The 69,786-nt window shown below is 33.0% G+C and overlaps 11 protein-coding genes and 2 pseudogenes across 18 annotated transcripts in view; 6 read left to right on the top strand and 7 right to left on the bottom strand.

Annotated features, from left to right (window-relative positions):
- Positions 1 to 8,967, bottom strand: part of LOC114390977 (histone-lysine N-methyltransferase ASHH3-like) — an 11,137-nt gene extending 2,170 nt beyond the window's left edge. For 2 of the 3 annotated variants that reach the window (XM_028351945.1, XM_028351946.1), the window contains exons 1-9: positions 8,803 to 8,967; positions 6,876 to 7,042; positions 6,135 to 6,264; positions 5,864 to 5,978; positions 5,049 to 5,148; positions 4,398 to 4,476; positions 4,136 to 4,307; positions 3,937 to 4,017; positions 3,653 to 3,779 (exon numbers count right to left, since the gene is read on the bottom strand). In XM_028351945.1, coding sequence (XP_028207746.1) covers positions 3,653 to 3,779; positions 3,937 to 4,017; positions 4,136 to 4,307; positions 4,398 to 4,476; positions 5,049 to 5,148; positions 5,864 to 5,978; positions 6,135 to 6,264; positions 6,876 to 6,893 — 822 coding nt within the window. In that variant the 5' untranslated portion in view covers positions 6,894 to 7,042; positions 8,803 to 8,967. The remainder of the gene's footprint in view (positions 1 to 3,652; positions 3,780 to 3,936; positions 4,018 to 4,135; positions 4,308 to 4,397; positions 4,477 to 5,048; positions 5,149 to 5,863; positions 5,979 to 6,134; positions 6,265 to 6,875; positions 7,043 to 8,802) is intronic. The other variant, XM_028351947.1, reaches the window with a different exon arrangement.
- A 1,191-nt stretch (positions 8,968 to 10,158) lies between these two features.
- On the bottom strand, positions 10,159 to 13,387 carry LOC114389631 (alpha-ketoglutarate-dependent dioxygenase alkB homolog 6-like). Its single transcript, XM_028350342.1, has 8 exons — positions 13,272 to 13,387; positions 13,012 to 13,123; positions 12,853 to 12,913; positions 11,884 to 11,922; positions 11,160 to 11,272; positions 10,773 to 11,013; positions 10,612 to 10,658; positions 10,159 to 10,524 (listed from the first exon to the last, which is right to left on the bottom strand). The coding sequence occupies exons 2-8, from the start codon at positions 13,117 to 13,119 to the stop codon at positions 10,342 to 10,344; spliced, it is 792 nt and encodes a 263-aa protein (XP_028206143.1). The 5' UTR covers positions 13,120 to 13,123; positions 13,272 to 13,387; the 3' UTR covers positions 10,159 to 10,341.
- Positions 13,388 to 16,466: 3,079 nt separating this feature from the next.
- LOC114388940 lies at positions 16,467 to 22,069 on the top strand. Of its 3 annotated transcripts, none has more exons than XR_003661654.1 (7): positions 16,467 to 16,997; positions 17,192 to 17,267; positions 18,246 to 18,372; positions 18,511 to 18,601; positions 18,991 to 19,072; positions 20,925 to 20,974; positions 21,657 to 22,069. XR_003661654.1 is itself a non-coding variant. In XM_028349489.1 (7 exons), the coding sequence occupies exons 1-6, from the start codon at positions 16,626 to 16,628 to the stop codon at positions 20,943 to 20,945; spliced, it is 753 nt and encodes a 250-aa protein (XP_028205290.1). In that variant the 5' UTR covers positions 16,470 to 16,625; the 3' UTR covers positions 20,946 to 20,974; positions 21,657 to 22,053. The 3 variants fall into 3 exon arrangements, 1 of the variants encoding a protein (XP_028205290.1); XM_028349489.1 differs by having other exon boundaries at positions 16,470 to 16,997; positions 18,242 to 18,372; positions 18,511 to 18,581; positions 21,657 to 22,053; XR_003661653.1 differs by lacking the exon at positions 21,657 to 22,069 and having other exon boundaries at positions 16,469 to 16,997; positions 18,242 to 18,372.
- A 3,738-nt stretch (positions 22,070 to 25,807) lies between these two features.
- On the top strand, positions 25,808 to 27,862 carry LOC114390097 (putative clathrin assembly protein At1g33340). The gene has a single exon (XM_028350781.1). The coding sequence runs from the start codon at positions 26,153 to 26,155 to the stop codon at positions 27,443 to 27,445; it is 1,293 nt and encodes a 430-aa protein (XP_028206582.1). The 5' UTR covers positions 25,808 to 26,152; the 3' UTR covers positions 27,446 to 27,862.
- Positions 27,863 to 30,618: 2,756 nt separating this feature from the next.
- LOC114389212 (putative zinc finger A20 and AN1 domain-containing stress-associated protein 8) lies at positions 30,619 to 31,286 on the top strand. Its single transcript, XM_028349842.1, has one exon. The coding sequence runs from the start codon at positions 30,683 to 30,685 to the stop codon at positions 31,112 to 31,114; it is 432 nt and encodes a 143-aa protein (XP_028205643.1). The 5' UTR covers positions 30,619 to 30,682; the 3' UTR covers positions 31,115 to 31,286.
- Positions 31,287 to 32,143: 857 nt separating this feature from the next.
- LOC114390731 lies at positions 32,144 to 35,379 on the bottom strand (annotated as a pseudogene).
- Positions 35,380 to 36,278: 899 nt separating this feature from the next.
- Positions 36,279 to 39,463, bottom strand: LOC114390730 (60S ribosomal protein L2, mitochondrial-like). Of its 2 annotated transcripts, none has more exons than XM_028351597.1 (4): positions 39,290 to 39,463; positions 38,239 to 38,299; positions 37,560 to 37,657; positions 36,279 to 36,984 (listed from the first exon to the last, which is right to left on the bottom strand). In XM_028351597.1, the coding sequence occupies exons 3-4, from the start codon at positions 37,639 to 37,641 to the stop codon at positions 36,479 to 36,481; spliced, it is 588 nt and encodes a 195-aa protein (XP_028207398.1). In that variant the 5' UTR covers positions 37,642 to 37,657; positions 38,239 to 38,299; positions 39,290 to 39,463; the 3' UTR covers positions 36,279 to 36,478. The 2 variants fall into 2 exon arrangements, with proteins under 2 accessions (XP_028207398.1, XP_028207397.1); XM_028351596.1 differs by having other exon boundaries at positions 37,560 to 37,648; positions 39,290 to 39,462.
- Positions 39,464 to 40,982: 1,519 nt separating this feature from the next.
- Positions 40,983 to 44,105, bottom strand: LOC114389172 (protein PLASTID MOVEMENT IMPAIRED 1-like). Its single transcript, XM_028349789.1, has one exon. The coding sequence runs from the start codon at positions 43,794 to 43,796 to the stop codon at positions 41,211 to 41,213; it is 2,586 nt and encodes an 861-aa protein (XP_028205590.1). The 5' UTR covers positions 43,797 to 44,105; the 3' UTR covers positions 40,983 to 41,210.
- Positions 44,106 to 47,883: 3,778 nt separating this feature from the next.
- On the top strand, positions 47,884 to 49,191 carry LOC114389564 (subtilisin inhibitor CLSI-II-like). Its single transcript, XM_028350264.1, has 2 exons — positions 47,884 to 48,211; positions 48,601 to 49,191. Exons 1-2 carry the CDS (start codon positions 47,908 to 47,910, stop codon positions 49,026 to 49,028), a joined length of 732 nt encoding a protein of 243 aa, XP_028206065.1. The 5' UTR covers positions 47,884 to 47,907; the 3' UTR covers positions 49,029 to 49,191.
- Positions 49,192 to 50,376: 1,185 nt separating this feature from the next.
- On the top strand, positions 50,377 to 51,397 carry LOC114389566 (22.0 kDa class IV heat shock protein-like). Its single transcript, XM_028350265.1, has one exon. It carries the CDS (start codon positions 50,673 to 50,675, stop codon positions 51,264 to 51,266), a length of 594 nt encoding a protein of 197 aa, XP_028206066.1. The 5' UTR covers positions 50,377 to 50,672; the 3' UTR covers positions 51,267 to 51,397.
- A 4,088-nt stretch (positions 51,398 to 55,485) lies between these two features.
- LOC114389565 lies at positions 55,486 to 56,500 on the top strand (annotated as a pseudogene). Its single transcript, XR_003661790.1, has 2 exons — positions 55,486 to 55,820; positions 55,926 to 56,500. The product of XR_003661790.1 is annotated as a subtilisin inhibitor CLSI-II-like (transcript).
- Positions 56,501 to 56,680: 180 nt separating this feature from the next.
- Positions 56,681 to 59,069, bottom strand: LOC114389599 (pentatricopeptide repeat-containing protein At1g33350). The gene has a single exon (XM_028350301.1). The coding sequence runs from the start codon at positions 58,941 to 58,943 to the stop codon at positions 57,375 to 57,377; it is 1,569 nt and encodes a 522-aa protein (XP_028206102.1). The 5' UTR covers positions 58,944 to 59,069; the 3' UTR covers positions 56,681 to 57,374.
- A 1,536-nt stretch (positions 59,070 to 60,605) lies between these two features.
- Positions 60,606 to 66,172, bottom strand: LOC114390567. Of its 2 annotated transcripts, none has more exons than XM_028351339.1 (3): positions 65,961 to 66,172; positions 65,640 to 65,751; positions 60,606 to 63,857 (listed from the first exon to the last, which is right to left on the bottom strand). In XM_028351339.1, the coding sequence occupies exon 3, from the start codon at positions 63,688 to 63,690 to the stop codon at positions 61,351 to 61,353; it is 2,340 nt and encodes a 779-aa protein (XP_028207140.1). In that variant the 5' UTR covers positions 63,691 to 63,857; positions 65,640 to 65,751; positions 65,961 to 66,172; the 3' UTR covers positions 60,606 to 61,350. The 2 variants fall into 2 exon arrangements, with proteins under 2 accessions (XP_028207140.1, XP_028207139.1); XM_028351338.1 differs by having other exon boundaries at positions 65,640 to 65,730.
- Positions 66,173 to 69,786: the final 3,614 nt, after the last annotated feature.

Raw genomic sequence — 69,786 nt, 5'->3', positions numbered from 1 at the left:
ACATTAGGTGCTAGACACGTATACTGAGTCAGCACAGCTGTTGTAACTGAATTCAACTGTCACTGATCTGTACCCTCCTATGAATGGAGACCTCTCCGGTATGATTCTGTTTTGGTGAATGAATTCAGTTTCTCCCCTCTGATTCTCTATTCAATGCTAATTTTTCTCTATTTGTTTGTTTGTTAGAGATATAAAATCATTCATGGTCCTTCATCCAGTAACTTGACCATTTATATAGGCTTGGACATTTGGAAAGATCATCTCCCTAAAAGCTTAAGTTCGATCATTGGTGCTCCAATTCTTCATAATTTTGAATTTTAGCCCAAGGTAAAGAAGCAAGTGCATTATTCATATTACAAGTCCAATAGGATCATGCAAGAAGGGATGTGTTTCTTGACACTTATTAAAACATCCATCAACCTTTAACAGCATAAGCTTTTAGGGTTGTATTTGTTTCAAGGTATCAAGAAGGATTCCAAGGAAAGTAAACTTGGGAATATCTCATTTGTATGTTTAGTACAAGTTTTGAAAAAGCATTCCAAAGAATTGTCGATTCCCAGAATATCATAATGTTCATAATTGTCTTACTTTCCCATGGTGAAAGGTGGGCAATGGAAGTTACTTTCTACAACAACTACCTATCCCCAATCTATTTTGCCACATTTCTTTTTCCACTTTTATTTTTTCAATTTTTAATAAAATATTTTTTATAAAATTACTAAATGCCAACCAAACAGAGAAATGATCTCCAACATTTCAAATAGTGCACAATCGCAGAGCACGCCAAAGAGGTCGCTGTAGCGAAGCAATTTAGTGGAGCAGTCGTAACCAATCAAATAGAGGGCTGAAAACAGGCCAGATAGCAGCACTACGTGTTGATTACCAAAAAAGCCCTCTTCTTTATGAGGCTGTTTTTGGGATTTTGATAGGATCTGGCAATCAACAATAGGGAGGCCATTCCAGGTCTACACCTGGAGGCCCAAAACTCTTAAGCCCAACATGCCTAAGGGCAGAAATTAGAAGTTAAGGGGAAGGTGGTTATAGAGAGAGAAAGTAGTTGTGAAAATGACAAAGACTTGGATTTAGAAGATGGTGATTGATGATTCCTATCTAGGATAGTTGCATCATATTTATTTTTTTGTTTAAGACGTGTGGCTTTTTAATTTTTTGACATCAAACGACATTTTATTGTAAATTATGAACATTGTGAATTTTGAGTAACTTTTATCATTTTTGAGAATTTATAAATGGTTGTCAAACTCGAGTTAACTCTTAAATTTTTACGATTTTATGAGTCAACATAGACAAACCGAGTGTTAAACTCTATTTTGGGTAAACTCTAGTAAAAACTCGGATAACCTAGAGTCAAGTAGCGAGTCAATGAGTTTGAAATCAACTATAGTTCTTGCTCCCTAGACCCCACAATGACAGTGTTTTACAATGACTCAAATGCTTTGAAGAAATTAATTTCATTAATATTATTTAAACTCAAATGATTTACAAGTCAACTCTACGAGTTGAGTTTAGGGAAGCTCTACGAGTTTACATAAACTCTCATCAAGTGTGGCAACCTTGAATTTATATGTATATACATCTTAGAATGTGAGTTTGAGCCTAACTCAACCACAAAAGCTAGCTCAAAGGGTGAGGGTTGCCCCCCACTTATATATTCTATATTAGCCTTATCTCTAGCCGATGTGGGACTTGGGTTTTCCCAATACACCCCCTTATGTCCAACACTTTTGGACTCGGTGCGTGAATAATATGACGGATGACCCTTTTAACACAAATCCCGTTGTCCACTATTCGCTATAGCACTTTTGAAGTAGGTGCCACTATCTAGGATATAAAACACAAGAATTTAACTCAAGTATATTAGATTACCATAAAATAAAAATAAAAAAGGAATCTTAGTAAAATAAAAATTTCCAATTTAGGAATAACTCGTGTGGCTAATAAATAGAAGACCAGTATAGGAAGAGGCCAACTGTTCAAGAAATAGGGGCATGGAGGTATGCACAAATGCAAATTATACAGAACCACTTATTGAGAGGAGATTCACCTCAGGATACTGTATGCTTTTAGGCAGTAAAAAACCAAAATGTTGTGAGGTCAAGAGTGGTACAGAATTTCAGGCTTTGGTACAAGGGATTTGTGAGCTATTGATGAAGATCATACTTGATGACCTCAATAAAATATGAAGCCGTTACGTGACAAGTCAGTCATGGGTATTTCACACAACCCGGTTCAACGTTATACAAATAGAACATGGAGATAAACTGGCACTTTATCAAGGAGGAGCTGGATAATGGTCTTGGGGATTTCCTACACAGTGGTTTTGGCAAACTAGGAATGAATGATAGATATTCATTCCCCAACTTGAGAGAGGATATTATAATTAGCATGATTAACTCAAAATTTTCCCTATTGTTCCTTTTATTCTGTACAGATTTATTTCCCTTGTAATTAGGACATATTTGTTTCCCTGTAAAATCCTAGGTTAGCTCTAGAATCAGCCTATGTATATGTTTAGCTGTTCTATTAATCAATTCAGAAATAATTTTCAAAACTCCACCTTGCTCTTTCTCTAGTCAATAAGAGGTTACCCATTAAATGAGATGTGAGCATGTCAACCCATTTGGATTTTAGTTGTTCCTAAATTAGGTCTGCTTTTATCGAGATTTTCATATTTTTTGTGCATCCAACTCACTGTCAACTACATTTAATGTTTATGGCGTCATCTTATTCACTGTAATTCAATTAAAATATATGGAGTTTAACGATTTTTTAACGTGTTTTTTGAAAAAGAATTAACTTTATTTTTTTCCTGTTCCATTAGTCTTTCACTCTGGCATACCAAACATAGGAATATAATCAAATTATCAATCATTTATTAACCATACAAAAATATGACAAGCAGATGATCATTCCATTGCTTTCCCATTCTCATTCTCAATGGGAAATTGGGAATCATTCTAGCAATCAAGCAGGCAGAATTTATAAAGAGAAACTGAATGCAAATTGATAACAAAATATTTAAGTTGGATACTGGTTACATCAAAGTCTACATGCCAATATTAAAGGAATCGATAGAGAAGCAATAAGGTAAGTAGTTACTAAACATAATGGCTAAATACATTCAGAATTTGTACGTGAAAAACATTCCATTGAAAATTTAGAGTAAAAAGATGGGAAAAAATGAAACAGGCTGAGGCTGGTGTAAGAACAATCTATTTATCCTACCAAAGCATATAAAACCATGTCCTAACAATTGTGTAGTGGTCAAAACTCAGCATTATTTCCACTCCCATTTTTTTTACAAAAATACTGGAGTTTTTTTCTTTTAAGATTTTTTTAATGTAATGAAATGGAATATAGCGCCTACTAATAAATTTCCAATATAATAAACAGAGAGAATTGATAGATGTGCGTAACACAAATTAATACCCAAAAATAAACAATAGGTACAACATAAAAATAAACAAATGGAATATATTTCTTTATAACCAACCAATAATAGAAAGATGCTGAAAATTCAATTTATTTAGTACTTTTGTTATTATTCAAGAGTCATGGGGATTAGAGAGAGTATATCTACTCAGATAGAATATGGCTATTTTTTACGAGAATTTTTACGAGAAGATGAAGCCACCTGATATGCAACTAATTTTAATGCAGCATCTGAAGAAAGTTTAGACTTGGTAGGTCGGACACCCAACTTACGCCTACACTCAGCAGCACCACAGTGGCAATCTTGATCTGCACCAAATTGAACAAACCTGCTACGTAGTTAGAAACATAAAATAACCAGGCCAGTCATGCTAGCATAATTCCAGAGACCAACAACACCAAAACTTTCCAGAGGCATAAATATCTATATAGAAAATATGGTTAAACTAAAAGGGTGCAAGCAAAGAAACAGGAAAGTGCTCATACTGGTAATCATAAGTAAGATGCTCGCCCTTTTGTATGTCACGAGTTGCAAATATGCCAATTCTTGTTTCACCATCAATTATCCTTAAAATGGAAAAAAAATGCACTTGTTAGAAGAAGTTCCTAACTCTATTAAAGGATGTTGGATAAAATACCAAATATTGCTACAATCATCATACAAATAAAACAATTAGTAGTCAACCATTTCTGCATCTCAGTATTGGGGCAGCAACTATGATTGATGTATCTTGATTTGTTTCCCTTGTATGTTGCATCTATCACCATATCTCGATTGATTTCACATAAGTAGAAGTTTGTTTCCCCACTATGTTTCATGTTCCAAAGCCTTTCCTCGCATGTTTTGTCATCAATGACTGTAGAGAAAGGCAACACTCTTAAGTCATAAGCAGCATTTAAAATAATAATAAATAAATAAAAACCCTCAGGAAACAATTCACTATAACCTTCTCCAACATATTCAATGACAAACTCCCCAAGCTTGATATCTTCATCCGCCACAATTCCAGAACCACATTTCTCGGTCTACAGAAATATATTAAAGCTCTCGACATTTTAAGCAAAGAATATCAGAAGAGAAATGCAAATGATTACAAATTCAAATAAAGCTAGAATATAACATGAGACACGTGTATCTATGTGCACAAAAATAAGGTATTGGGATGATAGAAAAGCGGTGGAGATAATGGGGAAAAAATGAGGACATTCAATTAAGAAAGGGATATAATTATTAGTTTCCAAAATCTCAAATTTACTTTTATGACTGTAAAGATTTTATTAGTTTGCTTAGCAAAAATGAATAGAATAAAGACTAAAGAAAGAACTTTCAAGACAAAAAAAAACAAAAAAATACCACCTGTAAGTAAGGATACACACTGCAATATGAACACAAATTAAAATGAAAAACAAAAAGAGTAGCTAAACTAGATAACCATATGCCCAATACATGCACATGCAAACATTACCTTGACAAGGTTCAAAGACCTCTAAACAGAATCATGATTTTGCAATGAAAAGACAACACAGGAATAACTTAACGAGTTAAGAGAACTATATTGAAACAAACTTGGAAAAAATCCTAAGCCAGAAATTTATACCTTGACCAATTTCATTTTTTTCACAGGACGGTTCTGAAATGGTTTGTTGAGACAGGAGCTCCCACATTTACAGCCTGATGAACAGCTAGACAGAAGCATTCTACAGGAACACGGTCAACATGATAAATGAATAATATATATGACTCAAAATTATGTTGACTTTGCATCTGTAATATTATATTTACATAACAAACAAGCAGAGACTTTGTGTGTTAAATAATAAAACAGTCTATTCTAGGTGCACCAGCAAAATCTAGAAACAATAACAATTCATTTTAAACATCACACCACTTCACAGGGCTAGCCACTGGCATGATTAGTCCAAGGTAGTAACCCTTTCAGCCATGGAACAAGTCTGCATGTTAAACTTATGTAACCAAACCAATCAAAGCTACACCAATCCCATTCTTTGATGGTTTTGTGGGGTTTGAGGGATTTTAACATGCTTTCTTATGTCATGCTCAGCTTGGGAAACAATCACTATCAGGGCTCAGGTCAGGCAACAATGAGAATAAACAGAAATACCAATAGTTACTATATGATAAATTTAATATGCTTAAGCAGAACTTAATTAACCACACACTATATAACTCATTGAAACATAAGTACTCAGACAGACACCAAAAATAACATTCTGAAGAAAGAAATGATGATTTTGGATGGTTGTCTGGCTGCTGACAATAAACTTAATAAATTTTATAAATAATCAATTAAGGTAGATTCAGGAACATTACTTAAGATGGAGTCAACACGTCCTAGAAATGAGAATAAAAACATGAAAATTGCCAGAAAGCACATACAAATGGATTACTTACCCACAGTGGCAATCTCTACCACATACACTAGTAGATCCAGGGGAAGGAGTACAGGAACAGAATATGCCATCATCATCAAACCGGGATCTCTTGACCTTCTTAGTGAGATATATATCTAAAATTTATAAGAACAAACAAAAATAGAAGATTATCTAAAACTATGCACCATCTAAACAGACAAACTAAGTATAACAGGATTAAATACTTCGGAAGCAATGAGAGATACACAGTTATTGTTTGTGAACATTTTAGAACATGTATGAAGGATTACTGCGTTTTATATAGGTGTACTGCATTGGCTTGGATTTATTAAATGAATCTGGAAGTTCAAAGTCTACAGGTTCTCCAAGCTCCTTCCCCAACATGTTGAATACAGAACCAATACAAGTTAGCTCAGGATTCTGTTAAAGCGAAAAAGAAAGGAACTCAATCAACAGACGAAATGCAATTCAAAAGGCAAAGCAAGAGACAACACAACAACATATATTCTATAAAAATTAAATTTGATAAGGAAACCCGTCAAAACCAAAATAAATTGTTTGATTAAAAAAGCCGTCTTAACTTAAAAAGACCAAATTAAGAGATATATACAGCAAGAATAAAGCAAACGAAGTAGGAGATGTTTTATATAACTTCAGTTATAATTTATAAATAGTTTCCACAAGAGAACAATGCTGGCAATTCTCAAAAGAAAAAAGAAGTGTAACACAGAATAAAGAATCCACACACACACCCCCTCCCCCAACCCAAGTTCTTAAAGAGACAGAATAAAGCAAAGCAGCAACTTCAACAGCGGATACTAATTTAAATTCAAAACAAAAAGTTATTCTCTTTTACCAATAGTTGACTCAAGAGAGAGAGAGACGTGTATGGCACAATTAATAGTAAATTCTTGTTGACAAATTTCTATGCACTTGGCCAATCCCTGGCCAATCCCAACATTATCGCATTGCAATATTTTAAAGAACTGAAGAGAAGACTAGTCAAAGGTTACTCTACAACACCAAACAACCTTTTTCATGGCAGGCATGAAATCTGAGAGAGTACTGGATACTCCTATGTGATCAGCTCGTATCTCAGTTTCTTAATAGAAGCTCAAACCATAAAGCGGATATTGAAAATCAATACCACAAAATCCACATACAAGACTTACTTGATTCCTTCAAAGGCAAACTTTGCCTACAACATGAAGAAAAATTTATCAGCTTTAAGCAAAAAGGCGCCAAAAATTAATATCCTTATGTTGAAGTTCCAAAATCAATAAATCAAAATTAGCATTCTCAATCAGATATATACATAGATTTTTCACACATATATTAGTGCAATGGCAAACAGAAATTAGACAGCAGTCAACAGAAAGATGGTTCAATACTTGTTCCCTTTTAGACTGTTGAGCAAAGTCAGGAATTGAAGAACAATTAATACAAAATGGATGGTTCAATAAAAAAACTGCAAAAATGAAATTTTAGAAACATATAAAATCAATTTATCTGCAAACACAAACATTAAAGCAGATTCCTAACAATCCTACACTATCCTGGTGCCAACTTTATTTTTTTTATATCCATACTGAGTTACTACTTCTATGACTTCTAAATCTGCAATGGGAACTCGTGGTGTTATAATAAATAATTTAAAATGAACAGTAAAACATCACTTCTTTTTTAAGTTTTTATAACCACTGATAACTGCACTTTATCTGTTAATCAATTTTACAATTTTGAAATTTGAATGCAAAAATAAGTGCCAGTATAGGAGGACAACTCTAAAGAAATTTAAATTAATATATATTGAAAAACTAAAAAAGAACCCTGGCAGCATGCATAGGGTTTGGTTTATACACACAAGCAAGGATCAATTTAATTTCCTAAAATCACATTCAGAAGAAAACCCCCTTTTATGAATTCCATTAAACCCATGACCCATATTTGGAGGACTATATCTCATCACCACACCCCCCCCCCCCTCTACCTCATCCCCCCCCCCCCCCCTCTTCTCCCCAACTTATGCTGACATTTGAGACTTTTTTCCTTTCAAAATCTTCCTCAATACCTAATCCTTTAACTATTTCATTATAAATCATTAGATTGCATTTGACAAGTCCCTACTCTTATAAAGCCAATTGCTCCAAAAACCACCGTTTTTCCCACAAAAATAAAACCGAGTATCAGTCTCCCTTTATAGCCCCCTAGTCACTCGCTGTCCATTTGAATGGAAGGCAAAGAGAATATAAGAGGGGGGAAAAGTTCTGAATTTTTAAATTAAAATGAAAGAAACTAAAATGAAATCCTACATTCATAAATCACAATTCTCCCCTCCCCCTTCGCTATTCTACTTTTCTCTTCATCCAAACACGAGAAAAATTCTCAGAGAAAAAAATAAATCACATAATTGAAAAATTCAAACTTTTCCCCCCTAGTTTTCACAAATGACAATTGAAATCCTAAATTCAACAAATCAAAATCCCCCCCCCCCCCCCCTTCCCTCTCCTACTTCTCCCTTCACACAAACAAGAGAAAAATTCCTCAAAGAAAAATTTTATTAATTACATAACTGAAAAATTCAAAATAAAAAAAAATCGTCTACCCGTTTTCTCTCCCAGTACTTAAACACGACGCGGAGTGAGAAAACCAGTGAAGGGGCCAGAATTATAAATCAAACACAGAAGAACAGAAGAAGAATACGCAACAACACACACAGCGTCAGTAAAAAAAAAAAAAAATTGGCGAAAACCCATGAAAGATTGTAACAAATGCTAGTGGGAACAGTGAAGAAACTTGAGAATCACAAAAGGGTTGGAATGGAATCAGCAAGAATCCAAGAGAGAATTGTAGAAGCAGAGCAAGTACACTGAGAAAGGGGCAAAATGGGAATATGAATATCCAAGAAGAGTGAGAGAGAGAGAGAGAGACAGAGAGACAGAGAGAGAGAGAGAGAACCTGAAATGGGATTGGAGAAGAGAGTGAGAGATTGGAAAACGAAATGGACGCGACGGTGTGAACGTATTTATATAACCAACTCGAAAAAACCGTCGAGTGCCGTTCGTTGGTGGAATCTCAGTTGATGCTTTCAGACTTCAAACGTCATCTGATTCAGAAATCATAACTTCTCCACAGTAGGGTTCTTTCTTATTTTTTTTTATATATATTCAATTTAATTTAATTATTTTATATATCTAATCAAAACAAATGTGTCCAAAGGACATTAGTTATGAGTAAAGATATTTTTATTGGTTGGTGAAAAATTGATGAATTACACTATGTTGCTATCCATTATTTTTTTATACTCTGATAAATTTATGTAATAAATATTTTGTCTAGTTTCTTAATCCAATGTATCAAGACACTAATTAGTATGATTCTTTAATTAATACTCAATATTAATTATAATATAATTAAATTAAATTATTTAATAATTATAGAGTAATTATATATTGAATATACTACATGAAAATGAATGGTAGGAAATTTAAGTTTAAACAAAAAAACATTTTATTTTATTTGAGGAAAAGAATATAAAAGGAATTTCGTTTAGAGGTAGGAGGTAATATTCACTGAAAAAAAACAGTGGCTTGGTTAGACACTCAAAATCAAAATTATCGATGCCAGGAGAGAAGTCACCACCATATCAGAAATGGGACTAAGACCAACTTGCAAGGAGGGCGTGTGTATAGATCCATCATAGAAAAATATATTTTTATCCATACAAAACAAAGTTTAACATCATTCGTGTTACAGATAAATCATCATATTGGTCTTGTTAGATAGTACTAGTACTTCCTAAAATTAATTTTAAAGTTATAATTAGATTATTGAATTCTAAGTTTTATGTTTAATATTTTTTTATTCATTGGAAAAGATACAAAGTTTTTTTATATGGAGTTAATCCAATTCCACGTTACTCTCTGAGTACATGCACTATACATAAAATTATATCCTCACAGATCTCTTACGCTGACTTGCTGAGTGAAGTCTAATGTTTGGTCTAACTTAATTATGGATAAATAATAGCTTAATTATCAAAAGCTCTTTTAGAAAGTTAGATGAAACAAGTAATTGTTTCTCCATAATAAATTTAACCAAACTTACTAGTAAGACTGTTTTTGGATTGATGAAAAGGAAAGGAGTTGAGTAAAATGGAATGTAATGATGTTAGTTTCAATTGTTTGGATTTGAAATAAGATATAATAGAATGGAATCTAATCATTCCATCCAATGCTCCCTCCCTTTTCTTTCCCTCTCTGGGATATGAGGTGGAACTAGTTCTTTTTTTTTTAATTACATCAAACAAAAATCTACAAACAATAAAATAATAACTTTATTCCATTCCATCTCAATTCATTTCATTCCACTCAGCATTAGATATCTAAACATAGCCTAAAGATGATAATGTAAGAAAGCCCCCAAGGAGAGAAAAAAACACAGAAGAGGTTACAGTTGAACTTTAGATGGGATGGGGATGGAACAAAATATATAATTTCAAAACCTAAACAAATTTTTGTGAACTTTCGGTACCAATCGACAAGTCAATGAAATTCTAGTGGATTTTCTTGATATATTCTTATATTCCCCCTTTCCTATTGTTTCCAATTCATCATCCTCTGAGCTAAACAAGTTTCCATCTGATTCCTTGTGTTTCAAAGCTTCAGCTTCATTTACAGCCTAAAAAGGACAGATTTTGAAGCATGAGAACACAGACATGAAATGAATGATTTTGGGCAGAACAATTTTAGCAATCTGTAGCCTTACCCCATCATAGCAATGTACTGCACAATCTTTTATACCATGCAAGTAATCTGTAATCACATGCAGAATGTGACAAAAATTTTAGTTAAGAACAGAAGAGATTAAGGTTCATAAATTTCTTCTATAGCTTTATGCAAGGGTTTAGTATAGAAGTTGAGAATAACCTGAGTATGCCTTGTCCTTGAATATCAGTAAGCTGCGAGGCATCAATAAAATGGAGAATGGATGGTTATCATCAAGCCACTTATCTTTCCCAATCTCAAAAGTTCCTCCATCTGAATCTTTGCAAACATCATCTTGGGAATCCTGTTTGAATCTTGCATGGGGAGTGAAGTCCATGACAACAGGAGATCCAAGTGATAGAATAGCTACCACTGGAAAATAGGCAGGTCCATCCTGGTGTGGCTGTAGAATAAAAAACTTCATTGAAAAATAGCAACATATACAAAAATGCATTGTAGAGCTCACTTGTGATCAACTGAAATATTACACAATCTACAAAAGGAAGTGCAAATAAATGACCAGAAGCAGGGTAGCGGTTTTGGACATACCATTATGCCTTGGTTAGGTAGGTATTCATTGATAAGAACATGATTGAGTGCTGATGGGAATAGCCCAGATTCTTCATATATTTTTTGCGTGAGATTTGTTAACCATGGAGGCACTGCGAGAGAGAGAGTGAGAATTGATATGTTAGCAGAGCATATGAAAAACAATACAAAACAACAAAAACAAAAATTAATAGCAGGAGACCAACCTTATTAACACATTAATATTATATACTCCCCTCTTTCGCGGTTGGGTCAATTTAAAAAATAATCAAGTGCAGAACAAAGATAACAACGTTTTAATCATCTAACAACAGAACTGAAGGAGAAAAATTACAGAAACAGACTCAAACATATACAAAGACAACAACAAAATAATTCAATCCACATACTGAACTAAGATGATGACAGAAGTATCTAACAACAGAGACTACGAGAGTCTGAAACAACAGGAAGTGAATTGACAAAATCTACTGGAATTACCCTACTATTTCCAGTGTGCAAATTCTTATCATCTTGCAGCAGGTACATAAAACAGGCAAAGAAAAGTAACTAAAAGACTGGCATAACATTACAGCTCAGTGGTCACTTTTTGAAACTATCAAAATGCAGGGGGACAAGGATAATTCCTAGAGCAAAGAGGTTTCTCACATCCAATAAAAAATCATGCGTATTCGTGCAGATAGCATATTTAGATTGTAAAAGAAGTGCAGATTTCCTCACTTACAAATTTGAGGTAGAAGGCCCTTCTCATGGACAACACCACCTGCAGTCAACAAGGACCAAAAAAACAAATTGACATCAATAAGAAGGAAATTTTCACTTCAAATTTGCTAAATCTCAATAATTTGATTCGCTGTACGAGAGGAAACATGTAAATATTCTTGACATGTGCATGTTCAAATTATTTAGAATCTGGTATGTGGTTTCCTCTTTCCGAGGCACGTTGAACGCCAACCTTACTCTCACTAGTCATTGGCATTCAACGTGTCTTAACATGTATTCAAACACAGCCTTATGAATTGTGTTGAATGGATACAGGCACTAGTTCTGGTATAGTTACAAATATGAGTACCGAGGTACAAAATTTCTAAGACCAAAGTACGGAGGATATATCATATAGAAATATAAAAACATAAACAACAAAGTATTAAAATCAAAATATAAATACCATTTTCATAATATTCTATCTCAAGTAAGCAAAAATAATTAAAAAAGGCACAAGTTTTGAATGAAGGAAAGTAGCAATTTGTTTTATTCAGTAACAAACCAAACAACTTAGCAATAAAACATGGTTATGCATGGACTGATTTGTACTTAGGAGATAGGTGAGTATTGGATACATAACCATGTATACCCAATAAATGTACCAAGTACATACCTGGTACAAGGGCCACAACATGATTTAGGAGTATCCATTCTTAATACATGAAAATAACTACATAGATCAAACAATGCCATAATATTCTATCATAAATCATGTCAACTTCCCCAAAACAACAAAGAGGAATCTACTGGGAATTATAATACTTATAAGGCAAGTTCACTTCCCCATTTAATATTTTTTTTTTACATGCTTCACTTCTCTCTGAAATCCCAACTTTCCAAAATTTTGAGTATTTGAATATCTGTATATTCTACACAAACAAGATAAAGAAAAAAATAACAAAAGAAATTATAAAGTGATGAATCATACCCCAATTTTGTAGCCTTCTATTCTTCAATATCTTCCACTTTGATGCAGGGGCTCCATAAATCTAACAACAAGCAGAAAACCAGTTATTTAAAATAAAATCTAACAACAAACAGAAACATTAGATAGAACAAAGAGAAGCAGAATGAGAGTGAGTACTACGTTGTTGAGTAGAAGGCTTTGGTCACTGTCTGTGATGAAGTCAGGAACATAAAATAGAGTTGGCAAAGACCCGACTTTGTAATGAGCCAATTTCACTTTTTCTTCCATCACTCTGCCAAATCAAGGTTTTTCAATGTCATCCAAAAAGAATATAAGAAGAGAAACTTCATCACAGCAATGTTTAGCAATTAAAATGTTAGATATTTAATTATTTATATAAAATAACCGACTAATGGGTTTAAGAATTTGAGAGAGAGAACCTGTTGGGGATGCCGGAGGTGTGGTGGCAGCGGCGGAGAGACACGACGGTGAGGAGATGGTCGTTCGAGTTTGGAAGGTGGATGAAGCGAAGAATGCATAGCTTGACACTAATGCAATAAAAATAAAATTATAAAAAATATTCGATTTGGTGTTGAATTGTGCTTTTTTTTGTTTTTTTTATTAATTGTGCTTTTAAGTTTCAATTAAATAAAAGTGATATAAAAAAATAAGAAATATCTTGTCAAAAGAAATCGATTTTAAGGGGAATATTATGAAAAATTAAAATAAATTTTGTCTTGAAAAATATTTCAATGTTATTATTTAAAATAAAAGCATTTATAAACTATATTTTACCTTATAAACTGTACAGGATATATTTTGATTAAACTATTGAATTTTAAATTTTTTTTATTTTGTATAATATGGTAATTAATTTTTTAAATCTTATTAATTTTTCATGATTATGATATTTTTTGTTTATCATTATTTTATGTTAATTTACTGTAAATATGTATCATAATGATAATAAATTATTACGTCATCTTAAAGACTAATGAAATTTTATGAAAAATAATGAAGTTTATGCATATACTCTAGGACTTCCTTTTGTCACATTCAGTTGCAAGCATTTCCTATATGTTATATATATGTTGACTTCACTCCAGTTATATACATTATGCCTACAATTATAGATACTGGTTTTTGTGCTTGTTTGTCGTAAATACAAACATTTCTTAATGAATTATGAATTTGTGATGGAAAAAATAAAAAAATAAGTTATTTATATCATTGATTTGAGAGATAATGGTACACACATATTAAATTTAGGATTTTAGGATTAATCGTGACAATCAAACTAATTGAATTATGACATGTTCAATGATGCATAGAAATTAAACTAAATATTGAGATCAATCATTGAGGTGAGGGATAATGATTTTTCAAACACATGCTAAATTTATGATTGATCAAAATAATCAAATTGAATTGTAACGTATTTAAAAGTACATAAAACATAATATACAAAGGTGTATAAAAATTAAATCGGATATTGAGAGTCTATCTAAATAGATAGACATCATTATTAAACAATATATTTATTAGATAAGTCTACAAGAAGAAGAATGTCACCACATTTGATATATTACTCCTTAGAAATCAACTCAAATATACAAATATAAATTAAAAGGAGAAGTTCCTACAACCAAAATTAGTGAGGAATGTTATGCTGAAATTTGCATTTATACCATCATAACAACCAACCATCAAAGATAACAACAACAACAAACACTGGGAAACGAGCAATTATCCAGTTAAACAAACAAGAATACAAGATATCTAAAGTTGTATAGAAACTAAATCAGATATTAAGTGTTTGCTTCAATGGTCTTAATACAGAAACATATTCAATACAATATGCAAAAGAATTATTACAATGAACTAGCTATAAATGAGAGCAACTATTGTCAATACTACATTGGGCAATTATTTTTTTTATAAAAAAAAACACATGATCTACCATGAAAGCATGTCACCATAAAAATATAATATTAGTGCAATCCAACTAAAAAAAAAAGTGAATGTAAAATTTTATATTTCTCGATTCTTATTCATATTCATTCATGTGAAAGTGCCCAGGTTAGCACCCATTGTTGCCCTTGTACCCGAAATAGATGTGTTGCGCTACTCAACATGTAACCTTTTCTCCCTTACTCCTATTCTGGTTATGCCATTACCAATTGCGAACGAAGTTCATAATCAACAAGGGTTCGTAGAATGAAGGACCAATGAGTAAAACTCACTTGGCAACACACATTGAGTTTGTGGGGAGAGTCTGTGCTTGGTCCCCGCAAAATATACTATTGGTGGAGGGGCGATGAGCTCTAAGTGTAACTGAGCTTTGATCGAGGATTAATCTAATAATCGATTCAAATGACCAAAGCTTGTAGGGATACCTTATGGTGTCACTGGAGAACTTAAAGTCCTAATTACGGTGGTACTAAATCAAAAGAAATATTCATTCATGTGAAAACTATTAATGAAGTTCTCACTTTTATGTAAATATCAGTACAATCCAATTAAAATATGTTGAAAATGGAAATAAGGACTAAATTATAGAGGTAAAGGGAGAGACTTAGTATGCATTGTGTCATAAATTTATTTAAAACTAATATAAATTTAAGTTAGAGCAAGAAACAATCATAAATTTACACAAGTCAAGATTGAAGAAATAAAAACTCAAAGGAATAAAGAATAGGAGAAAAGAAAAAGAGAGAAACTCTTGCCCTAATGACGAGGTGGGAGGTTGAAGTTAATGTGGTTTTGGTGATGAAGGTTGTTGTTGTCAAGTGTTTCTATTAGGTTTTCAAGAAGTAATAATATTTGTATTCTATGTCATTGCTTGAAGGAACAATGCAAAAGGATGATGATAGAAAAAAATAATGATTATTTTATCACATAGTACATCTCTTATTTTTAATTGTACTCTTAATTAAATAGATAAGAAAAGATAAAAAATTTTCAAAATTGTGTGGATTTCACACATTTAGTACACTTCTTTAATTTAAATATTTCTTATGATTTTTTTTATCTTCTATTCCATTCCACACAATCAAATTCACCCTTAACTTTTGAGAAAAGTCTCTCTTCATTTCATTTATTTTTCAACAAATGAAAAAAATGAAATAAAGAGATCCTCAACCCTCATTACTCATTTCTTTATTAACTTGCTCCTTAACTGGAATAATTTTTTTGGGTGACCATCACAATTAAGACCTTTAATTCTTCTATGAGATCTCAAATATTTTCATAAACTTTGAATCTTTAGATTGATTGTGAGATTAATTTTCAATTGAGAATTTAATTACATTTAAAGTTTCTGATTTTTTTACAAAAATATATATTATGTAAGAATCCAACTCTTTCATTCTAAATTCAACCTAGGGGTCAAATTTTTCAATTCACTTCCATTTTTAAATTAGAATTTAGATCCAAAAATACAAAAACAAAGGAATTCCACAATTAAACTACCAAATCAAAATGGAGTAAGCTAACAAAAAATAAAAAAACCAAAATGCTTAATTTTTTTGGTTGCCGACCGACCTACTGCCATTGGAATAACCTTTTTACAAGTAAGCCGCCACAATAAGGATCCATGTTTTAATTTTCTTTCTTAATTCTACTAAAAAACAATTTTTTCAAAATCAATTCAAGTCAAAATCTAAAAGAAAGGTGTGGCTGAATATGCAGCAAACCATTGCAGAGCTTACAAGAACAGAGCATAGCATGCTCTGTTTGTAGTTTGAACTCTGAAGTGTAGGAGAAGGAGAGAGAGAGAGAGAGAGAGTCAAACAATGGCACACAAAACCCTCTTCAAACCAAGTCTCATCCTCACACTCAGACTCAACAAAACGGCCATTTCATTCTCACACCATCATCCATTTCGCCACTCGCAACCACCCTTTCCCTTCCTCAACACTAGTCCAATCTCACTTCCTCCAACAACGAGAATTACTAACTACACCCACTTATGGTGCTCTAATTACACCACCGTCAGCACCATCGAGGAGGGTTCCGAAAAATGCTACCTGAACCTCTCGGACGAGGAGCTCATGCGGCAGTGCGAAATGGACACGTTTAAGGCCTCGGGACCAGGTGGTCAGCACCGTAACAAGCGTGAGTCCGCAGTGCGCCTCAAACACCTACCCACAGGAATCATTGCTCAGGTTTTGCTCTCAAAATTTCATCTTGCTTCATTTCTCATCATGGGTTTTTTTTGTAATTGTTTTTCTTATCGGCCAAATGTTAATTGTTAGTTTTTGTTAGAATGTTAGTTTCGAATCCTCGACCTCTCCCTCCTCCCTTCAGCCACCAAGCCAATCTTATAACTCGATGCTGTGTTGTTGTTGGTGTTGTTTAGGCTTCAGAAGATCGCTCCCAGCACAAGAACCGCGCTTCAGCGATTAATCGCCTTCGCTCTCTTATAGCTCTCAAAGGTGTTTCATTCATTGTTTGCTTGTTGTTCTCATTTGATTCATTCTATCATTTTTTTTTCTTGTGTCGCATTGCAATTTACATAATGAATAATGAATCTGCTGATTGACAAGTTGTTGCATAAGACCGCAGAGCCCAAATTGAGTGCTCTAGTAAAGTATGGGTTTGTGGGTTCCGTTTCTTATTTAATGAACTTCACTCATGATTCTGCAATTTCTAATAACTTTTAACCAATACTAAAGAGTGTGTTAGAAGGGCAGTGTGTTGCTAGCACTCCTCTTGAAGAATAGCGTAAAAAACATGAAAGGAATTCCATTTAAGTATTATCCTGCACCAATACCTCACTTTAGTCCCCAATTTTGGAAATCACAGTTCTTTCCACTGACAAATGACTTGAAGTTTTAGTTAAAAATAGGGACTTAAAAGAGTGGAACATACAATGCCAAGTACTAGAGTGAGGGTTTTTGCAACTTTTTTGTTGAGTAACTATCGTAATTAGTGACATGTCAATACTTTATTGGTGCTTGCATGCACTAGGTTTATGCAAGAATTTGCCCTAGTCTGAATTAATATGGCTTTACTGATAGTTAGGGCTGAAATAAGTAAAGGGCTACTTTTGGTTCTTTTATTGAATTGCATACCAGAATCATTGTTTTAAAAATTGAATCAGAGATTGATCTGGCTGTGGCTCAAGGTCACGATTTGATTGGTTCAATCAACTAGTTAAATTGGTGGTGGTTGAGCCATTTGAATGTATTTAGGGATGATCAAACTGAGTATATAGTGGTTCACAGTCTAACTGATTAAACTGGCCAGTTTGGTCTGTGTTTCCAAACATTGACTATAATGTGCCAAGGGCAGGGGATTTCCCCCTGATGCATGTTCATACTATACTTTGCACTGGGATGAATGGTCATTTTATGTATAGGAAAACAGTGTTTATGCTGATAGATAACATGTTATTTTCTTGAGCTAGTTAGGAAAACAGTGGATCTTGAAGCTTATTCACCACCTCGAGAGCTTCTTCAGATATTGCCTCCTAAATCATCCATTAGAGGGTCAGATTGTGGTTCACAAATCGGACCTAATAATCCAAAGTTTGCATCGGTATGTTGTGTGTGGCATGTGTCTCTTTGTGCCATGCTTTTTATTTATTTCTTCTTTATTCACTCATAGAAATCACTCTACGGGTAATTTGAAACCTAGTTGCAACTTAACTACATATACTTATGGTCCTTCTAACAGGGAATGCAAGCTCTTTTGGATCTCATTTTTGCAGTTGAGGGGTCTGTCTCAGAAGCTGCAAAATATCTTGGGTATTTGATATATGCTTAAAGTATGATTTTCTGTTCTAGGATGTTATTGAGCATGTGAAGTTGTGAACCTGATTAGTTACTTTGATTATGACATCCAGGATTTATAATTTTTTATTTAGAGGAACCCTTTTGGGTGAAAAAATATCTTTGACCTGCATCTACATGAATAGTTGTTTTTACTTGCCAGTGAATGTATGCCCAAAAATTTAATATTAATTTTATTATTGATATGAAATTTGATACATGGTGGTTTCACTCTTCTCATTTTAACGTGAAATAATAGCCCCTTTATTCTAGACCAATATGTTATACTTTTAAGTATGTAGATGGTTATTTTAATTACTGGCTTACCTATTAATTTTTTCAAACTGTTCTCTAATTGTTTTGGTGTTTATTAATTAAATTGCAGGTTATCCACTGGGGCACTGTCTCGGTTAATCCTATCTGATGATTCACTTAGAAAGGAAGTAAACGATCTGCGGGCAACAAAGGTATACCTTCTGATGGATTCTCTGGAATAATAGCAGTGTTTTTATCTAATCACTTCATGTTTTATTAAATAATTAGTTACATAAAATGAAATGAATTTCAGAGGGGACTGTTAGCACCCAATCCCCAATTAGGAAATTTCTACATTAGGGAAAAAGGAGGGGCCTGAGGAATCAAGTGGGCAAGCTCCTGTTTAGCTCTTTATTAGGCCTTGCTACTTGATAGTAGACCTTGTTAGTAAAAGTGTAAAACAGTTAAAATTAGTTAGTTGGTTACTGGTTAGGTTGCTATAAATAGAGGCAAGGGCATATAAAAGGAGTTGGTTGGTCAATAAGTTTTGGGTGGGAGAGACCAGGCTCTTGAATTCATGGAGACTTCTATTGCAAGACATTCTTGCTCTTCTTCATTTTGGGTTCCCCTGATCTAGTAGGAGAAGGATATTCAATAAATTTCTCTTTCTTTATTCCTGTTAATCTATACATTCTGAAACAGCATCTATCAAGGACTTGTTTTTATCATGTTATATATTAAAACTAAAAGTGCATGCTACACTTTTGTTCTAATAACATGAAATATTTAAGTATTAAATATAATAATTTTCAAGAAATCAGAGATTTAGAGGGATATGATTGATATGGATTGTTGCAGTCTGGGCAGAAGTTCTGTTAATAAGTGACATGTATTTCGATTGTTTATGTTGAAGGTTCTCTTATTTCTTATTGAGCAATCTGTTTGGGGTTCTTAGTGAACACTGGGCATGATGTTTTATGTTACAGCACTATATTGAAATATATTCTAAAGGTTTTGACAGAAACTAGGAATGAATGATTTTTATTAGGGAAGCTTAACAGTTATGTGCTGTATAGACCGTATTCATATAAATTTTGTTAGAGGCCTTTTTTTTATACAAAATCTTGCATTGGATTCACCAAATAAATCTTTCATTGAAGAATATTATTGGGTGATTGATTGATTTTTATTGCTGGAGAAATTTGTTTTAGAATGATATATTAGCTGCAATTCTACTTTTTAAAATCCTTGAAAATCTTATCACTAGCCTTGAGAGACTTATGTAACATTATGGTAAAAACTGTTTGCTTAAGGGTTTTTGAAGATGAATATCTGCCACTCTTCAAGCATCAAATATAGGTGGATGTGTAATAAGTAGTAACTGGTAGCAAACAATAATGAGGTTTTGATTTACTATTTTATTTATACGTACCAAAATGCTGAATATTCTTATTTTTACAAAGACTAAAATATTCTTACAATTGCTTGGAGGCAAAATTCATTTCAGGAAAGGGAACATGACACCATTGTTGTAGTTGTGTGCTCCAGCAAGTAACCTCATCCCCAAATATGATTTGAAAAAGAAAAACCTTGTTTTGATGCATTTCTATTCCATTCATTGGCTGAAAAGGAATAGCTGTTTGAACCATTATTGCCACGAGTTAGTCTTTCTATTTGCTATAGTGAAGCTCAATTTTTAGTGGAGATTATAACTTTATACTTTATATATTCTAGTTATTTAATTTTGTAACATTGAACCCCACAGAATGCTGGGAAATGTTCCTGCAGTTGGAAATGTGAGACATAATCTTTTATTTGGTATCCAACAATGAAAAAATCTAATGTATGCTTCCCTATTTGCTTATTCTATTATGTTAGTTTCTAAACTTCATTCAAATTAGGTAAGAGTCCTTCTGTTATGGCCAAAAAAAGAAGATAAGAGTACTTCTATTATGATTTCCTTTAATATGGTATTGTTATATTTTGTTGTCAGCTTCATGAGAAAGTTTTATATTTATTTTATCTAAAGAGTAACTGGGAATCTACTTTTTGGAGCATGAACAGGGTATGAAGCCTCTCAAGTAGAAGCACTCAACTTTTCATTCCTTATGCAGGTACAACTTATTCTATCTCCTGCTCACCACACACCCACAAATTTGAGTAAACATTTTGGTATAGTTATGAAATAAAGAAGGAAAGAGAAAACCTTCAATATGCATAGCAACTAGTCAAATAATGGAAAATTATGTTTCTACTCATTGTTCTTTTAAATGGTATTTAAACACTGGTAAAAAGGGTACTTTCTTTCTTGATAGGAGGTTATTATGAAATTTTATTACAATTGTTCTCTTAAATTTTAAAAACTTGACCCAGTAGCAATTTTGGGGCTTGCTTCTCCAAGCTCTGCCCAACCTATACAAGATGCTGCTCGCTGCCACCAGTGGCTTATGTAGTGGTCGGTATTCCTACGTGTTCCTCTTTGCCCCCTACTTAAGAATCCAAAGGTCACCTTTGGTTGTCGTCTTGATGCTTTGGTTACAAAAGTAACCGGGGTCTAGGTTTATGGATGAATTTAGTCAGCGAAAGTCCCTTTGCCCTTGACTATTTTACATTGGTTCTAAACTAAGTGTAAAAGAAAGGATAGATTTTAGTCCCTTAGTTCCACTGCTGACCAAGTTAATTCCGAACAACATGTAATTTCATTTTTGATTGAAGTTATTTTGATATATTATTTGTATGGTTTGTTTTTCTGTTCAGGCTTATCATATTGTGATATGGAGTTCTTTTATTTTGCAGAAGAAAATTCTTTGAACCTGTATGAGGCATTTTCTTCATTAAAGAATTGAGGTAGACAATGAAAAATACCGAAGCTATTGACAAGAAAGGGGGCAGGTTGCTGAATTTTCAGATTGTAGAGAACTCATTCTACAAAACTCAATGAGTATGTTGTAGAAAGCTGGTGCCTTAAGGTGTACTAGAGGAGCATTGATTGAGATCACAACCAAAAATAGAAGATGCATTTTTCTGTAGATCTTTTCAAACAAAATAAATTTCTTGGTTTTCTGGCTCTGTATACAGTTTTTTATTTTTTTTCTTGTTTATGCCAAACATCAAATTAAGTTTGACAACGTGAGATACAGGATGCAGATATTTGTAGCTTTTATTTTTTTTTTAAAAAAATTATATTTATCAATTTCTTGATTTTTTTACAGGGTATGTACTTTACTGCCTTTTATTCTTTATGTGTTCCTACAACAACCAATGAACCAATATCAAATTGTTCTTGTAATTCATGATTCTAATAATATTTCTTCGAACACTCAATGGCATCCACTAACAGGATGAATATACAACAATTTATTGGATAAGAAACGTACATGTAATCATATTCCCTTGGATTTATCTATTCTAACTTTACAATGGTGTTGCTTTTAGACTTATGAACCTCACCATGGTTTAATTTCGATAAAATTTTCAGTAAGATAAAATAAAATGAATCAAGGTAAAATAAATCTAATTTTTTTCCACAAGTTAAAATTAATTCATTTATCTGAACTTTTTCAGAAGCTTTCTGGTTTAATTTTTTCATGAGTTGAGGTGTAAGAAATTTTATTTATTTTACTTTTTTCTCCTATAAATAATTATTGAGAAATTTATTCAAACCAATCCATTTAAATGTTTTTCTGATTCTATGTTTTGTAAATTATATATTTTGGTTAAAAATAGTTTGAACCTGTTATCTTGGGAGAATACTAACAAGTGTTTTTAAGATACTTTATGAAATTAAATGAAAAAATTATATAAAAGTGTTATTAGTTTATTATAACTATAGTTTTTTTAATATGTGCTTGTGGTTTTTAATAAAAAAATCTATTTATTTAATCTTTAATCAGGTACAGCAGTTACAATCATAGATTTAAGAGATGTAAAAAAAAAGAAGGAAGAAAACTTTTTTCTAGAGGAATGATTGCTGTGGGTGTGGGAAAGATTTGATATTGCTACGAAGTCAACACGTGGTTCCCTAAACCATGGTTTTAGATGTGGATATGGATTACATTCTAACCGTGATTCCTTCACTCTTATGCTCATATCTATAGATTACCCACTTTACACTTTTTACCATTCTCCTGGTCAAATTCCCATCATATGAAGTCCACAAGCAGTGGCTGATAACTAACCACTTGCTTTGGATTAACCCCAAATAAACAATATTAAAAAAAATAAGTTGTGTGGTAATGTACAGTACATCAGTCCTAATTGGTTGAAATTCTCTTTTCTCCATTTCTCTGTTGTGGAGATTCTGGCTTATCTTGTTGTTTCTTGACTTTGCTTTGTCAATGAGAATATATGAATTTATACACAGTCTGTGTCACTTTTTTTTAACACGGTCTGTGTCACTGTGAAAGATAGCATTTATTTACTATAATTTATGTGCACTATATTGGCTTAGTCCATTAGAAATTTGTCAGCCCTGAAATTGATGCCACACAACACAATCTTATTTAATGTTGTTTTAACGCCATCAAGTTGGAAATTGACACGAGGAATCCTCCATACAAGGATATTCGTAGCCGTCAACAGCATATACATTGGAGATGATTGGACGATTTAATTTAATGTTGCATAGCCAAAAATGGGGGTCATTGAATAAAATAAAAGTACGATTATTAGTGTCTATTTAAGAGTGAACAAATTGATTAAATAATTTTATAAAAGGGTATAATAAAAAATAATTTTAAGGTGTGATTAGCTTAGTGGTAGGGGTTGGGATAACTAGCATGAGGTCATTAATTCAAATTTCATTACCGTATAAAAAAAAATCTACTTTTCATAAATTGATTTTAAAGTTAAATTTTAAAATAAGAATTCAAAAAATAAAGTCGAAGGAGTTTGGAAATTTTTATTTCCTTTAACTTAAAAGAGATTATTCAAGAGAAAGGAAGAGAAAACCGAAGAAAAACAAAAGAGGAGAGACATAGATAAAAAATAAATATTTGTTTTAAAATTTTTTTACTTAACTTTTAGATAAGTTTTTTTTTTTTACTTTTCTTTTATAAGAATTAAATTACTTACTTTTTTAAGAGTTTATCAGAAAGAGTGTTTGATCATGAGCATATAACTATGTTAAAATATTTAGAGAAAAAAAATTTCTCACTTATTTTTCTCCACCATCAAAGACTCCATTTTCTTTTCTTTATGTCTCTGATTTTTGTTATGTGAAACGATAGTTATCTTAAATTCAATGTATGAAGACTTAAGAAAACAAATTAGTTTAAATTTGATTAAAATAATAAAAAATATGATTGTTTTTCAGTTTTCTTTTTCTTAAACTGACTTTTTTTTGTCAAATCATCAGTTCAACGGGTGAATTAGTGAAGTAGAGAACTGACCCATCAATCTCACCAAGGTCAGGTTGTTTTAAAACCCTGGTTTGGTCCATGTAATTTGACTTTATATTATCTTCTATGTCTATAGTATAAACTATTTTACTACCTTTGCGTTGGTAGTATTTTATTACTATTAGCAGATAACATTGTTCCTCTCAAGGTCCCGTGTGTGATCATGAGTCTGCTTCTCCAATCAATCTTCAACAGTAAACTCATCAATTTCTCTCTTTTGACTTAATATTTTGTTTTGCTTTGATTTGTTGTATTTGATTTTACTTCATGGTTGAAATTCTGATCTGACCAAACTACAGTACCATGAGGCACAAACATATAGGATTATCTTTGGTAGAATATAATATTGCAACTACACTTTTCTCCTTTGGATCTCTGTGCCAGTGGGTGGGGCTTCAACTTCCCTACCAAAAGCAAAATGAAAGTTGCATGATTATATGGAGAACCTGTGGATGAGAAGAAGGATTTCTCAAAGTCAAAATTATTTTGTATGTTGTGAATTAATGGCAAGAGAGTTAGATGCGGCAGAATCATATTCTCAAGAGAATAAGGTTCTTTTTCACCTTCCACCATCCTCCACTTTTTCCCTAGTTGACTCTTCTAAAATGACATTAAAGGGTATGCACTCCCACCACCCTAACCCCCTCTTGAAAGCCTTCTAAGGCAAACTTTATTATTGTTATAATTATGATATTGATAGCGATCAACTGGACCTTTAACAAATGAAAAAGCCTTGATGACAATCCTTTAATTTGATTAACTCTTATCTATAAATAATTGCTAGGTGAGTTTTTTAAGGAACATAAATTTGGTTAGAGAGAAAAAGGCTATAGCTAGGGGAAGATGAAATATCTTTTAAAAGGTAAAAATTAGATACAACTGGGAATAAGGGGAAAACAAACCCAAGAATGCAACAGGTGTGCTCATTACTTTTTGCATGTATGACATATATAGTATCTCCTTTAAAGCAGTCTCATGTGCATAACATCGAAGATAAATAATAAGAAAAGCGCAACCAAGTGTAAGAGGCTTCTCCTTTAGGCTCTAGTGGGGTTTGAGGAAGGTAGATGTACTTTACCTTATTCCCTCAACCTATGACCTCCTACCTCATTGTCACAAGTTAGCAACCTTACTATTGTGTCAAGGCTTGAAAACTGTTTCGAATAAGTAATTTATATACTTTTGGTACTATTTTCAATTAAAATTAAAATTATTGAAGTTTTATTTTGATAATTTGCATAAAATTTGAACATATATTATTGAGCTAAAACTTTAATTCTGATGAAAGAACAATACCAACATCTAAGGAACTACGTCTAAGCTTTGTACTTGAAATAATTGCTACATAATTTAAACCATGCTACCATTTTGCATCAATCTCTCCAGCTCACATCATTAATATGATCATGGTTGAAGGAAAAAGAACGATTAGGAAACTAAATTTGGCTTTGTCACTAGTCGTGCTTGCATTTCTGTCGCTTCAAGAGGGCCTAAGAAAAGAAGCTCTTCCTTTTTGGTTGTACTCGTTGACTTTGCACGTGGATTATTGACCTTCTAATATAGGATATTGAAGTGTTGTTGGGTTTGTACGTAGACTGCTAACCTATCACACATAACAATCTAAAAAAGTAAAAAACTATTTTATATGAAGAATGTTCTTGTCCATATTACAATTCTGTGTTTAAAATATGAAAGATTTGATTCTGCAAGTTGTGCTGCTTCCAATTTTTTAAGGTCAAACTTTTTCTCACTCTTCTCCCCACCCACCTTTATATGCGTGTACTCCTGCAACTGCTTACCTCTACACATCAAATTGTGCCATTATTCTTCTATCAACATTACAAAAGTTCTTTTTTTTTCTTCTGAGAAAGAAGAAGAAGAAGAAGAAGAAGAATGGGTGTGGATATACAAGGTAAGCTTCGCTTAGCTCTTGGCTCAGTGAAAGATCATGCCTCTATTGGCAAGGCCATGATGTACCATTACCAACATGATGGCTTTTCCAACATAGAGATTGCAGTCCTGCGTGCCACTGGCCATGACAATGGCACCATTGATGACAGATACATGCATGAAATCCTCTTCCTTGTGTCAAACACTCCAGGGTCCATTCCTTTTCTAGCTGAAAGGATTTCACGCCGCCTAAGCAAAACTAAGGATCATGCTGTGGCCCTCAAGACCCTTGTCTTGATTCATCGCCTCCTTAGAGGGGGAAACAGGTCCTTTGAACAAGAGCTATGCAAGGCACATGTCTCAGGTCACCTACAAATTAGTACAAGGTGTTTCACAAAGAGTTCTGATCACCCTTCAGTTGGTTTCCTACACAAGTATGCAGCTTATCTTGAAGAGAGGATGAGTTGGCTCATCAATCAAGCAGGAAAACTTGAACCTGTCATGTCTAAAGGGTTAGAGTTTAGGCGCTATGATGAGAAATCCATTGATATGGCATTCAGAACATTGCCTAAATGCCAAGTGCTTATTGACAAGGTGTTGGAATGCTCCCCTCATGATATTTTATGCTCAGATCATAGCCTGGCTCAAGCTGCCATGAGCAACACCTTGAGAGAAAGCTTCCAAGTTTATATGACATTCTCTGAAGGAATTGCAGCTCTTGTCAACATGTTTTTTGATCTAACAGCATCAGCCAGAGGCCTAGCCTGTGAAATACTCAAGAAAGCTTCTCTGCAGAGCCAAAAGCTTCATGATCTGTATGAAAGTTGCAAACAAGTGGTTGAAAACAAGAATTTGGATTACCCTTCTGTTCAGATAATCAGCATGAATCATGTAGTGGCATTGGAACAACTTGGTAGTCCACAAAATGAACTTGCAGCTTCACTTGTCTCTCTTTCTAGCATCTCAAGGCCACCTCCAATTTCAGGCCACTTTACAAAATCAAGAGAGATAGAGTTGGCAGTGGAAGCAAAAGAAAGCAAAAGGAGTGAAGAGAACATTGATATAGATTTGTCACCAACCCCAACTCTTCTTTCATGGACACTAGAGACTAAAATAAGCATGGTGTGGGTGGTGTTTGAAGATGAAGTTCCCAATGAATCACAGGTTCTTCCAGCACCGCAAAAGCTTGGAGGTGCTGATGCTGTTTGTGATATAAAAAGTGAATACGGTAGGCCTAGTGTGTTCCTGAATCCATTTTCTTCTAGTTTTCAAACAAGCATGTCTACAAAGGTATGAACCTGCTAAATCAACAAGGTTGGATGAGTTCTTCAATGGTTTTGGTAAATTAAATAATACTGTCAATGATTTTCCCTGTTTTACACCATATTGTGAAGGAAAAGTATATGGTGCTATAGCTTCTGCAACTTCATGAACAACTGTAATATGTGAGTGAATGCTGCTGTGAGAAACGTGGGGAAAAAATGTTTAGAAGAGTACTAAAACAGAATAGGTTATTTTCAATTGTGTGTAATATTGTTTTCATATTTTAATTGTTTTCTGTAGGTACAATGTCTTGGGTAAACATAATTAGAGGGAGGAAATTATTAGTGTCATCTTTAGTGGATCATGTTTTAGTTGGTGTTATTTTTTTTTCAAACTACTTGTTCAATTACTTACTTTGTAAAATAGATACATAATTTATATTGTATGTAATTTTTCTTGTGCAAAGAATAATCAATTTATTAAGATTAAAAAAGTCCTCAAATATATAAGACAATAATGAAAGTTGACATCGACTAGAAACCACCTTAATTTTGGTCACTTTTAGTGTATCTTAATTGTGGCATATAATCATAGATAAAGAAATATGTGTTGAAGTCCCACAGGTGACATGTAACCAAGGAGGTGTGCTGAAGTCTCATATTAATTAAATATAGTATTAAGATAAAGTATATAAGTATGGAGTATTTCTCACCTTATAATTTTTTATATTAAATTAAATATTTTTTTAAATAGGAGGTTCAATTTGACCTAATGGGCCAACACAGGATAAGACTAAGCCAATAAATTTACAACTTAGAAAAAAAATTAGCTTAATCCAATATGATTTCACACTTTAGTCTAATGGCCCAGACTAGGTCAAGTGATAAAATACCAATATAATAGACAAAAAATGGTAATCACATGAAAACAAGTTCAACCATGAGTTTCTATGGTGCAAATACATTAGGATAATGACAACATACATTAAGGTTAATTATTTGTATTTATATAAGGATTTGATGATAACTAATTGTATTGTTTAAGATATTGAATTATTTTCTTATCTTTAGGGATTTTAATTTGATAAACTGAAACTATTTAATTTTTTTAACTATCATAATTCATAAGTAAAGTCTTTGATTTTTTAGTGAAACTCCAAGATTTCTCATAAGTTTTGTTTATCTGAGTCAACTGAAATTAATTAATATTTGATTTGAGATATAGTTACACTTAAAACTACATGTCTCTCTTAAAAGATGTGTATTCATGAAAATTGAATTTAGATTCACTCCCTTCTACAAACTCAACATGTATTGCTACACCCATTGGGTTTAAATTATCTAGTTTAACTTATAATTACTAAAAGAATGTTAATTAAAGTTTAATAATTAAGCAAATTCAATATCCTACTCTATATAACATAATTAAGATTTACACTCAAATTAATTAGAACTATAATTTTATATATTTTTATGGAAATTATAATTTTTATTTTAAAATATAAGATTTATTATGTTTTTAATCTCTAAATATTTTAAGATTTTTATTTTTAGTCTTTGAACTTTTTATTTTTAATGATTTTAGTTTCTTAACTTTTTTTCTGTTTTTACTTTTAATCTTTTGGCAACAGAAAAATATTTAAAGAATTAAAAATAAGAATGAAAAAAGTTAAAGACTATTAATTAATTAAAAAAAATTGAAAACTAAAAATAGAATTCTTAAAGATTTGGTGACTAAAAAGATAATAAACTCGTAAAATGCAGGGAAAGAATTAATTCTTAAACTTTGATAAACAGACCCGAATCTCATTATGAGCCTGGAAAGGCCCATACCCATGACAAGTTGAAAATTAGAGTTGAATGAATTACCTCAATTTGATTCCATTTTATTAATGTTTAATAATTTATTTTTTTAAGATAAATAGTCAAATTCATCCTCATAAGGAAGATACGCTGACAAATTAATTCCTTAAAGATGAAAAATATAAATTTAGTCCTTGTGAAAAAATACAAAAAATTAGTCCTATAGACAATTTAATTATAAGTTGGTCTCAAATTTTGCATTATAATGTCAAATTGATTCTAAAATAATATAACTTACTGTTAAATTAATCCTTTAACATTAAAAATTAATGATAAAATTATCTTACAAATTTAATGGTAGGACTAATTTGTTGCACATTTTACATATTTAAGGATTAAACTTATATATATATATTTTTTATCTTTCATAAATCAATTTGTTATCATATCACACTTTGATGACGAGTTCGACTATTTATCCTTTTTTTATTAGGTTTAATCTAGCTTTTATCTAAGCCTAAATGATTTACATGTCAGTTCAATAATGATTTTTTTTTACTTTAAACTTTAAGTGATTAATTTAATTTTTCTTAATTTCGTAATGTCAGTTCAATAATGATATTTTTTACTTTAAACTTTAACTGATTAATTTAATTTTTCTTAATTTCGTAAGTTATATGTAGATAAAGAGGTTAGTTAATGTATAAATTTAACACTTGTTATGATAAATGTTAGTGACTTGTGTGTCTTGAGTGGTCCAAAATTCAAATCTTTTAAAAAAATAATAGATTAGGAAAAATAAATTAATATTATTTGTGTTATTTGATGATATATAATTGTACTAGAATTTATAATAAATTTTTATTTTATATACTAATTTTTTTATTAAAGAAATATATAAATTCTATTATAATTAAATTTTTGTAATAAATAAATTATATTTTATATTTATGATAAATAATTTATATTATGATATAAAATTATTTTTAATTATTGATAATTTCTTTTAAAAAATATTAAAATTCAAATTCAAAGATATTGAAAATGATAGTCTGAAAGACATAAAAACTAACAAGGTTAAGAAAAATATCTAACAACACTTGTAAAAGAAAAACAACTAAAATCACCCACGTTGAAAAAATTGCCTTTAAAAACATTCTCAAATTGCTCTTATTCAAGAATTATAGCCAAATAATTCTCATTCAAGTTCGAATCTATTTATCGATATATATATCTTTCTTATCATTTAAGGATTTTATGCTGATAAGATATCTAGTCTAATAAAAGTTATATTTGATAAAGATATATTTTATACTTAATTAAGATAAGGATTTTCTAGGATTTTACTATGGTTGGGTATAAATACCCTTCAAGTATCTCATGTATTGCACACTTTCTGTTCTTCTTGCTCCAAATTTGCGAGGTGATAGCAAGATCTTTTCTACGTTTTTCCTCAAGCCAAAACAAAATGGAGGTTCCATCACTTTGTGCTAGTGGCTGTGGCTTCTACGGTTCTTCTGCCAACAAGAACCTTTGTTCAAAGTGTTACAAAGATTATCTCAAAGTCACCAAATCAAATGAGTGTGAAACCAAGAACTTGAATGACCAAGTTTTTGTTCTTGATCAGTCATCAACTTCTGAAGATTCTAACACTGATGCTATGGTTGATGTTACTCTCACCGACGCTGAGGGAATGAACAACAAGCGAAAGAGGTGCAAGTGCTGCAACAAAAAGGTTGGGCTATTAGGGTTTGGATGCCGTTGTGGGGATGTGTTTTGTGGAACACATAGATACCCGGAGAAGCATGCATGCAAAGTGGATTTAAAGGAAATTGGTCGTCAAGGTTTGGTTAAACAAAATCCTGTATGTATCGGTGATAAGTTAGAACATAAGATTTAAGGATTGGGTTTGGATTCATCGTTCTGCTTTGTCAATTTGTGTACGATTTCTCCCAGTATTTTCTGTTATGATGATAGGAATCGATAGGTATTAGGTGTTATCAACATTCCATCATGAATTGTAAATGTTGCTCTATTGATTATGAATTTCTTACTCATTATTTGTCATTTAAGATGTTGCTTCCTTTCTCTGTTAATTTGTTCCTTTTTTCATTATGGGTCATCTCCATTCATTAGGGGTGCATGGAGTCATGATCGACCCACTAATCTATGTTCAACCTAATTTAAGTGATGAATTATATATTTTAGAGTTAAGTTAGGTCATCAAGTTGGTTTTGGTTCATTGTGGGCAACTTAATTATAATTAGGTTGAGTATCTTGTTAATAGATTCTAAACCATCAATCCTATGTACATATAATATTATAAAAAAGTCTTATAGTATTTAATTAAAAATTTTAAATGATATAAATAAGTTTTGTGATATTCAGAATAATAAAATCTGATAATATATAATTATAAATTTTTATAACTTTAAAAAGTCTTTTGGTATTTGAAATTATACAAATTTCATTGAATTATTTTTTAAGAAAGATTTCTATAGATTTCATTAAATTTTTTAATATAAAACATCTATCAAATAATCTTACCCAAATCCTTGAAATTTTATTAGACTATTTTCTATTGGCTACAAAATTTTTTTTTCCTCTTATCACACATATTTTCTTCTCTTTATTGTTCAAGATGTATGTGTCATATATGTTTTTTCTATTCTTCTGGAATATAAAAAATACAAATATATTCCCCCCATTTGTTTTCTAAATTAAATTAATGTTTTATGTGCTAAGATATGCTTTTCTTATACTTATTATGCTCATCACCTGTTTAATATTATTTTCGTGACTGTCATTCTTAATTTCGTCATTCACATAATTCAGTAATCCTTCTACAAATTTTTCACCCTTACCACTCTCTTGTAGTATATGCTTATTATTGCACCCCATTTAAACATGTCATTGAGAAATATTTTTTCAAACCAAATGAATTATTTGAATTCTGTTGTTTAGTGTGAATAAGTTATACAAACAAGATGTGGGTGATTTCACTTCATTGGGTTCCTTCAAGTTCTGGCCAGAATTTTCCAGAGTCTACAAGCAAGATATGAACATTGTTCATAGCTCTGCTCTTTACAGGTCCCACCAGGTTGCATAACAAGCAACCAAGGATGAATGGTCTCATGCTGGGGAAATCCACCCAGAAGCATGTCGGGTTGCAACTTATTCAAGGAAAAATCAGATAGAAACAGTTCAAATTGAGCATGCTTGGCTCCCCCCGTATGCCTGCAGACCTATTTATTGTCTTCAATGTTACATTGGCGATTAGAATGGTTGAGATTTGAGAGGATTACTGGAAAATGATAGCACTGGAAGTTAGTTGATTAGGGAAAAATGTAGGTTCTGCAGAAACCATGGTTTCTTTCTTGGGGTTGAGAATAGAGGGAGAAGGAAGGGCATGTTTGAAACCAGTTCAAGCAACCCGACGTTCTAGTGCAAATCTGGTTCATCAGCACCTCCTGAAACACGAAATGAAGAAATTTAGAGCTATGTAGACGATTTTTTAAGAAAGCTTAAGTTAAATAGTACCTACAAAAAATTTTCAGAAGAAAAAGTAGAGCTGTGGCTGAAATATGCAAATATCTTCCATATAGTTCAATCAAGAGTGGCACTCGATAAATTTGTCATATCAAGTTTACCCATTCAAGCAACTTTGGTACTAGGCAGGGAGATTTGTCTCTACCGAACAGAAACTTGAAGTGGTTTTCTAACTATGTCATGAACAACGAGTCATTGACATTTAATCAAAGTATTTGGATGTTGTTTTTTGGTTGATTCACCTTATTTGGGCTAGAGACAAGTAGGACTACTTAAAGTGAAGTTTTTACTAAGTATTAATGCAAGGATTCCCAAAACTCAAACTTGATATCATCGATTAAACTTGAGTGTAAAAAGAATTTAAATCCTATTTATTGTAACAAATATCATGCAAATCGAAGTGTTTTTTTTTGTTACAAAATCAAAGCTAGAAAAATCCTATTTATTGTTTTTCTAGGGACAGTAAGCTAGAAAAACAAGGCCTTCAATTTGTTGGCATTGAATTGGGTTAATGTCTTGGCAAAAACATGTAGGCTTCTCTGAACTCTTGGATGATATACCTTCAGAGTTCCATCATTGTCATAATCCTTGTTTGAATTTCATAGAAGAACATCATTCCGTGCTCTTCCCTGTACTTTCTACCATATGGTTATGAAAGATTTAGGGCAGTTGAACCCACAATTGCCTAAAGGATAGAACCCACCATTAAGGGGCTTGTTGGACAGTCTAACATTATGATTAGACTGGTATCCAAAATTGATATGAATCCACATCAAATAATTAACAGATACTAAATTCAAACAACTTCAGATCTGCAGGAACTCTTGAAATGCATTATCTTCTTCATTAGCAGATAAGAAACGTATAAGCAACTCGGCTGTGGTAGCATCTACTGGAAAGCCTTTGTCTTTCATTATTTGAAGATATTTTCTGGACCTTGAAATATCATATTTTCGCAACAGTCCCTGGACAAAGACATTATATGAGCATTTATTAGGCGGGCACCCATTCTCTTTCATTTTCCTAAGCAACTCTTCAGCATCATCCAGCAGTCCTTCTCTACACAGACCTTTAATCATTATGTTCCAAGTATATGAATCAATTTTCAACCCTTTAACCAGAACAAAAGAAAGAAGTTTCCTTGCATCATTCAGTTTTCCCATCTTGCACATTCCATCAAGCATTATATTGTAAATCACAATATCAAGATCTAGACCACTCTTCTCCATCGCCCTAAACAACGTCATTGCCTCAGAATCAAGCCAGCACTTGTACAACCCATCCAACACAACAGCACATGTCTGGAGAATGGGAACCTGGCCTTGGTCTTTCATAGTGATAAACAACTCCTTTGCAGCCAGTGGCTTTCCCACTTCAAAAAACCCACCTATAAGACTGGTCCAAGTGAACACATCAGGATCCAACCATTTCCCAACCATTTCACTCAACAGACTCATAGCCTTATTCACCTTCTTAACCTTACACCACCCATGAATCAACGAATTATATGTCACAACACTCGGCAAACACCCCTCCCCCTCGCGAACCATCAAACCAAACACCCTCACCGCCTCCTCCATCCGATTCCTCAAACAATACCCACTAATCAATGAGTTTTATGTCACAACATTCAGCTCCACCCCAATCCTAATCATAAAACCCACCACGCTCTCCGCCCTCAAAAGCAACCCCTCTTTGCAAAAACCATTCACCAAAATCGAAAAGGTTTGCACATCCGCCACAATCCCCTTCTCCGCCACCATCTCATTGAACAAACCCACCCCTTCCCTCCACCCACCAACCTCACCACACAAACCCTGAATCAAGCAATTGTAAGTCACAACATTAGGCTCAACATTAACAACACCCATCTCGTAGAACAACCCCAAAGCCTCACCCACCAACCCTCTCTTGCAAAGCCCATCCAAAATCGCATTATAAACCACAACATTAGGCTCCAAATTTCTCCTCACCATCTTCTTCAAACTCTCCAAAGCACCAGAAGTATCCCCAATTTTACACAAACCATTAACCAACGCCCCATACGTTCGAGCATTGCAGCGATACCCCAAAATTTCCATTTTTCCACCAACCAAAGGGCGTGATTCACGTCCCCTTCAATGCAGAGACCGTTAGCAATGGTGTTAAGTGTCACCAGCGTGGGTTCCAAGCCGATTTTGGTCATGAGACCCAAAACGGCGAACCCCAGCGTCGTTTTGCGCAGGCGGCAGAGGCAATTGATGAGAATGTTGAGGGTGTACACGTCAGCAATTTCATAACCGAGAGAATGAAGGGTTTTGATTAGGGAAATGGCGGTGGCGAAGTGCTGCGATTTCGCGACGATGCCGAACAAGAGGTTGAAGTCTTGGATGCAGGGAAAGGGGTTTAGGGTTAGCATTCGGTGGAAGAAGTCGACGGAGACGGAGACGGCGGCGTCGGCGGATTGGAGGGTGCGGATGGAGTTCAAGAGGCGGGTTCGGGCTGCGGCGTCAGAAATGGATGGTGGAGAGGTGGAGAAAGGGTGTGTATTGGAAAGTGATGTGACGAAGGGGTGTAAACGAGTGGTGGAGGCTCTTCTATGGAAGCGGAGTAGCATTGTTGTTTCAGGTTTAGTCGCATAGAGGGAAAATCTGTCAAAAAAATAAATAAATAAAAAGCTGAATAAAATTTTTTAAATTTTTTTATCTACAAAATGATTTTTTCTTCTATTTTCTTCCAAATCAAATACAAGAAACTATTTGGTAGTGACTCAGAATCATACGAATAATTTAAGTAATATAAAGTATAAATATATGAATTAATTATCTCATAAGTTTAATAATTAAACTTGATAGTTTAATGACAAATCAATCTACTAAATAAATTTTAAGTCTTTAGTTCCACTTTTGATTGTACTTTTTTTATATTTGATTTAATTTTGTTTTTTAAAATAATAAATTTTGATCCAACTAATTCAATTGGATTAGGTCAAACTGAATTAACTATATAAAATGATCTAATGAGCATTCCCACTTGATTAGATCTCTGATTTGTGATGGGAAGGGACAAAATGGATCCAAATTTTAAAACTATTTTCTCTACTCGAGATATAACTAAGATTTAATGATTTTCTTTTGGTGAAAAATTTATTTACTTAGTTGATTGATTTATTCCATATAAAATATTTTAAACAAGTATCTTGTCGAAGTTTTCACATGGTGATCTATTTAAAATCATAATATTTTTTATATGTTCAAAATTTTAAAATAATTAAAATAAAATAATTTTAAGAAATATTAACAAAGGTGATTTTTTTATATTTTTTTCAATTAAGGAATGCGATCTATCTCCAAGTAAATAAAGATAATAATCAATAAGGAATAACTTTTCATAAATAACTTTTTTCAATAAGGAAAAATATTATCCATATCATATAATTAAAATAAATAAATATTAATTCACGTTATCAGTAGATATTTGAATTACTCAATATACTTTTTTTACATAAGGAAGGAAAAAGCTGAATGCAAGGCCAGTTCAGAGGAAAATGTGATCATTTCAAAAACATTTTACTTTCACAACAATAAAATTTGAACTCAAAATCCGCAAATTGGCTGAATAATCAGTTCCATGAATTTCCTAAACAGGAATGACAGTTTCCACAATTATTTCAACTTACAAGCATCTCATAAGGAAACATCAGAGACAAGCCGTGCGTAGTGAATGTTGTATCCTACTACCTTCTGCGCTTCAGGGGTCCAGTCTTGTAGCCACTCTTAGTTGGCTTGCCCCAAGGAGTGAGAGATCCTCGCCCAAATCGTCCACCACTCTTGCTCTTACCCTCTCCTCCACCATGAGGATGATCTACTGGATTCATTGCCACTCCTCGGACAACTGGCCTTCGACCAAGCCATCGGCTGTGTCCAGCCTTCCTAAGCTTGCGATCCCCATGGCTTGGATTAGACACAACACCAACAGTGGCCCTACATCGAGAATCAATCAACTTTTTAACACCTGAGGGCAGTTGGATTAAACAGTATGCTGATGTGGGCTCTTTCAAGATCTTTGCACTAGTTCCAGCAGCTCGGACGAGCTTGCCACCTTGCCCTGGATTCAACTCAATGTTGTGAATGATTGTTCCAATGCGCATTGCAGACAATGGCATGCAACTCCCAATTCGCGAGTTTATATCAGAATACATCATACTCTCTCGTGTACTATGAGGACTGGAGTTTGTTGCCTCTGTGAAAAGGCAGAACAAATAAATGTAACCAAACAATACAGGAAGAAGCAACAAGTGCAGCATAGAAGCCATAATTTCCATTTTAGATCTAGCAGGCCTAAGATAGCGTTAAGCCCATATACAATAAACTGTAGCAATTTCTCACCCCATGTTTTCTATTATTTTATTTTAAAACACAACCCATATGATTTGTTAGGTTCCTCTTCTAAGAAATGTACTTAACGCTGCCTAAAGCAACATAGTTTGGGATCCTTCAGAGCATTAAAAAGGCTATTAATCCAACTTGTGACTGTTTATATAAAATAAATGATTATGTAAGCCACCGTTAAACATTATTGAAAAGAATATAGCTTCATTACTGCAAGACTAGGATATAAATTAATCAAATAATCTGAGTGAAGCTGTGAAATTAAACTTAAAGACCTGTTTGCTGTTGATAACAAATAGGAACCCCAAAGCAACTGAGACTATTTCCAATATTTTTCCCATCTTTCTCCATCGGCTACAAAAATACTATGAAATTCAATTTAAATGTTCTAATTGCTGCTGAGAATGAGAGGAGAAATTAATGTACCGGAAGAGAAACGGCGAAGAGCATTGGTGAACAAGTTCAGTGCAGATGAAGCAGTGCGACTTCTCCACAGTGACACAGCCATTTCAAACCTGTAATGCCTAGGGATTCAATGCCCATTTCCTTAAGTTTATAAAAAGTGATGGTAAAATTACGTAAAACAACGTGACTCTTCAAGAGATTTATGTAAAGCAGAAGTTTACATTACCATTAAGTCATTTTAGGTTGTTTGGAGGTAATAGCATAAAATTACAATAAAAGACATTAAAAATTATTTCTCAAAAAACATGTTTGGATAAAAAAATTGTGCAGGTGCAAAATTTAAAAATATAATTCACAATTATATTCATAATTATTTATAGAAAATTCAAAATAGTGCAATTAATAATTTTATGAAACGAAAAAAAAGAGAAGGAAAAGTAGCAAGATCAACTTGAAACAGAGACTGCATGAAGATAAAATATCACAGCACACATTACAATTGCAGAAAACAGAAATTAAGTATTGGAAATCAAACACCACCTCAACCAGAAAAAACCAGTTAGCCAATGTCAATTATAATAACAATCCACAGGCATTTCATTTTGTAAAGAAAAACCATTCTAGATGTAACACAGGTGGTGGAATGAATATAAAAAAACTCAACCATAAGATAATAGTTTTCAGTATTTCAGAATCATACCTCGGTTTTCTAGCTTGTATCAGGTGGTGGAATCTTTAGTCTTGCCTTCCTATCTTGTGAACTAACAAAGGAAATCAATTTAAATTATTGATTTGTTTGACCCTTTCACAAAGTGGATTGCAAACATAAAGCAATTAACAGAGTTATGAAGAAAGAGGAAAAGGAGAATCAAAGGTGTTGATTACTGATTATTGAGGGCTAAAACTTTGTAAGAAATTGTGTACACAAGCAATCATAAGCTTATTTACAGAAAAGTAGATCTATGTAAACAGTTATAAATAGGACAATCATAAAGCTAATGATCACTGTATTCATTTTAATACATGCTAATTTTGACTTAGTGGAAAGCTGAGTGCAAACGGAAGAATGTGACTCAAAACAAGCGACTGGTCGTGTGATATGTTGGGTCAAGTGAGTGTTGTGACTTGGATTGTGGAGAAGGAAAAGATGGGTAATAACTAATCCAAGCCTTTCTAGCACAGGTCTGACACTGAAGAACAAATGCATGGGTATAAAAAAAAGGCCAGAAAATTAGCATGGCTGATGGCGATCGTCGCAGAAGAGACGGATAAACATACTCTTATACCAACTTGAAAAGAACAGAGAAGCTATTTACAGCTTAATTTTATGAGAGGCCATTCTAAGAAGATATATATTTATTTATATACACGAACAAATGCAATCATATCACTGGATTACAGGGGTTACTACAAAAATGAATTAAAAGGCAAATAATCTATAAAGCACCAAGCAGCAAGTGTCTAACTTTAGGAAGCTAATGACATTCAAAAGTGACGATAAGTCGATAATCTTCATGCTATTATTCTCAACACAAGCTAAAACTAATGTGTCAGTCTTAACATACAAAAAGTAAATAAAATAAAATGCTTGACATGCCAAATTGCAATACAAGCAAATTAGGGATACAAAGGCAAAACTGACTCTGCTAAGACGAACTAAGAAGCAATAGAACATTGGAATCGGTGATTGAGAAGTTTGGAATTGAGAGAAACAAAAGTTGAAGGATAACGATAAAGATGTTGGGGCTTACCGTTAGAATAGAATGCGCCTTCGTCTGCGAAAAGGAGGGGAGGGTGAAGAATTGGCACTGGATTTGGGGTTCCGAGTGCTATTGGAGAGGCATCTCTTCTCGTGGTTACCTTACGGTACTGTGCTCATTGAGAGAGAAAAAGGGATTAGGGTTTTGCATCAGTGAAATGGATTTTCAATCAAATTATTGAATATTTTCTTTTGCTAGAGTAAGTCACTGTAAATTTTATTTTACATATTGGTTTTTCGAACCATGTTAACGTTAGAAATGCTTAATTATTAAATTGGTGCATAAATTATTTTAAATAATTCAATTTAATCATTAATTTTTTTTTTAAAATTTAATCTAATAGTTAAATTCTTAAAAATAAATTAACTTAATATTTTTTTGTCAAATAAACAATGATTATGTTAAAATAAAAATTCCTATAATTTCATTTGAAAATGATCTCTCTTAATTTCTATAGTTTACACATATTTATTAATAAGGTATCAATATGTTGAATTGTAATGCATATAAATATTTTTAATTATTATTTAATTATTAATTTCATGCATGATAGGATTATTAATTTTATTGACATGTCAAATTAATGAATCTATTATTTCAAACTAAACACGAAAACATTAATAATTATTTATTTTCATAAAATTATTGATTTAATGATTAGATATATATATATTTTAAGATTAACTTAATTAAATAGTTGTGTATAAATAAAAAATATTTATATGCATATTAATTATATGAAATTGTTAATTATATTACTTATTCATCAATTCGTATTTATTGCTTATTTTATTTAAGAGGCTCATAATAATGATCAGACAAGAAGAAAAAATAAGTTTCAAAATATTTATCATCATTTTAAATTTTCTTAGTGTAATATTACTTAATATTTTTCATTTATATCCCTAATAATATAAATGATAAATAGAAAAAAAAATAAAAACAAATTAATGACAATAAGATTAATTTTTAAAAATTAATATTTTCTTTCATCTATTTTATTAAAAACAATTATCTGTGTATTATGAGACGGAAAAAGTAATAATTAAGATACATATTTAATTATAATAAATATTAATTATATAATTTCGTCCAAAAAATTTATTGATATTTTTTTGTGGAAAAGCAAGTAAAACTGAAAAATGGAAGAAAAGAAAAAAAATACGTGTAGAAAGATAAAAAAAATTTACAAAATGTGTTTTATTAGTTAAATTTTTAAATTAAATATATTTAATACAACAATTAATTATTAATCAAACAAAGTAATTTATTTTGAGTTATTTATGTTGTGTTAATTGGTTCTTATAATATTATATCATAGATATCTTAGCAATTCATACAATATTTAAATGATCTGATAAAAAAAATAATCCCAAACAATTATTGTCTATAAAAATAACTAGTGTTTAAGTTTAAGCAACCTAATACGACTTATAGATCTTCTCCCATGGTTAAAAAAAAAGAGAAGCAATAATACCTTATATAAGTTATTCTTTAAGCATCTATCGAGCTAAAAATACTTTTAAAAGATAAAAGTTATTTTGTATAATAATATGTTAATTAGTGAAAATCTTTAGGATCCATGTAGTACAACATTTTCTCACGTAACCAATGGTGAAAAGAGAAGAGACAAAAAGTAGCTAGAAGGGGATCATTTTAAGTCTAACAAAAATTAGGGACCAATTAAAAACTAAAAAATAAAATAAGAAACTATTTCTATATTTTAGCAATTATTGTATACATAAAAACCTCAAGCTCTAACAAGCCCTCTTGAGTCTTGAATATCCTATTAAAATTTTTATGGAGCCCCTACACTAGACATGAATGCAAGATTTTTAAGTATCACAAACTTGCTAAAACTAAAACGTATAGCACAATTAAGTGAATTAACATAACAACACAGTGGATATGCTTATTCCTTCACAAGTTTGACATCTGGATTTCTCATGGTTTTGAGCCACATGTCAGCCATGATTCTTGATGAAATGCTCCACAACAAATCTGGCCCTTTTACCAATGCATGCTTGCCTTTCTTCCCTGCCTTTCCCAACCCATATTCAATCAACCACTGCATTGCAGTTAGCCTTTGCTTCTCACTGTCCCATGCATTCTTTGTAACACTCCTCACTTTCAAACTTCCCACATGCATGCTTGTTACCTTGAACTCTTTCTCTTCCTCATTATCTTGGTAGTGATCACATTCACTCCCTTTTGTGTGTTCTTCACTTGTTGCATGAATGAGCACCATCATAGGACCTCCAACTGCTTCAAATCTCCTTATTGGATCCCTCAGTTGGACAACAAATATAAGTGTGATGTTTGATGTCTCATCATCAGAACTTGAAGCAGTGTCACTGTAGCTTTGGTCTCTGATCCAATCCTCAAGTGAAACAGCAGAAGCTAATAGTTCATTCTCTTTGTTCCCTTCCTCAGTGCTAAGTGGAGAAACATCAAAGGGAGCTTCTTCCTCTGTCATGTCAGCTTGGATTTTCAACCCTTCCACTGCCATGAACTCAATCTTCTGCATTGTGAAGGCCAGAATATTCTCTGCTGTAAATGGGGTTTCGTCCACATTCCAAAGTCCTGTTGAAATCCGTTCTTGTCTTCCTGAACTCATTGCATTTGCCATTCCTTTGAGGGCAGAAACTATACGTGCAGCACTAGAACTGGCTCCTTCTTTGTTTCTTCCTTGTATGATGGCAGAAGCAATGCCTTCAAAGGCAATCTGTTCAGCAGTTTTACCTATCAGTTCATCTAGGGGCATCATGGAGAAAACTTGACAGCTGAGTTCATCAAGACCAATGCCAGCCAATTTCTGAAACAACTCTAACCCATTTGGGGACTGATTTGATGCCAACACATAAGGCTTTGACATCTGCATGGCTAGCTTTGGAGTCTCATTTCTAGCCACAGCATTATCTAAAGGATTCATAGATGTCAAGTAGCCTCCATCCTTTGTTTGAACCACACACCCCAAGCCCTTGCCAAGATCTGGGAGATACACTTTAGATTCTGCCTCTGCAATTTGTAATGGGGGGGTTTCAGATTGGTTTAGTTTGAAACCTCTGGCCTTTTGATCCTCAAGCATATGAAGAAACTCCCTTGTCACGTTTTCTTCATCAGAATCCAATCTTAGTGACTCAGCTTCCTCACCTTTTGTGAACTTGTTATCTTCTACCATGATGGACTCAAGAGCCTTTATCTGCTTGGCAATTGAATCAAGCTCTGTTAATCTAGTCAGGCGCAACTGATCATGCATTATTTCCTTGACGACCTCACTTGTAGCTGACTTCACTTCTATGGATTTCTCAGATTCTTCTCCGTCATATAATTCTTTCTTCTCTTGAACCTCAACCCCTTTATCAACAACCTCAAAGTCTGGGAGATCAAAATCCTCCACGTTCTCTTTGCAACCATCAAGTTTCTGGATAGAGGGAGGGGCATCATGAACTAGGTGTGGATCCTCAAGATTCAAATCATCTATACCTTGAAGATCTTCTGCTAACCTTCTCTGTGAAGGAGTCCAAGCATCACTTCTGCTTGTTATTCTTGGACTAGGCAAGCTGAATGATGACTTGGATTGTTTGCGAGCAAATGCAGATGTGAGATTTCTGAACCTTTTGGACTTCATATTCTCATCCTGGTTGTATATCTGAACCCCTCCTTCTTTCTCCATGATTTGGAAGCCTAGTTTCAGAACCAGTTCTCCACCTTTTGCCTTCCCTGATAAGCCAAAGCTTGTGTCCCACTGCCTCACACGCAAGCCTTGCTGGCTTTTCTCAACGGATTCTTGAATCAACTGGCTCAAGTCCACACTGTTTCTTCCAAAACTAAGTTCTTTGGCATCAACTGCAACAAGGCATAACCAAAATGGTCTTGGCTCAAACTTAAGCTGCTTTCCGCTACCATGGTTGCAATAAACATGGCACCTTATGAAAAGGGTCTCTTCAAAATCTGCAGCACCTTGATCAACCCTTGATGGCATTGTCTGAACACTCCCATCTTTGGTCTCTTTCTTTCTAACACAAACAGAAAGCCTTAGTCCATTCATGGATGAAGGAAGGCCTTGAGCAGTGACCACTTCGACAGAAAACAAACAGCTTAGTTTATGCATTCCAATATGAGAAAGGGCCCTCATAGGCTTCCAGTTCCAAATCCCTTTCTTGTCACCTGAATTTGCTGTGTCATCAAACTTTTTCGTATCTGGCTGAGTGAGAGGTGCCTTGGCATCTTCAGGCTTTGGCCTTGATCTCCATGGAGACAAGGACATGCGGCGAGACCGGGTTTTGTTGCTTTGCTTGTTGTTAACTTTAGCAGTGTCATTGTCATCATCAGCAAATGAGACAAAAGAAGGTGAGGCTCTCGGTATAGCTAATGAAGCTGTTCTTCTATTTGTGTTTGAGGTGTGCGATTGGTTAAGGGTTTCACTAAGGGCCTCTAGTTCCTCAAGGAGCTGAACATTTGAGTTTCTCTTGGTAGAGTCATCTGCTGCCATCATTAGTGAATGAAGTTGTTGTTACCAAAAAAGAATTGCTGATGATTATGTCACAAAGAAAGAGATCAGTTTTGGGACGAGGAAGAAGATAAGGTGATGCTCACACGCTTGGAAGGTTGGTTAGTTAAATTTGGAAGAAGGACTATGCATCTAATGAATGATGGAAACAGTGAAGGTGTTGGACCTTTCTTAACCAAGAATGTGATGAAGTGCATTTGTGGTGTATAAAACATGAACGATGGCGTTGGCATTGCATAGCCTTGGTGACCAAGACAAGTTTGAAAAGTAATAGGCAAAGGGTCCGGTGAATTTAATGTTGGTTTTCCCTATGGTTACACAGCACCAGAATATGTTATGAAGGGTATTTTAGTTGATATGGCATTAGCATAGTCACACGTGCAAACACTTCATAGGTATTTTTTTATTTAATTATAGTTTGTTGGGCATTTATTTTTCATTGGAAGTCCTAAGTTCTATTCCTGATGATCATTACTTTCTAAAATGTTCTGAAGAAAAATATTTGCAATGTAACCACTTGTGGGACTGTTTAGACCCGTGGTGCATACAATTTTTAACTTCTTCTGGGTGATGTCAATTATTTTTCCTCTTACTTTAGACCTGTGGTGCATACAATTTTTAACTTCTTCTGGGTGATGCCAATTATTTTTCCTTACATATTGATGATTGTGGCTTATAATTTACTCAAGGGTTGTCTATAGTTTCATTGTCTATGACGATCATGACAGTCCATGAAGCTCTTGTATCAGGTACTGATGCCTCTAGGGATTTATTACTTTTTTATTACCTTGTTTCTCATGTCCTTGTCTTTTGAACTTTCTTAAGTATGATACTTGACAAATACTCCGTGTTTGGCTTGTATGAAACAAGCATAATGTTTTCTAGTAATTATATGTTAGTGCAAATCCTCAATCCGTGTTTTTTTTACCATGTTATATTAAAGTATGCCTCCATTGGTAGCATGCAATGAATATATACTAACATGGCAGAACAGTGAAGGGGAAAATAGAGTTATCTAAGTAATTTTACATGTAAAAAAAATAGAAAAAGTTAGTATATTTAGCAAATAAGAGGAGTGTAGATAGTAAAAACCTTGAATGGGGTCCAAAACAAAGTGTTATTAATGTTAGGAATCTCTCATGCTTGGAAGGTAGGTTAATTAACTTGAGGTGGAAGGACTATGCTATTAATGATGGATGTTGAAAGCAGTGAAGTTGCTGGACCTTTCTGAACCAAAAAAATCTGATGGAGTATATTTGAGGTGGATGAAACATGAACGGTAGCATCACATTGCCTTGGTTGGTGACCAAGACAAATCTGAAAATTAATAGGCAAAGTGGTCCCAGCAAATTTAATGCTGGATTTCCCTAGTCCGATGCAAGGGGTAATTGATCACTGCGATAACCTTTTGTATTGATGAAAATTTTCTATTGGTGTGGAGTCAAAGATCAATGTGAAAAGTTGAATAGACAATAATTCAGTCTAGCAGAGTGGTCAGAAAGGATTAAATTGATGTAATAATTGCTTGGCTAAGCTGCAACCATGTAAATGTTGGAAGAGATAGAAACTCTTTTAAGTTCAAGAGCATACGTATACAAGAGTAGACACACAAAAACTAATATTTCTTTCTTTTGTTTAGACGCATTAGAAAATGACGTTCATAAAATTAAAGTTGAAGGGGAAAGAGGAAGGAAAATAGCCTCACCAATCCTATGCATGTTTGCACCCGAAAGAGTAAAAATTTCTAGTAAAAGCGAAAGCAGTTGAAAAAGGTTGTTGCTGGATTTCTTATCATTGAGAAGCTAAATATTGAATTTCCCAAAGCCTTTGGAAGAGAATCCCATGGGAGGACATCAATTTTATTTTGTTTTACTTACGTACTAGTATTTTTTGGCAAACCTGATTAATGCTTGGTTTTTACTGCTGAAGTTGTCATGTCTCTATTGCTTTTAGCCATGATTCTATTTATTCACACAATTTTGCTTTAATTTGTTATTTTGTGTTATTTAGAATCAATTAAAACGAGTTGAACCTCACTCTAATTGTGTTAACGAAGACAAGCTTTTCCTATCTTTATATCATATTTCCTGATGCTTTTACAAGGAACAACAATTATAGATGCAAGCTTTTCCTATGTGCAAAGCTAAACTATATGGTTCTTTCATCAAATATAAAATGCATGAGAAGAAAAAACAACCATTATCAGATGTTTCCCTATAGATTTTTCTAAAGTAATTTAGCTTTGGCAAATTGATGCCTGGGGAAGCTTATGTGTATACTACCTTTTGTTTCATCATTTAAAAAAGTAGTTTGTCGTTCATAAATAATTGTACTGCTTCATGAACTCAGCATGATAGTTACCCTATCCAACAATTTAATTGTTTTCTCCATCTTTGTTTTCCAAGGAAATGGGACCAATGGTTAATTACTCTTTAAATGTATTGACACAGAATTGCAATATAGAATTGGAAACTGATATTTCTGGCAAAACGAGCTAGCTAGTCCCACCATTACACGAAAATTGATAACACAGTACATGCATTATGATGAGTTGCTCAGAGTCGGAATTAAGTTGTTCAACATCATATGAAAGCAGACTCCAATGAGCACTATATCAACTATTATAATTGTGCATATTTGATTAAATATATACTTATATGATTTATGGGATGCTAAGGAACACATTCAGTTGATGCCAATGCTGAAACTTTCAATCACCAAGTGGAATACAATCTTTGATAGGTGTAATATAGATGAAGTTATGCCTCCATTCATGAGGATGGGGGAACCCCTGAGGTATTGAGTAGTTCCATCTCTCTTAATTTTTTTCTATGATAATGAGCCAATGAGCTATCCAAGTTGTGAAAAGATTTTTATAATGTTGTGTTTTTTTTTATTGAATATAATGTTGTGATTTGTGACCAAAGAATTACTTGCCTCCCCATTATTTGAACAACCATACAACGATCCAGGCAAAGCATGTACTTAAGCATTAGAACTATTGTTCCACTTCCAAACTTATCAAGATGTTTTTCCCATTCATTCATCATATATTCATTTGCCTTTTGGGATCATTAATAAGCTTTTTAGCATCTAAAAACTGACAAGTATATGGTTGTCATTTGCTTTGTTTTTAGGATGAAAAAAAAAAGAGATTAAGGTTGTGTTCTACGCGAGTAGTAAAATATTCCTCCCCACTATTAAAATGGTGTTGTGCTAGTATTTCTCTACTTTATAACTTTGTGTAATTATTAAAACAAGTTTTGCTACCCTTGTGACAGGCAACTCATAAAGGTAAGCCTAATTAATTAAGTTAAAATATATTAAAATATGAATGATTTGATTATATTATTATTGTTCTTCAATTTTAATAAAATTAGTACAAACAATTTTAATAATATTTAGATATAATTTAATAATATAATTAAAAAATCATAGTTTATATCAGATCATAAAATAATAAAATAATTATCAAAATTAATAAAATCATATTTTATATCAGATTATAAAATAATAAAATAATTTATCATTTAGTTACCAACTAATCTTCACAGCTAAGTGGTTTAGTCTTTAACAATTTGAATGTGAAGACCAAGATCCATTCACATTGGCATCAAACAACCAATATTAAGAGAGACAAAAATTTTGTCCCGTATCAAGAAAAAATAATAAATAAATGAAAAAGAATAATAATTTTATAAAATTAATATTATGATTATTAATTTATTTTAATTTTTGTAGTTGATATTATTAATATTATAAGAAATATAACTAAAAATAATTAATATTACCTTAAAATTAAAATGATAATTATTTTAGAATAATTTTTTTCTTATATAATAATTATTTATCATGAAACAGTACTAATATTTAATAAATGTATCAACATTGCATTTATTATACTCATTAAATATAGTACAAATATTTAACTATGTTATTTAATAACATTTATTGATAATAGTAAATGCAACAGGACTAGAGTTACTATAGTGTACTAGTATATATTTAATTGCATTTAATAATAATAATACTGATCTACTTATATATTGATATAAATATGTAGTACTAGATTAATACTTTATCTAGTAAAATAACTATGAATAAGTTTGTGCTGGTACTATTTACTGTTTCCTGGGTCCTTCTCTTTGGTTTGCTAGATGGTAAACCTCCCATAGGCAGTGGTCGAGTAATATGGGACACTGGTGGCCAACAGCTGTTCGCATCTTATGCATACTACATTACGGCAAGGCATCCTGATTTAGGCAGTGGTGGCCTCAAACTCATCAAGACTGGAAACTCAACTTGCCCAAATACTATTTTGCAATATTTTCCCAAGTACACCCATGGCCTGCCAATGTATTTGCTCATATCTGTAATAAGCAATTTTATCGTCTATGAAGGTGCTCATCTATCATTTAATTATGCTTTTTTTAAGAGTTTATCTGCTTAATCCTTCTGGTCTTCTCAAAACAAGTTTCATTGACTCAAACATAAGTAAATTTTAATTCTATTTAATGATGCCATCTAAAAAATACTTGTTAACAAATTGAGTTTTATTTTTTATAGTTATTTTTTATGTTAAGTTTCAATAAAGGGTATTTTAAAAAGTAAAGAAAAATACCTTTTTAAGACAATTTGAAAGAGTTAATTAATGTTATTGTTTTTTCTTGCTAATTAATTTCGAGGTCTCTAGAGTTTAGGAATTTTTTCTAAAAAATAAATATAGATAACTTTTTCACTAATTAATTATTCTATTAATATGTTAAGCCCTTTGTATGTTGATCTGTAGGTACCCCACTGGCTATTTTTATGGCAAAGAAGCCAAATTGTGTTGAATCGTTGGTTCCTGATCCTATGAAGGGATCTCCGGATCCACCAAGTCCATTAAATCCCCCAAACTCCTCTAGATTGTTGGTGTTTGTGGACAATTCAATCCACAAGACATGTGTGGGTACTGGTGGTCCTGAAGCTCATCCAGGCCTACTAACGTATAGTGGCACTTTTCACATTGAGATCCTAGAAAACGTTCGATTTGGATACAGCTCTTACAAGCTTGTGTTTTGTTTCGATGGCTCAGACTACCAAAATTGTTCCTATATTGGGACCTATGATAATAGTGAGGGTGGAAGACGTTTGATTCTCACTGAGACTAATCCCTTCTTATTTTCTTTTGTTCATGCACTTAAATTTGATGGGACTATTAAGTCCGTAGGTTGAATGATATATCTCAAGACTAGATTAGATTATGATTATGGTCTTGAGTGAGTGTAATCACATACTTTGTTGTTTTGATCTGCATTAACTCTGCTCCAAATAAAACCTCAATGCAAACATTGAATAAGTGAAATGAATAATTAATGGTTATGCTTTCTTGTATTCCCATCTTTGTCTTGTGACCCCCCCCCCCCCCCTTCTCATTTCATTTCTTTCGTTGTTTAAATTATTTTAATTTATATTGGCTGTAAGCTTGATTAAGGTATTAGAAAAACAAAAAAAAAAGATTAAGGCATAGTATTAGGTCTAATTCTATATAACTCTAAAAATTGACTCAAAGAAAAATAGTTTTCCTTAATCTTGTAACAATAACTTTATAGTCAATCAACCTAAACATATATAACACCAAGGTCTTGTGACTCAGAGCATGCATGTTTCTTACTATCATGCATGTTTTAAGAGATTGTGAAGAGGTCTCGGGTTTTTTTGGAACTGCCACTTCCCTCTTCATCTTTCATCTTTGGGCCAAATTCTTTTCCTTGGACCTCCATGATTGGATTATGTTCAATTTGACTCATAAAAGCCTCAGGCTTTTGCTTTCTGCACTCTGATGTTGCTTCCAGCACTATTTTTGGAATGTTTTTAACCTTCATAAGTAAAATAAAAAAAATAAAAAAAGAATATATTCCGGAATGTATTTTTATATTTCGGAATAAACATTCCAGATGAAAAAATAAAGAGCACGAAGCAACATGGGAAGGGCACGAAGTAATAACCAAAGTCTAAAGGCTCCCATTAGAGACTGGTCATCTTTGTTTGGGATTGTTGTTTACTATCTTTGGGTAAGGTCTAATCTAATGTTATCCTTACATTCTTTTTCCCCAAAATAATTAATTTTCCCGGATACCAGGCATCAACTTCAATTCTCCTCATATTATTCTCGTTGTTTTCAAATGCTTTTTCTAGATGATTAATGTTCTTATTACATAAAACAACATTTAGTATTTTGATTTCAGATTGGAATGGTGTTAGGTATATGGCTGTTAATAGTCTTTTATCGACAAGTAATTTAATTTTACATGTAAGTTAACATTATAAAAGTTTAATTTCCAATGGTATATATAGAGACTTTATATTATGAAATAGAGAAGTGAATCTTTTATTTCAGTAATAAAATTTAAGAATTGTTGTTATATTATATTCCAACCAAAATATTAATATTTATAATTTGGTGGCAATGAACCAGGGGATGTTAATTACTCCAGAACCCTCTGGAACATGTTGGGACATTCTTGTATCCACTTTCACTTCGAGAACCCACTTTTCCTCTCCAAATAATAATTCATAATCCTGAGCTAGCTAGAACATTCTTCATCTCTCTACACACGTACGTACACTTCACTATTGATTATAACGCTTTTATTTTGCCATATAGAGTGCATGTGGCATCGAATTTTCAAGAACCACATTATCTTCCCTTATATATACAACAACCTCGTAACTTGTATATTCAATCAGCTTCAAGAAAAACAATTCAGATATAGCCATAGTCCAACCCATATAGTCTCATTGCTTTCAATTTTCCAATACTTTTTCTGAGTACCAAAACAGAAGGCACATCCGCACATACACATTCCAACGTACAAAATGAGGCACTTTTTAGTACTAGTACCACTGATCTTGCTTGTTTTTGCTGGTTTTCCATCCAAAGCAAAAGGGTCTCTGCTACCATTCACAAATCATCAAAATACCCTCTTGGCTGATCTATGGTCTAATCATTTCCCTGATCCATTTCGCGTGTTAGAGCAAATCCCATTTGGGGTTGACAAAGATGAAACATTCACAGCTCTATCATCACATGCAAGAGTGGATTGGAAGGAGACACCAGAAGGGCATGTCATAATGCTAGATGTGCCAGGGTTGAAGAGAGATGAGATCAAGATAGAAGTGGAAGGGAATAGAGTGCTGAGAGTGAGTGGAGAAAGGAAGAGGGAAGAGGAGAAGGAAGGGGATCACTGGCATAGAGTGGAGAGATCCTATGGCAAATTCTGGAGGCAGTTCAAGGTGCCAGACAATGTGGACTTGGATTCTGTCAAGGCTAAGATGGAGAATGGAGTGCTTACTCTCACAATGAACAAGTTGTCACCTGATAAGGTCAAAGGTCCAAGGTTGGTCAGCATTGCAGGGGATGATGAGCAAGCTCCCAAGCTCAAGGGTAAAGAAGACAAGCAGGAGCTTTGAATTATTCATAAATGATAATAACTTTATCATACAGACTTCTTATGTGTGTCAGTAAAAAAGGGTTTGTAATTTGTAGTTTGTTTTGTGAATAAAAGGGTTCTGAAAAAATCTTTGCTTGTTTTAATGTGTTATCATACTGTCATCTTCTTTGAGACTAAACTACTACTATTTTATCTTTAAATATGTGAAGGGTTGTTATAATAAAATTAAGAAAATATTAAAAAAAAGAAATTTCCTGACATATACAGCCTATTATTATAGGTTTTAAATATTATATAAAACTTATTTATAAGAATAGATAAAAACGTTGTTTTAACTGTTTCTTGATCTCCATTATAACAATATAACAATAAATAAAGATGATACAAGTTGTTCTAATTATTTCTTGATCTCCATTTTTATTTTTTATCTTTGTCCTTAATATGCACTTATAATAAATAGAAAAAGACACCTAAATTTACAATTTTTTCTCCACTTTTTTGGAAAACTTTTATCCTCACTTCTGCCCACGCTTTCACGGGAAGTTACACGGTTCCAAACTAAGCAAAGAAGGGCTATGGCAGGGGCAGTGGACTCTCAAGGTCAATTATAAGATTTATTTGTATAACTATGCCCATTTAAGTGCAATTCATGGAATGAGGGAAAATGACAAGATGAATGTAAGCACGCCTATTCTTTTGTTCAATAAAACTTTTTTTAACCTATGAGATTAACTGTTATGGTTGTTATATTGCGTTGCTTTTTACAATTTGATTTTATTGCTGAAAATATTGTTTTTAGATTATATTTTTTGAAGTTGTAATCATTCTATATTCTTAAGTTTGTTTACTGGCTTTTTTTCACAGATCAAACATATTGAGAACAAAAAATGTCATGGATGCGTCGTGAGGGATACAGAATTTACTTAGTTTTTTTTTTTTCTCTTATTCTTATTTGATATTATCCCTATAATCAGTTTTTCTTGCTTCAAATAGGTATTTTAATATTTTCTTTAATTTCAATGGATCAAAATGTTATTTTTACTTACTTCTTAATTCTGGTGATAAATTTTTTATATAATTTTTAAAGTTGCTTACTTTTTTAATTTTCTTCTATCTTAAAGTTTTGTTGTGTACAGAGCGTGTATATATATTAATCTCCATTCTTTCCATCATCTAATTCCTTGTACAACATTCCATCATGTCTCAACTGTGAACAGTGTAATCAAATATGGATGCTCTAGGAAGTTCATACAGCAATAAGGATGGCAATTTTTGAAGGCTTTTGCTTCCACAAACCACACCATCACTCCTTCAACATGTGTGATTGTACACATAAATTATCACTGTTAGTATGCATGAGTAGAGAAATTATTTTCCATTTTCCTTTTCTCAGAACTTTGTTGCACTATTTGTTATTAATAAACAATGAAGAGCAAGGTGAGATGTGTCCAAGGGGGAATCAAAATCATGGGATATTTGTTTCTAAACTTTTTTTGTCCTGAAGGCTTTTATTTTGGGTTGTGAAAAATTCTCTTGATTTTTATTATATATCTATACTTTATTTTTTTCAGTTATTTGCAATTTTTATCTACCCAACACCTTCACGCAATTCAATTGCAAAGTGTAAAACCAAAGAGATTTACACGGTCTCATTCCTTCTTCTATCAGCAAGTTTTCACCATATATCTTCATCTTGTTTTTTTTTTTTATCTGTTTTCAATTATCTTCGTCTTCTATCTTTAAATTTTAAACCTCCCATTTTAAACTTGTTCACGTTTTAAAACTGTATAACCATCTTTAATAAACCAAAATCTAAACTCTCAATTTTTTAAATGAAATTCAACTTTTTTTTTTACAAACTTTAGATTTCATTTTGATTTTAGATATTGTTAGTTTTAAAATTTATTTTGATTTTAAAACTACCCATTTTTAATGTGTTAACATTAAAAAAATGTGTTACATGTGTACCACAATAGAAAGTTTTATAATAAAAAAACGAGATTAATAAAAAATTATAAATAATAGATAATTTATAAATACATATCTGTCCCCATTCAAGAAAATAATCCACAATTACCTATTTAGTAACTAATGAGCCCATGTGTCTAAAAAAAAAACAACAACCCATGTGTTTTATTATCTTTCTCTATTTTTTTTTTCATCTCCGATCCAAGTATACCAATTATATTAACACAACACCATTTTTTTGCAGAAAAATTCTAGACAAATAAATTTAAGAGAGACAATTTGGGACAACCACTTAGCATAATTTAATATCATCTATATTGTAAATGATAAAAACAATACAATTTATATTGTCATTTAACGTTTCACACCAGTTTTCCATTCAATATATATTATAATTATTTGTCAATTATATTTTTCTGGCCAAGTAGCCAACTTTTTCAATTACTCTTATTTTTAAAATTTTTACAGATTCCCATTTTTTACGCCAAATAATATGTTAAAAAGACTGGCCTTTATGCCGATCAATATTTTTTACACGTAATAATAAGTGTATTTGGTTTTATATAAGATAATCGTTTAGTAAACAACTATTGTTCTCTGGCTTGACTTACAGAATAGGTAACTATAAATTTATGAAAGTCATTTTTACAAAATATATAAATAAAAATAACTGCATCTTAAAGTAAAGTTACAAGAAACATGGTATTATTATTTTCTTTTGAATTTTATGAAGTTTGATATATTATTTTTCTTTGTTTGAATTAATGGTTTGTTGTGTTAGAGATTGTGTAAATTAACTACGTGAAAATCTTTAATATCATTAATATCTTTAAATTGTAAAAATATATTAATTTTAGCAACAAAAAAAATACACGAAATAAAAATCAGACACATGAAATAAAAATCGGACACATAGGCATGGCAGTATACCTAGTGTTTTGCTATTATTTCTAACGAAACGAGTTTTCTTCCCTTTTTTTTTTTCTCCTTAAAAGCTTTGAGCCAAAATTATTCTTAATTTATGATTTTCTTTCTTTTTTGTTTTTAAGATTTTTCTTCTTCTTTGTATTTACATTTATACAGCTATAACTGTAAGCATTAAGGTGCTTCATTAATTAATAAAGATGATGAAAAATCTAACATTCATATATGTTAAACGCTTGGTGACAGGAAAAAAAAAAAAAAACTAAACATGTTAAAGTATTAGTTTGATGAATTTTTTTATTCTTAACACTAGCCATATTATAATTATGATAGAGTCGGAACAACACTTTAAATATTTATATATTGTTAACACGAGTCATATTATAATTTATATATTTATATTTACTCATATGTATATATAAAGGATCAAATTATACTATGATAACTATTATATTATCTATAAATTTCAGTTGAATAATATATTGGATTGAAAGTTAATTTATATAGATTAGTTATGCAAAAATTCATATTAATTAAAAACTATTTATTATCTCATTCATAAAAATTAAAATTAAATTAATATAAATATTTCAAAATATATTCAAATATAAACCATTTAATTATATTTTTAATGTTGTTCAATTTTAACTAAATTTAATACAAATATTCTTGATAATATTTAGATATAATTCAATAAAAAATTAATAAAAAATTATATTATACATCAAACAATAAAATAATTATCAAAGTTATATATATATATAACTAAGCCTCGCAGCTAAGTGGTTTAGTCTTTAACAATTTGAATGTGATGACCAAGATCCATTCACAGTGGCATCAAACAACAATATTGAGACGAGACACAAAATTTTTATCCCATAACAGGCAAAATTAATAGATAAACGAGAAAGAATAATAATTTTATAAAATTAATCTTATGATCATTAATTTATTTTTAATTTTTATAATGTATATCATTAATATTATAAGGGATATAAATAAAAAAATAATCAATATTATCTTTAAAAAATTAAAAATAATAATTATTTTAGAATAATTTTTTTCTTTTTATATGATAATTATTATGAAACAGCAGAAATACTAATATTTAATAAATGTATCAACATTGCATTTATTATACTCATTAAATGTAGCACAAATATTTAATCATATGCTATTTAATATCATTTATTGATAATAATAAATGCAACAGGACTAGAGTTACTATAGTATACTAGTATTTAATTGCATTTAATAATAATATTAAAAAAATAGTATTATTATATTAATAATAATAGTAATAATGATCTATTCATATATATATATATTGATATAAATATGTAGTAGTAGATTAATAGATTATCTAGTAAAATAACTATGAAGAAGTTTGTGCAGGTACTATTTAGTCTTTGGTTGGTCCTTCTGTTTGGTTTGCTAGATGGTAAACCTCCCCACACCAGTAATCGATTAATAATGGACGCGAGTGCTGGTCAGATGTTCCCATCTACTCCATACTACCTTATGCCAAGGCATCATGAATTAGGTGCTGGTGGCATCAAACTCATCAAGACTGGAAACTCAACTTACCCAAATACTATTTTGTAATATTTTCCAAACGACAACTTTGGCCTCCCAATTCATTTGTACATATCTGTAATAAGCCTCCTTCTCATCTTTGAAGGTGCTCATCAATAATTTAACTATGCATGCTATATGTTTTACTTTGTCACAAATTATAATTATTCTATTAAGTATGTTAAGCCCTTTGTATATTGATCTCTACTAGGTATTCCACTGGCTATTTGTATGGAACAGAATCCAGCTTGTGTTATATCGTCGGTTTCTGTTCCTATAGAGGGATCTGGAAATCCAAACTCCTCAAGATGGTTGGTGTTTGTGGACAATTCAATCCAAAAGACATGTGTGGGTACTGGTGGTCCTGAAGCTCATCCAGGCCTACTAACGTATAGTGGCACTTTTCACATTGAGATCCTAGAAAAGGATCCTCTTAGATACAACTCTTACAAGCTTGTGTTTTGTTTCGCGGGCTCAGACTACAAAAATTGTTCCTATATTGGGACCTATGATAATGGTGAGGGTGGAAGACGTTTGATTCTCACTGAGACTAATCCCTTCTTATTTTCCTTTTTTCATATATATAATAACTCTGATGGGACTATTAAGTCCGTAGGTTGAATGACATATCTCAGGACTAGATTAGATTAAGATTAGATGGTCTTGAGTGAATGCAATCACATACTTTGTTGTTTTGATCTGCATTAACTCTGCTCCAAATAAAACCTCAATGCAAACATTGAATAAGTGGAATGAATAATTAATGGTTATGCTTTCTTGTATTCCCATCTTTGTCTTATTTCCCCCCTCCCCTCTCTCTCATTTCCTTTCTTTCGTTGTTTAAATTATTTTAACCTTCATAAGTCAAGGAAGTGAGGGATTATACGAGGTTTCCTATTATTGGAGATATATAGATATAGGGAAGAGAGAGATTATCAGAGATTTCCTAACAGCTTTAATCATATTAAAACAGGTAACAAATTACATTAATATACATTAACAGCAACAACCTTGCACCTTATATATTCAATCAGCTTCAAGAAAAACACTTCAGATATAGCCTAAGTCCAACCCATATAGTCTCATTGCTTTCAATTTTCCAGTACTCTTTCTGAGTACCAAAACAGAAGGCACATTCCGACGTACAAAATGAGGCGCTTTTTAGTACTAGTACCACTGATCTTTAAATTGTAAAAATATATTAATTTATCAAAAAAAAATACACGAAATAAAAATCAGACACATAAAATAAAAATCGGACACATAGGCATGGCAGTATGCCTAGTGTTTCCGCTATTATTTCTAACGAAACTAGTTTTCTTTCCAAATTTTCTTTTCTCCTTAAAAGCTTTGAGCCAAAATTATCTTGCTCTGCTTTAACAATCACAGGGAGCACAAAACAACCAAAGTAGAATCTGTTTCTTTCCTTCTGCTTCTCTGTTCATTTGATAAATCTTCACAGCTGCAACAAGAGGAGAGTAATTACATCAAACAATTAGGTTTCCCCACAAAAATCCTTGGTCCTGTACATACCAGGAATTAGTTGAGGCATTGGCTTTTGTAAAAAGTTATGTTTCTATTTACTTAAGACATTGCATCTTCGTCTCTGTTTAATCTTCCAAATGTGTATGTTAAATTTAGAAATTTATGAGATCAAGGACTATGGTTCACCCATGACTTCATTTCTAAAACCAACTAGACTTTCCAAGACAATGTACAAGTCTTCTGTCTTCGGATTTGATTTATCAAGAGAATAGAACTGATGAACCTGGTCATCCACCTCAATCCAGCTGCACCCTGGAACTTTATAAGACTTTTGCTGCTTCAATGTCCTCCACACATTCCTCACTTCATCCCACTTTCCCAACTCCCCATACACATTAGCCAACATAATCCTATAACCTCCATTATGTGGATCTATTTCAATCAGTTTTTTCGCAGCAAATTCAGCCAAATCTGTTCGGCCATGAACCTTACATCCATTAAGCAATGAGCCCCAAACAACCTCGTCTGGTTCCATGCTCATACCCTTGACAACATCCATTGCCTCATCAAACCTCCCTGCTCGACCAAGAAGGTCTATCAAACACCCATAGTGCTCAATCTGCGGCTCAATCCCATACTCCTGAACCATCATTTCAAAATACCAATAACCTTTCTCAACCAATCCGCCATGAGTACAAGCATTTAACAAACCTACGAAGGTGACCTCATCTGGTCTCACGCCACCACCACCCTCCACCATTTGCTCAAAAATGGCAATTGCACTGTCACTCTGCCCGTGCAGCGCGAAACAGTTGATCATTGAGTTCCAAGAAGTCAGCCCCTTCTCCGGATTCATCTCAAAAACCTTCCTTGCTTTTCCTAGGCTTCCACACTTCCCATACATATCCACAAGCGCATTCAAGACAAACGAGTCAAACGCAAGCCCATTCTTGTACACATAACCATGTATCCACCTCCCAAGCTGAAGCATCCCCATGTGGCCGCAAGCCGAAAGTGCGCAAACCACAGTAACCCCATTCGGCCTATTACACTCAAAAACCATTCTCCTAAACAACTCAATCCCCTGAGTGAAAGCCCCATTCTGAGTGCACCCAGCAATGAGAGCATTCCACGACGGCACATCCCTATCCAGCATTTCACCAAACACCCTCACTGCACTCTCAACATCCCCAACCCTTGCAAACCCAGAAACCATGGCGGTGAAAGACACCACACTTCTGTCAGACATTTCATCAAACACCTTCTTCGCATTCCCCAACCCACCCGACACCTTGGAGTAGGAGTCAACAAGAGCCGTTTGCACAACTGGGTATTCGTGAAACCCGGATTTAACGATCTGGGCATGCAGGGATTCCGCGGCGCATGACTCCGGGCACGTTTTGAGCGCGTGGGGGAAGATGAAGTGGTTGGGGCGGGGGGGTTGGGAGCGGAGCATGTGGCGGAAGAGGGAGAGAGCGGAGGGGTGGGTGGCGGGATGGGCGGCGTAGGCGGTGATCATGGCGGTGAAGAGGTGGGTGTTGAGAGAAGGAATGTGGTCGAAGATGAGGCGCGCGTAGGTGGGGTTGGAGAGAGTGAGGGTGCAGAAGCGAATGAGCTTGAAGGCGTAGAAGTGAGTGTGGGCGTGGCCCAGAGTGGTGAGGTATGCTTGGAGTTGTTTGAGATGGTTCAGGTGGTTGCTCTTGCTCAGTGTGTCTAACACATGTTCGTTCAGGTTTGGCTTCATTTCCGATTTTTCGAAAGGATTCGATTCTCATTGCGATGACTGCTAAAACTGATAAGTAGTCTTAAGATGTGGATTTCAAATGCTAAGTTCCCATAACACTCAAGTTCTTGTTTGGGAGATGCAACGGTCTGTTTAGTCTTCTTAAATGTTGGACTAACATGTTTGATAATTTATTTTCATGTCCAACTTAGTCATTACACACGTCATTTTATTATTAGTATTCAAACATATGATAAAAGTACTTTTGAATTATAGATATTCAAACACACTTAAGTTATATTGAATTTATTTTGCATTTAACTTCAGTTTAGAAAGTTAAATTCAACTTAATTTAATTTTTCTAACTATAATCCAAACACACATATAGCACGAAATAAGAGTTTAGTGGGAATAAATAATCTGTAATAAGAAGTTCTGTAGAAGAATTAATGAAGGATGTTGTATATTTTAAATTTAGAGTAAAGTAGTCATCTTGGTGTATTAGATTAAAGAGAATGTAATATGCTCAAACCTTGTTCTTCCTAACTTCGACCCATTTTTTTAAATTAAAAAAATTTAATAAGAGTGATTTTTAAAGTGAAATATTTATATTTAAATGATTTTATTCTAAAACCAAGTTAGTAGTATAACTTATTATATATTTTTGGATTCAATATAAAAGATATCTAAATTTGAAGCCAAACTTGTGTGACATTGTAATTAAATTCAGATTAATTGTTATTTTAATGTAATTTTAGATGATTAAGGTGAATTCAAACATAGGAGGTAAAAAATAAAGTGATGGAACGATTTCATCATATTTCATTCCACTCCATTAATCCAAATATTCTCTTAATTTTTAGAAGTTTTGATTGCTTTTTTTCCCCTCTAAATTATGTCTAATGTGTAATTTTAGTCTCAACAATATTCCATTCAAAATACATTTAGTCTTTGAGTTTCTAACTATGGCTATCTAGTCCTTTCAATTTCTGTTAACATATACATAAAACCTTCAAAGTCTTGTTTCTCACTTGAATAATTAGATGTTTAAGATGAATTTAAGTTTTGAAAAAAAGGTGTAAAATGCACAAATAAAAGTAAAATGATAATTTAGCATGTAAGATTAAGGTTTTAAAGAAGAGAATTTTGAGATTTTTTTAAAGTAAAATGTAACGTTTTTTATTATTGGTTTTTGAACGAAAAGTGATTTAAAATGATTCAATTCGTGTAAATTGAGGTGGGAAATGGAAGAAAAAAAAAGAATTTTAAATAACAATATGATTGTAATACAATTAAAAAAATGATATTAGATTTGACCATAAAATTATTGGGAAACAAAAATAGTATTGATAATGGTAGAGAAATGAAAAATATAGAAATTAAATGAAGAAAATAAAATTATTAACCTGTTTGTGTTTACATTGGCATATCTTCCAAAATAACATTTTGAGAAACTGGAATCAATAAGTAATTTATTGTATCGAATATTGATCTTTAACGGAGCTAAATATCTTACAAATATTTTATGGACAGCGACTGAAGAACATGCCACTAAATCTGCTTTTTTTTTATTAGCCAAAATAAATAAATAAATAAATATATATATATATATATATATATTGGAGTACCAGAGGTACTAAGATTACATAGTTTGGAAGGACCATACAGATGGTTCCTCGAATCAGACAAAACACAGTCTGAATAGGAACCAGACTATGGCTACACTTTAAATCTAAATCTGCTTTACAAAACAAAATTGAGTAAGACCCTAAAAGGTAAATAAAAAAGGGCATGGAGCCTGACCCATAAATCAACTAATAAAGTAGGTCTACCTCAAACAAATGTTCAATGTAGAACAACATTCGCAGAAGGAACAACCAAATCATTCCAATTGTTTGGTACGACCTGGAGCCCAACCATTCAACCTCAACCGTTGAAGACAGCTATTGCAATGTTAGAACAGAAGGGAAATTCCCCCACAAGTTGTAGCCAGAAAAAAAAAATGACAAAATTTACCCTTTATAAAATATGATGGTTGGATAAGAGAAAATGATTGGAATCTTTGATCCATCCAATGAATAATCACAATGTCATCTCATTTTGGAACGTAGTTTGTCAAATTAATTCTGGCTTTCTGTATTCTTCATTCCCTTGCAGGAGCCAGAGATTCCAAAAGTTGATTTCCTTCAGCATGTTACATCCCCTCGCTGCTACAACCTACTGCATATCCTCTTTCTCTTTGTCCTCTTCTTTCAAAGTTTCCACTTCCTGCATGTCTTTGTCCTTTCCCTCCTTTTCTTCCCCAAGTCTTCCGGTATCATTGGTCATTTCCTCATTATTGGCTTTTTCATGCTATCACTTGTTTCTACTTCCTGCATGTCTTTGTCCTTTCCCTCCTTTTCTTCCCCAAGTCTTCTGGTATCATAGGTCATTTCCTCATTATTGGCTTTTTCATGCTATCACTTGTTTCTACTTCCTGCATCTCTTCGTCCTTTGCCTCCTTTTCTTCCCCATGTTTTCCCATAGCATCGATCATTTGGTCATTGTTATCTTTTTTCATGTCATCACTTGTCTTTTTAACATCACTATCTTCATCGTCTGCCACGTCTCCCTTCTTCACAACTTCTATTACCTGAAGAAGTTCAAATGGAGTAGCAGCTGGATCCAGCACCCTGCAACCCTTTGGAGCCTCTGGAGCTTCTTGACCAGTGAGTACATATGAAGGTATTTGATGAGAGAATCGAAACATCTCTTCCCTCGGAATGATCCTAATTTCTTTTGGATCTAAGTGGTGGTGAAACACTGTCCTGAATCCAGCCACTTTGACCAGAGGAATAACATCTATACCATGCCCTACAGTAAAATCCTCAAGTACTTCAACCACATCAAACTTGTGTATAACCTCATCTGCAGTTAGCTCATTCCAGTCAGGAGACCAGTTCCTGTATATGGCCCAAACATCGCCTTTCCTCGGATATATACAAATGGCTCCATCAGCACCTGTTTTCCACCTAACCTTGTGGGAGAAAAAATTGGTTGAACCACAAATTTCAGGTCTGCTTGTTCTGAAATCCCCACAAATTTTTGAAAAGCCTGAAGCAACCCAATTTAGGGGGCCCAGTTCACTGTTGGTATTTGGGTTGAGCCAACTGATCTGCATCTTGAATGGATTCAGGGAGATGATGCGGTGAATCATCGCATAAAATCGAGGCATCCCATCATCGTTATCATACACGGCCCATACTTGATTTTCACCAAAAGATCCTTCAGTTCGATCTTTGCAAAAATCATGGAAATCAGGATCTAGTACATCTACAGGTGTTGTTTCCAAAAATTTTCTGCTAACTTTAGCAATTGTAGTACCTGCAAATGGCTTGATGGCTCGGGATCCGCTCTTTCTATCTTCTGACTTCTCAATGTTATCTTGAGCACACATCTCAGAGTTTCTTGAACATTTTTCTCCTTTCTCACTCACTTCTTGGAAGTCATTTCCATTCTCTTTCATCGCAGTTTTATCAACAGCATTTGACTGAACTTGCCTGAGTTTATTGCTAATTTCTTTTCTAGCTTTTTCCATAAGAAGATTCTTCAGTTGAACTGGGGAGATATCTCCCACACGGCCAGTCTTGTTGATTCCATTAACGCTATTATATTCAAAATTACCCTGTTTAGATCTGGATAAGTTTGTTTCCTTACCATGGTTACTTGCACTAGAATCCTCCATGCCCCCTCCTCTTCTTCTCTTAGCAGGACTATAGTAACCCTTTTTAGTAGCATGCTGCTTCCTTTTTAAGGCCTCTTCCCTTTTGCTAGCTGCTTGTGCCTCTTCACGATCTCGCTTCACCTTATCATATACCTGCTGAACCACACTTGCAGCTTGAGCAACATTAGAAACACCAGATGCTTTTGAGAATGGAGCCCACTGGAAATTGGCTTTTTCATAGGAGTCAGTCTTACTACAAGACCCTCCTCCAACATTTGGGGCAGCCATGTTATTCTTTCCAGCATTAGATTTGCTTTTATTAGATTGGCGGCTGGAATTTTGCTTGTGTGGAAAACTCCATTGAGTAGCAGGTCTAATACCACTTGCAGGTGGAGGAGCAGTTTCTACAGCCACAAATGCCTCATGGCAGTTGGGACACAAGAGTTTAAGGTTAAGATAAACTCTAAGATACTCATACTGCATTTTACATCGACGGCAAACAGTCCAAAATGTATTTGATTTTGACTTATAAGTAGAAGATGAAGTGTGGTCTTTTGCAGTATTCTTCTGAGGAGTTGCACGTGAAGGGGCAGTCTTAGTGAAATTGAAACCACCATTAGTCCCTTTTTGTGATGATGAACCTCCAAACTTAGTAGAAACTTTTCGTTCTCTTCCACTTCTCTTATCATACGCTCCCCTTTTAGCCTTATCTGATAGTAAACTCCACGCCTCCGAGATGAGTTTAAAGGCCCCATCAGCTCCAATGGACTTGTTCTTATCAGGGTGAAGTTGGAGAGCTAACTTCCTGTATTGTTTCCTGACTGTATCATCGTCAGCAAGAGGGTCCACACCAAGCACACCGTACCAATCTGCTTCTCCATTTGTTTTATTCGCAGCAGCAATATACACATCAAGTGTTGCTACCATTTGAGAAATACCCTCAAGATCAGGAAATAAATTTAGGGCCTTCAAAGCAAATTTCTTTGCACCCAATGTATCCTTTGCAGCAAACTTCCTCTCAGAAATTTCTTTAGCTCTGGTAGCCTCATCCTTATTGCACTCCATTTCAGTCACCTTCCTTCTCAATGTTCTTGTCTACTTTCTCAATAAGTTGTTGACATATAACAATATCAACATTTCAATCTAAAAATATCCTGCTTCTTTAAACATTTCTACATAGTTTGAGTTCCCATACAAGCTTTGAAAAGCAATTTGTCCATGGCAACCAAACCCTACAAAGACAAACCAAGTCATAGTTAATAAATTAACCCATGTAGCAAATTGAATTCAAACAAATTTAACCACAGAAAATTACACATGCAATATTATTTGGGCAATGTTGCAGTATGCTCAAGCTTACAATTGCATCACCTATGGTCTGCATTTACAAATTACACAAGAGATGCACAGTTTGAAAGAATGGAGCCTACACAAGTTTTAGAAAATGATCAAAGCAGCAGTCAAGCATCTAGCTGTGACAAGACCATTATTATTTTAACAAACACCACTAATAAAACTAATTATGCTGTGCAGACCCAAATTTTGGTGTAATCGGAATTGAATCAAAATTGTCAATCACAAAATAGTGGCACAAAGCAGCCAACTCCAAATCTACTTATAACAGTAGCGGGATGGCTGCAATGCTAAAAGCTTAACATACATGTTAAATAATTTATAATTATAGCACATACACATAAATGCTCAAAAATTCAAAAATAAAAAAGCAACCAAAGTTATAAATTTAAAAAATAAAATTAAAGGGAGGAAAACACCCAGGCAAAATTGCAAGATTCTCTCATCCTCAAAACAGCCTAAACAACACTCTTACAAGGGGGCAAGAGTGGATTTTTCTAACTCTATTAGAGTCGCAACAGAGGGCGAGCCCTGGTGCAGCGGTAAAGTTGTGCCTTGGTGACTTGTTGGTCATGGGTTCAAATCCGGAAACAGCCTCTTTGCATATGCAAGGGTAAGGCTGCGTACAATATCCCTCCCCCATACCTTCGCATAGCGAAGAGCCTCTGGGCAATGGGGTACGAAGTTTTTTTATTAGAGTCGCAACACTATTGCATGCAAAAGGCCACAACTTTGGCATCTAATGCGGGAGTGATGACCACAAGAAAAACCGCAGCACAAAATTGTTTCTGTAGCGGTCCACAGCCACTCCATAATGCACCACCACTGTCATGCCACTATAGTGAGGCTCTAGACAATTACAAACTTAATGGTGGGAAATTAATTAATTTATTGTATTCTGGAAGTTTAGTACAGAAATGGAAAGGCATTTCATTTTACTCCACAATATTTTAAACCTTAACCACACCAGCCAGTTCAACTAACCAAACATTAAATTAACAACATGCATAGCAAATTAAATTAAGTCTCAAATATAGAAATACAAGGTCGATCAAATATTTGAGCAATACTACAACAGCTAAACAGTTTAAAACAGTGGGACCTAAAAGTTTTGGAAAACAAACAAAGCAGCACTCAAGCATTGCATAACAAGAGCATTATTATTTCAACAAATACTAATAACAGAAGTATGTCCATTACATTTACAGTTAACAGTAAACAAACGGAAAGGCATTTCATTTCATTTCATTACATCAATGTTTTAAAACCCTAACCAGACCAACCGACTCAACCAATCAGACCGTGAATCGGCTGTTTCTCCAGTCGATTCCCATTATTCCTTACCATCAACTTAACCTATTAAACCAATCAAAATGTAAACTACAGGTCTCATGCCTCTCGACAGTTCGATTTAAAACAAATAGCATTAAGTCCTTATGTTATTAGGCATATCTCATGGGAATGGAATCAACACATAAAGGAATAACAGAATAACAACAGCAATTGAAACTTAAGTAAGGAGACAAAATCCAAAAACATAACATAACCAATTCCACTACTAATCCATAATTCATCGCATGCCACCCAACTTCGTAACTGAAACGAAAATCAAATTTACTCATTTCAAGTAAAAGCAGTAATAGCATAATATTCCAAATTACCAGAACTAAAAACTCGAACACACTGAATCTTCCACCGCAACAGCCTCGGAAAAAGTTCAGGTACTCTATGGCGATCGCCGACGGAGAGATTCTGATAAAGGGAAACGAAACCCTAAATATTGATATAAGAAATTAACATAGGAAAATAAAAATGAAGAAAAATGAGAAAAAGGGCAGCCCTAAAATCAGTTAAAGTTAACGATTTTGGATTGAAAAGTGAGAATAAAGGAGATTGAGTAAAAGGGGTTAAGGAAGCACGAAAAATAACACCATTTTCATTTTTGTTTTGTTTTGTAGTGAAGAAGAAAAGTGGGGACTTACGGTAACCGAATTGAGGATCGTTAGAGAGGAAAGAAGAAACGGTTTCGGTGAGAGTGGTTTTTTTTTTGCTCCCTCTGTTCTTCCTCTCCGTTTTGGTGTCGAATTGCTCATGCCTTTTCTCCTTCTCTCATGTTTAAGGGTCACACACTTGGGGAGGAACCTCTCTTCACAATAATTTTATTTTTTTTCTTTTGTTTTGATGAAGGAATTTTATGACTAGTTGTGGCATTTTATAATGTTTGGTGTGAAAGAGGATTAGGAGGTAATCTCATGTGAGTTAACGACAACTTGTTAACATTTATGGGTTCTTTTTAATGTTTTATTTTGATTTCCATGTGCATTTAATAAAAAAAATGTTTATATTATGAATCAATTATCAATCAAAATTATTTTGACGATACTTTAAATATCCGATCGATCTAAAAATCAAGATTATTATGATCATACTTTAAAAATTTTATTCGACCCGGATCATTCAACCAGATCCGATAACATAATTGAGTTGGTTTAGTCATTGGACCGATCATGCATTTGGTGTGAGATAACCCGATCAGTTTGAGATAAATCTGACGACCCAAGTCAGTTTTGATAGCCCGCGTAAAAATAATAAAACAAAAAAATGCTCCAAAAAAAAACTTAAGACTTATGTAATTATATTATTAAATTATTATTTGTGGACTTTATTAACTTTAATACTTCAATTGTTATTTTGAATTTTAGAATATAAATGAATTTTTCTTAATCAAATAATATTAATTATATATTATATATAATAGATATATATAATTTTAAATCTTTTCAATATATATCGGTTCAAACTGTACCACTTACTGATCCAATGATTAGACCAGTGACTCATTGACCAACTACCTCAACCAGTCACTAATTAGACCAGTTTTCATAACTTTAATTAATGATTGTGTAAAAAATTTATATAGACATATGTATATTATTTAATTTTAATTTTTCTTTTAGGGTATGAAAAATATCTAATACTTTTAGTAATAATTAAAGGATTGTGATTCTCTAAAGAATAAATAAAGGATTGAGAAACTTAATTCTATTTTAAAAACTATTAAATTATAAAATATTTATTACTTTTTATTATTTAATTTAATACTTATGTTCAATGCATATATTATTTTATTCTATCTTTTCCTTTTAAATTTAACTCCTAAACATACTCTTTTATTACACAACTCTTATATTTTTTTTACTAGATTACATTGTAACTCTTTTATGCATAAATGGTGAAATTTTAAAAGTACACATATCAATTTGATGAGTTATAAAATTGTAGAGTTAATCTCATATCATCTTAATGCGTTCCTCCTTTATAGTAATTTTTTATTGGATTTTTTTGAATTTCTTTTGGGTTCATATGTTGTGAAATTTTAGATGCCCATGTATAGGATTAATTATGTGAGTGGTGAATCTTCAAAGTTAATCTCTGGTTAGGCCACCCTTCTTATATTTGAGTTCGTGTGCTGTGAAATTTTAGATGTACAAACATCAACTGAATAGACGAGTTATGGTTTTAAAGTTAATCTCTTTATTATTTTATTAAGGGTACCTGTCCTATTCTTTTTATTGAATTATTTCGTAATTTTTTAATACATATATTGTAAAATGTTAGATAACCATGAATAATAGAGTTAAATAAAGTTGTCCAATGAGGCTAATTTTTTTATTTTAAATCATCTTGATATATTTAGGGTTGGTTATAATGTATAAAAAAATTTAGGATTGGCTTCATTTATTTTTATGTCACTAAAATGTAAAGCTTCAGTCTAAAAGGTACTCTAGATTCCATCAAATCAAAATTGTAAAATATATCTAACTTGACATTTTTTTAAGCATCAATGTTCTATGAAGTTACTTTTTTCTTTTAAGAACTAATGGTATGCATTAATCACAAATTATTATGATAAGCAACTAGTTTATCTTAGCTGCCAAGGTAAGAAATGGTTTGGGTCATGCTGCGATTTCATGATTTTTTATTTTGATTATAAAAAAAAGTCACACTATAACATATTACATCTAATTAAAGACTACAAAGAGATAAAAGAAGTAATCTTCACGACGTAAGAAATAGAAACACGACCTTTATTGAAAAAATCATTGGATTCTAGAAGATACATGCCTTCATTGGCCAAGAATATTTCTTTCTTAAACAAGGTGATATGTATATTAAGCAAGGACTCCCAATGAGGGAAAAGATTGATTTAATGGCACAAAATATAGTTCCCTTGAGCTTAAGGAAGGTAATAATTTGCTACCAAAGGTTTTGTTAGATGATTGAGTGTTTCAAGAATTGTGCAACCCTTAGAAAGATAGGCTTGTTATTAAACTATTAGGAAACTCTATTAGATATAGTCTCGTGAAGGAGAAGCTGAACCAAGTGTGGTAGCTATAAGAGGTTTGATATTATGGATGTTGATAATGGTTTCTATATGGCCAAGATCAATACGGATGAATGCATAAAAGGAGTTCTGAATAGCTATTCTTGCAATTTCAAATTCCAGTGTTGACTTTGTTTCTCCTACAATCAATATTCATTGCATGTTAGTGTGGATTAGATTTTCCAATTTAAGTTAGGTCTATTATGATGAAAGTTTTTTGTTGGTCATGGCTTCTACTATGGCAAGACTAGTCAAAATAATTTTCTAGTCGAGAAAAATACTTTAATCAACTAATGTTTTTATTAAGATCTACAAGAGAGAAGGACTTTAATCAATTAATGGTGGGTAAAGTTTGACAAAATGGTCACGGGTACAAGGTAAAAAACTAAGAAAAATTCATATTATCTGTATTATTGGTAGATGTTTTGTCACCTAGCTCGAAATACTATCAAGTCACAATCCCTCGTGGAGACTATTGAATCCCTATCGAAGACAAGACCACCACAAACTTAAAAGAAGAGAATTAGGTTGCATGATCCTCAGAAGGAATAACAAAATCAACATTACACAACATAGTTGTCGTAAAGAGGAAGTCCACCTTCATGGAGATTGGCTAGTGCTTAGGCAAAAAACGCTAACCTGCAACTAATAAAAAATATATGATTAAAAAAAGAAGTGAGGTTTAAATTAGATATAGATTCAATGGCTTGTAAAAAGCTAATCAGAAAGAGCAACTGGGGGATAATAACAAAGGAAAATTCATAGATGGATCCTTGCACTAAAAAAGCCAAATCATAAACAAAATTCTTACTAAAAAAAGCAAAGGGTATGGAGCAAATCAAAGCCCTACCGCAATATGCATGACCAAACCACCCAAATTAAGTGTGAACAACAATCAAAAATAGGTAAGCTCCTTTGTCTCAAGCAAGACTACTTGGGGGAACCTTTGTTGTGTCATAATAAAACATTAACAAAATCATGCACCCAAGATTCCACCTAAATCCTCCCTTTAGGTCGCAAGTTTTGTTTTTATTGAACAAAGAATCAAGAGTACCGCATAGAGGCTTCTATAGTGCAATGCCCATTGAACTTGTGAGAGGTGAACGTTATTAGTTTGTTAAGTAACTACAACCATATGTTAAGAATAGTCCCACATTGAGTAATTCATGAACATGATAAGTGCTTATATAGCTGGGTAGACCACCCCCTTATGAACCGGTTTTTAAGGGGACCTTTCGGATGCCTTGGCTGCACTATAAATTTAATATGGTATCAGAGCCATATTATGCTTCTGTCCGGTGGGTGCCGCCAGCCCTCGCATTGTGGTGACGAGCCCTGGCTCGAGGGGGCGTATTAAGAATAATCCCACATTGAGTAATTCATGAACATGATAAGTGCTTATACTATAATCTCATGATGATGCA

Source organism: Glycine soja, chromosome 16 (assembly GCF_004193775.1).
Source record: "Glycine soja cultivar W05 chromosome 16, ASM419377v2, whole genome shotgun sequence".
NCBI classification, from domain to species: Eukaryota; Viridiplantae; Streptophyta; class Magnoliopsida; order Fabales; family Fabaceae; genus Glycine; species Glycine soja.
The sequence above is the reverse complement of the archived record's forward strand: the minus strand, read 5'-3'. Positions and strand labels throughout refer to the sequence as shown.

Bases quoted from the DNA above. Each gene is read 5' to 3' on its own strand.
- LOC114390097 (XM_028350781.1), top strand. From the start codon at position 26,153: ATGGGTGTGGATATACAAGGTAAGCTTCGCTTAGCTCTTGGCTCAGTG.
- LOC114389566 (XM_028350265.1), top strand. From the start codon at position 50,673: ATGAGGCACTTTTTAGTACTAGTACCACTGATCTTGCTTGTTTTTGCT.
- LOC114389631 (XM_028350342.1), bottom strand. From the start codon at position 13,119: ATGGAAGAAAAAGTGAAATTGGCTCATTACAAAGTCGGGTCTTTGCCA. The intron at 11,273-11,883 runs GTAAGTGAGGAA...TCTCTCTCGCAG, and splicing joins GGGCCTTCTACCTCAAATTT to TGCCTCCATGGTTAACAAAT. The intron at 10,659-10,772 runs GTTATTCTCAAC...ATGTGATTACAG, and splicing joins CAAGGACAAGGCATACTCAG to ATTACTTGCATGGTATAAAA.
- LOC114389564 (XM_028350264.1), top strand. From the start codon at position 47,908: ATGAATAAGTTTGTGCTGGTACTATTTACTGTTTCCTGGGTCCTTCTC. The intron at 48,212-48,600 runs GTGCTCATCTAT...GTTGATCTGTAG, and splicing joins CAATTTTATCGTCTATGAAG to GTACCCCACTGGCTATTTTT.
- LOC114389172 (XM_028349789.1), bottom strand. From the start codon at position 43,796: ATGATGGCAGCAGATGACTCTACCAAGAGAAACTCAAATGTTCAGCTC.
- LOC114390567 (XM_028351339.1), bottom strand. From the start codon at position 63,690: ATGGAGTGCAATAAGGATGAGGCTACCAGAGCTAAAGAAATTTCTGAG.
- LOC114389599 (XM_028350301.1), bottom strand. From the start codon at position 58,943: ATGAAGCCAAACCTGAACGAACATGTGTTAGACACACTGAGCAAGAGC.
- LOC114390730 (XM_028351597.1), bottom strand. From the start codon at position 37,641: ATGGCTGTGTCACTGTGGAGAAGTCGCACTGCTTCATCTGCACTGAAC. The intron at 36,985-37,559 runs GTACATTAATTT...GCCTTTTCACAG, and splicing joins TCTTCGCCGTTTCTCTTCCG to AGGCAACAAACTCCAGTCCT.
- LOC114389212 (XM_028349842.1), top strand. From the start codon at position 30,683: ATGGAGGTTCCATCACTTTGTGCTAGTGGCTGTGGCTTCTACGGTTCT.
- LOC114388940 (XM_028349489.1), top strand. From the start codon at position 16,626: ATGGCACACAAAACCCTCTTCAAACCAAGTCTCATCCTCACACTCAGA. The intron at 17,268-18,241 runs GTGTTTCATTCA...TTCTTGAGCTAG, and splicing joins CTCTCTTATAGCTCTCAAAG to TTAGGAAAACAGTGGATCTT. The intron at 19,073-20,924 runs GTATACCTTCTG...GAGCATGAACAG, and splicing joins ACGATCTGCGGGCAACAAAG to GGTATGAAGCCTCTCAAGTA.